This window comes from Ostrinia furnacalis, unplaced genomic scaffold (genome assembly GCF_004193835.3).
Source record: "Ostrinia furnacalis isolate ACB-3 unplaced genomic scaffold, ASM419383v2 OfSCF1026, whole genome shotgun sequence".
Taxonomy (NCBI): Eukaryota; Metazoa; Arthropoda; class Insecta; order Lepidoptera; family Crambidae; genus Ostrinia; species Ostrinia furnacalis.
Window position 1 is genome coordinate 134,617 of NW_021131265.1, and position 53,603 is coordinate 188,219.

Below are 53,603 nucleotides of genomic sequence, written 5' to 3' on the forward strand. Positions count from 1 at the left end.
TGTTTCTTCTCAGCACTTACAAAGCAAATGTTTGTTTCGAAAAACTGTCCTTCTGGTAAAAAATGAATGCGTGGACGCACAGGGTGACACACAATTTCACACGAACCAATCATTCTAGAAGCAATTTGAAAAAGGAATAAGAATTTTTCATGTGTTCTAACCACCCCCGTATCAATAAAATAATATTAAATACAAAAATTGCCTTGGCTCAAGATATTTTCGTATCCATTTTAATACGTTATCCGTCGAGTTATAAATATTAAACAAATGACAATCTTTTGTAACCCCGAGCTCATAATTACGATTGATAAAATATTCACACATTTTAATTCTCACGGTGGAGTCCCAGCGGTGGCGCGCTAGTGGCAGAATAAACAAACCCTTGGATGCGCTGGGGTAGGGTCGCCAAACGTTGAGGAAAGCCTGGATAAACAAAATAACATAATTTATTTATTTATTGGGCTATCAACATGAGATACAGTATTATACACAACAAAAAAATAATGCCAAAGGTCTCTAGCTCACTGTTCCCACACAAACGATAACCACAGCATGCATATTATTGTAATGTAAGCAACCCGTGAATTTTGCAAATATCCAGTAAGGGGCCATCCATAAAGTACGTCACACGAATTTCATGATTTTTTGACCCCCCCTCCGTCCTTGTCACAGGTGGTCACATTTCTGAGACCCCCCCCTCCCTAGTGTGACGTCACATGTTTTGCAATTTCACATCGAAAAATTATTAAATTAACAACAGTTCCGAAATTAGTTTTATTTCCATTTAAATTAAGTACTTCTTTTATGAAATCAACATTATATCAAATATTTGAAACAATTGAAATGTGATGTCACGAAACTTAGGACCCCTCCCACCCCTTGTCACACCATGTCACACTTTGTCAACCCCCTCCCCCCCTCTTTACGTGTGACGTACTTTATGGATGACCCCTAAAGTAAGTGGGTAAGCGCTTTCTGAAATTCCGCTTGAATCAATTCAATTTAAATATTTACTTGAAGCAGTTATTGAGTGCCTGTGTTGTGTTGTGGCTATGATTAATCATCATTTTCAGTCATTTAGGATCTACTGCAGGAGGAAGACCCTCTGATTTAACAGAAATATAGAAGGATTTGGCTTGTCGTTTGCTGTTTTATATGAAAACAAAGACTGAAAGATTGGGTTCAGCGTTTTTTTATTCTTTTGCTTACTTCCTCAGTACACTGTTGACAGGCCTATCACTTAGAAGATTTTGATTGAAGAAGAAGATTCTGTTCACTTTTAGAGAACCAACATAACTGTGTACCTACGTCTTGTAAAAGATCAACTCATCATCTAATAGACATAGACGCATTGGACCATCACGCATCCTTCTGTCAGGTCTCATTCTCATTTCAAAATACTTTCATGTGAGTCTGATGATTTTAACACCTTACCTACTTTTTCCAATCTGGTAACCCTACACGAGCGGCGAGCATTGACACAGAGTAACGAGGGACCCGCGGCATTAAATTTTCACATATCCCCGCATCGGCACACCACATGCGCCCAAATTGAAGTAAATCCCTCTCGCCGACCTCTCACTGCGTCCGTACACAAATCGAATCACAGTTTGAGACCTTTTGTGATTTTGAGGCCTCACAGGCCTCTGAGATCTCACACTTCGGGCCTGATAGGCCTCGGTTTGCGGTGAGAACGGATCCAAATCTAATTCATTGTTGCTTGCTTGGACGTGTTAACTCGTTTATGGGTAAGGAAATAGATACGTGATGCCTTTGTGAACGTGAATAAATGTTGCGTTTAACTTTGGGAAAATTCATTTTCTGTTAACGATTTTAGAGTAAATTCTTCATTCATTAATAATATCAATCATTCATCTTCATTCATCAATTTCACTAAAGCAGTAAGTGTAATTGTGGTAACTTGTAAATAAAAAAAGATTTACTATTCATGTTGTCTATCCACCTATATGAATATTCTTTTCATAAAATAAATAAATTTAAGGCTCATTCACACCACTAAAGTATGAAACTGTAGGTAATTGAATCATGTTAGACCAGTTTTCTATTAAACTCCAGTGCATCCAGTATCGTTTACCTGGGCGGATAATAATATGGCGGGAACTGCCCCGATTGGTCAATTTAATCGGATCCTTTATTCATGAGACCGCTGCACCTACGTCTGGCCACAAGATAGATAGGAGCAGTAGGAATATACCTACGTACAAAGTGCGCTCGCAACCAACACATATTATAGCCCGGTCAAGTTAACTGCTCACCTAGCTGCCATGACGTCACATCTACGTTCTGGTACGGATGAGGCGATCGCGGGGAGGTGTGCGGATGCAAGGGACAGTCGCATTCAGCGAGGTGCGCAGTTCAACAACGTTCATGGACACGATAACCCCAATATCGCGCGAAGTGTCGCAAACCAGTCTAAACCAACGCAAGCGCGATTGCCCGCTTGAGACAGGCGTCTGTATGCGTATGCCACAGAGGCGTATGCAAAATGAAGTACATACAGGTGATTGTCTTCTGTTATTATCTATTTTGTGGTCTGGCGCTGAAAATGTATCTGGGATGTTATTTAAGGCTTTACGGGGTTTATGCGAGACTTCAATTTACTGTAAAATTGTTTAGGATGTTGATAAAATTAAACGATGATTGAAGTGTAGTTTATGGTACGTTTTGCATAAACTTGATTGGTGCAGAATAATTGTATTATGGTACATACAAGAATATTTGTGGCATACATTGTTTTTGTAAAATTTTCTACCTACTCTTATGATGTCATTTAAATCATCATTGATTGACTTTACTTGCTATTGTAATTCATTTGTGATAATTAATTAAACACAATACTTTTGCCCAGTATTGAATTACGAACCATGTGATGTCTGAATAAGTGATACTTTTGTTTTGATATACCTTCATTTAATTAACTGGACAAATAAAATACATCGAAATCCACTAGTGTCTGCTCGACGATGCTGGTGTTAGGTGTCGGGACACAAATATTGTGTTGTAAGTATTAGGGCTTTTTCCCAGGAACTGTTTTTTGCAGGATCCCGTTTAGTAGTAGGTATAGGTACGTGTTTTAATCAATTAATTAACGTTGAAACGAACATCCAGTTAGCAGTGTCCCGCCGCAAAGAATCGATCCATTTGAATTTGTAATTCGAATTTCAAACACACATTCGTGTTCACATGTTTGGATTACTATGAAAATAATCGCATCTGATTTATGTACTTTTCCTAAATTAAGTTAAGTTAAATTGTTTTTAATTACTTAAATGTTATTCTGAGCTTTGTTACGTCTTGTTTGAATAGTGTAATTGGTACTACCGTTCTATTCATGAATAAATAAATAAATAAATGACAGTTCAGAGGGTCCTGCATTATTCGATCCCGCAAAACTGGATTACGGAAACGAGCTCTCAAGGTGAGTATAGACACAACATATTTTGCAATAAATGTATGACATGCTCGGTGTTTCTTTACGAGATCGAATCAGAAATGAGGAGATCCGTAAACGAACTAAAGTCGCTGACATAGCCCGACGGATTAGCAAGCTGAAGTGGCAGTGGGCAGGGCACATAGTACGCAGAACTGACGGCCGATGGGGCAGCAAGGCGTACCGGAAAACGCAGCGTGGGACGTCCACCCACATGGTGGACCGACGACATCATAAAGGTAGCAGGGAAGCGCTGGACGCAGGCCGCTACCAATCGATCAACATGGACAGCATTGGGGGAGGCCTAGCAGCAGTGGACGTCCTATGGCTGAAATGATGATGATGAAATGTATGACGTTTGGTTCGTGATGGGTAACACACGCGCCTCGTTGTTCTGTTACAAGTGCTCTAGTCTATACTCACCTTTAGGTAGAGCCGCCACATAATTAATTACGCGTGTAATTCTGGTCTCAGTAATGCGATATTTGATGGCGAAGTGTTGTACCATTTTCGGCGAAAGCCTTTGTACACTGAGGGCCTTTCAGTATAGGGAATGTCGATATTTGATCATGAAATATGTCCTATCGACAGGGCCTTTACTAATTAATGGTATTGAAGTGATTTTGGAGTTCTTATGTAGGTATGTTTTGTGAAAAGCATAAGGTGTCTGTGTTTTCTTGGTTTACTTTTATATCTAAAAGGTTTGGGTACCTACTTATCTAAGGTATTCCTAGTCAAAGAAACAGAGCTCTATGAATTCTGTTAGAAAATCAACGAAAATAAATGTGAATCAAAGTTGCAATATCATACTTATTTAAATTGTAAACCATTATGCTAAGATTTTACACGAATGTCCCATATTGGAATCGAACCCAGGACAGAGATAAAAAATCACTAACCACTTACATAGAGACGTTCATTTGGAGACTCAATTGACATTATTACCATCAACACAACAAGCATTAAAAGTTTTGGTTTGTCACTCCAGAAAAACCCTAGGATTTTTTACGTCAATTAGACGAGATTAATATATTTTATGCCTTAGGTGGGAAGATTACTTATGAATATAAAGGTTGTTGTTCTATTTATCGTATCAGTGCAGTTAACCCGTCACCTGCATACAGCAACAGTAGACTAGCTAGCGGGCCCATTGTCTCGCTCACTCGCGGCTAATTGCTTCTTTCAAGCTGCACCTAACTAGAAAACGCTGTTAAGACTTCCCGCATTGTTCCTTAATTGAACCTGTTCCTGCACGGATAAGGAATATTAAACGGTGATTTGCTAATTAATGTTGTATGTACAGTTACTGCAGATTGTATAATGAAACGGGTATTAATGTAGTTTTAAGACATTTGTCGTATCTATAGAATGTCACGGGAAGCACCTGGATGCGAGCAGGTACCGGGATGCTTTTGTCCAGCAGTCGACGTCCTTTGGTGGAAACGACGAGTCTTCAGAGTCTTCACTACAGGAGCATGACCCTCTCTATTTAATTTTTACAGGAAGCATAATGAGGAATTGGACCTACATTCCCTATGCTGGCCAGGCAATGGGCTGAAGAAGTCTGATGTCCGCTTGCCTTTTACGACATCCACGGGAAGAGTGGGGGTAGCCCTATTTTATTTGCCACAACCATCCTAGAACCTACAGACTCATTTTTTTTACAAACTTTTTGATAACTCTTTTATGCGATATACTTACGTATGCAGCACATAAATAGTAGACCGCCATTGTCTCGCCCTGACTTGCGGCTAATTGCTTCTTTCAAGCTGCACCTAACTAGAAAACGCTGTTAAGACTTCCCGCATTGTTCCTTAATTGAACCTGTTCCTGCACGGATAAGGAATATTAAACGGTGATTTGCTAATTAGTTACTGCAGATTCTATAATGAAATAGGTATTGTTTTAAGACATTTGTCTTATCTAAAGAAGGTCGCGGGAAGTAGGTACCTGCTGGAAGGATGCTTTTCTCCAGCAGTCGACGTCCTTTGGTGGAAACGACGAGTCTTCAGAGTCTTCACTACAGGAGCATGACCCTCTCTATTTAATTTTTACAGGAAGCATAATGAGGAATTGGACCTACATTCCCTATGCTGGCCAGGCAATGGGCTGAAGAAGTCAGATGTCCGCTTACCTTTTACGACATCCACGGGAAGCGTGGGGGTAGCCCTATTTTATTTGCCACAACCATCCTAGAACCTACAGACTCATTTTTTTACAAACTTTTTGATAACTGTTTTATGCGATATACTTACGTATGCAGCACATAAATAGTAGACCGCCATTGTCTCGCCCTGACCTACGGCTAATTGCTTCTTTCAAGCTGCACCTAACTAGAAAACGCTGTTAAGACTTCCCGCATTGTTCCTTAATTGAACTTGTTCCGTAGAATACTCGTATAAGCGAGCTTATAAGGAATATTTAATGATTTTCTAATTAATGCTGCGGCATCCGATAGTAGATTGGATTACTTAGCTTGGACAGTGGTATTAATTACCTGTAACTCGATGTTAAATCGGCCATTAACAATGCATATTTGTTTAATTTGTTATGTTAACTTGTTATTTCTGTCTTTTATTGTAAACTATTGTTTAATGATTTGTTTTTATTCAATTTACCAGTTACGCTCATTTTGCACTGATTGTATAAATTATCCCGAAAACCGTGTACCGGAAAACGCAGCGTGGGACGTCCACCTACAAGGTGGACCGACGACATCGTAAAGGTAGCAGGGAAGCGCTGGACGCAGGCCGCTACCAATCGATCAACATGGAAAGCATTGGGGGAGGCCTATGTTCAGCAGTGGACGTCCTGTGGCTGAAATGATGATGATGATGATGATCCCGAAAACAGCCATGTAAAAAGTTATTTGAATATTATCAGTAAAGTACTTGTCTATACGTGTGTACCTAAGTAATATTCGTAGTTTATCATACTTAACTAATACTTATGAAGCAGACTATGAGCGTTTTCACATTATAGGCGTACTCGTATCCATACATATTTATGTAGCGCAGTTGCAGCGCTACATAAATTATGTATGAATACGAGTCGCGCTATTACAGCGCGACTTAGAAGCGCTACAGTCGCGCGACAAAAACGCCTATAGATATGTGAAAGCGCTCTATCAATAAGTCTACAGATTTTAAATCAATCTTTTTACTTCTATATTTTACCAATGGAATCGTTAAATTAAGTTTTATGTAAGCATTAAATAATTTAAGCGACTTTAATTAAACCTAATCAAAAACAGTACTCTATTCTAACGAGCGCCATAATTGCGTTAGTCTCCGCAATAATATCAGCCATCTAAAGTACGACGACACTAATCCGGCAGGCCATTTCAGGCGCCATTACCAGTTCACTATTGCTAAATTTACTGGACTTGTCGCCGCAACCGTCAATTCATTAACTCGCCAAGACAATACAAATCATGACACCGCTCAATACAAACAATGGCTTCGCCCATAAAGATAACACTGAGGTGAAAGGTGGGGTGAGCATTAATCTGGCAGGGTACCGTTGTTCCTCTGAAAGCGTTCATTAGAGCACAAAAGAGCAGTCTATCAGCTAGTTTCCGTGGTTCCTTACTTATACTTTAACAAATTGGTGTCTGGGTGTGGTAATGCTCGGACAATGCTGGCTGGTGACTCGCTGAGCTGAAAAGCGGCCGCAGATTGAACCTTAAGTCCATATGTTAAAGTGCACACACATGAGTCATGGTTGCGCCATTAAACTTTAGTCAGAAGTAAGGAGTATTTTGGTGCGGTGAATAGGTACTAAAGGTGGGGGCAAAATGCTTTTGCACGTAAAATGACGAATGTGGAATCTCACGACTGTTTCCACCGAGACTGTCCTAATTGTGGATATTGTGTTATTTCTTACCTAGACTTTATGTCGGTTGATCTTAAACTTAGGTTGTAATTCGAATTTACACTCAAAAGTTTTGTCGCAAGATTTCAAATTTATTTTTGTCTATCTTTAAAAGTTTTGTACTTTCGTTTTACTTTCCAAGTTCCATGAGGGAATCGAACCCAGAACAGAAATGACTGAATTTATATAATGATATTATACTATACTATACTAAGTTGCACCATCTTACTTTGACTTTAACAAACGTCAAAAAACTCCATACAAAAAACACCGGTTATCCATAAAATAACTGTTAAAGTTAGGTGGTGCAACTCAGCCTAAAAATTATGGGATTAAGTAATAAAACAATGTTTTAAAAGTATCAAATTTATTAAAACCAATAAATGGCAAATTCATCCAGTCTTCATTATTATTATTACAATGATAATTTTCATTTGTCAAATTTCCTGAAAACATAAAAATACGTTAATAATCACGAAATTATGAAATAAACATTAATTTTAAAGCCCAATACAGACTGATACTTATTTGGTGAGTTTTTTAAAATGTATAATGAGATCCAAGTTACGTTACGACTATTATGTCACAGATAATGCAAAATATATTTATTTAACTTAAGACAAAGAAAGAAAAAACGTATTGTTATATAAAATATAGATTAATTATCTATTTCATAGTCACAAGTTGAGGGGTTAACTTTAGTATTTTTATGGAGTTCATAATTTAATTTAAAAAAATAAAAAACAATACATTTTACTTATCAGTCAGTAACGAGCTGTAATTACCTATTTTATAATAAAAGTACAGTCAACAGCATATCAGACTATATTTTTGTTGCAAAATGGCCTCTACACAAGATCGTATTATGTATTTAGCTGGATGTGCTGTTGACTGTACCATCTGTTTCAACACAAACAAACTCTTACTTGAAATTGAAACAGTTTCTTGAGTAAGCCCATTGCTAAGCGTTTATGTTACCAAGAATGCGCAAGCCACAACACATTTCAAATGGTTTCAATGAAATTATTTATTTCAATAAACAAAATGAACTGAGATATTAAAAATAACCGAGTCTGACACTTTTTTGCTCAAAGATATAAATTCAGTTTTTTAAAAAAAAAATTTATACAGATGTTTAATCAAACCATTTAAAATGATGATGTGATGAACACAAACCATTTCAAAACATACAATACCCAACAACTACACATAGTACTCGAGTGTTAAAATATTTTTGTATCTCATTATAAATCTTCATAAAAAGAAATATTTTCTATGTAGAGTACTATGAGTAGCACAAAATATTAGGGGCTTATCTATAAATAGCCTTAAGGTATAAGAATCCAAGTATCTTTATGTTTAAATATTTATTTTAAAATATTTTGGAAATTAAATTACCTAACTTAAAATAACACAATAAAGAAACTGAAAATAATATTAAAAGATTCATAACTCGAAACTTTTATAGGAATTTAGGATATTTCAGCATTTTCATAGATAAGTGCCTAATAAAATATCTAATTGAAAGTCCATTCCCAGGTCATGCACCATTCAAGAGAACATGCGAAAGCAAAACACATAAAACAGACCAAAAACCAAACATGCGCTTTGTGCTGTGTATTTTGAGGAGTGTAGAAGAGAAGCAGTAAAGACAGAATAATAATAAGTAGGAAGGAGATTAAGATAAGATAGGTATTTCAAGATAATTAATGAGAAAAAAATAAGGTGATACTTTAAAGTTTATCGATGAAAAACATAAAAAATAAATTATTTTTTATGTAACATATTATACACACATGAGTATGTGTATAAATAAATAGAGTAATAGTTAAGTAAGTGCAATGTTTAAAATATCTTTTCTATGTTATTCGCACCAGTATTCGCACTTTTATATATTTTTATTATGAAATTAAGTGTTTTTTTTTTATCAAAATGATCTTTATTTATTTTTTTGTGTGCTTTTGTTGTTCTATTTGTCACATAACGCAGCTTAGAAGAGTAGGTAGTTGAACAATTTTGAAAAAAGGCCTTTTGAAAATTCCCCGTGGTTAAAACGGAAACATAAAGGTTACCAATTCGAATTAAGATTATTGAAGAATTTGGAAAGATTTTGAAAAAGTTTTATTTTAAGTAGAATAGTTTTTATATCTAAGTGCATTAAGCGTGGAAAAACTAATATAAATGTAGGGCTTTGCACGGTGGCTCACTAAACATGGGTTAGATCACAAAATAAATAAGTACCTATGTACTGGTTAGATTACAGTTTCTAGAAGCTAACTTAAAAAATATAGGATCTAAATCTTATTACTTTATACGTTACATCTACTACCTATTAGTTATTTAGTATGGTAAATTAGTACCTAGTTCAATTGATTCAGTAATTTAAAAATTAACAAACAATAAAGATAGAAGCAGTTAAAAACGACGAGACAAATAAAAGCCAATATCTAACAGATTAAATATGGTGACATATAGAGGCGTGAAATCATTTTAAGGCAAGAATGAAGTGGAAATCCAATTTTCGATGGTTCAACCATCTCGCTCGTTTACCTCACGACAAATATCGTGATGTACGGTAGGTAATACAAATTACTGTACCCTAGAGAGACCCAAGCACAGTCTTATAGCGTTTAAAGTCAACCACCAAGTTAAAAACGGTTCGTTGCATGAAAGGCACTTCTATACTTTTTCCATTTGTCCTACGGTTTTTAAAGGTATGGTATCTACAATGACCAAAGAACTGGGCAAGAAGGAGCAACACTATCGCAACACAATTAATTTTAAATTAGAGCCCAAAAATTGGGCGCTATTTTACCTAAAAGTAGACAGCTCCAGTAAAAAGAGTATTTTTCTGTTCCTTAAGAACGAACAAGAACGGATGATCAGCTTTGAATTTGATCGGCTCCGGAGAGACGGCAGACGATAGCAACGTTATGCCGTATTCTGTAAATAAGACAAATTCTTTTCTATTCTTCTTATTTGTGATTTAAACGTTTAATTATTTGGAGTTTTCATAAAAAAATGCAATACTAATAATGAAGTCTGAAAAAATCTAAATATACGGGTTTCGAAGAATTTGTATTCGACTTATTTTTCAAATGTTGAAAATACGGAACGAAATTACAGACTATCCCCCGGTTTCTAAATTAAGATTTTTAGCTTGAGTGTGATCATTTTCTAGTTAAGCCTGTATGTTCATTATTGTTCATACTTGAAAAGAAAATTAGAATGATCCTAAAATCAAACCGGAGGTGTGGTCATAAAAAAATGATCTTTTTTTTTATACCATCTTCATTCTTCACCTTCAGTTTCGGATGAAGGCTGGCTAAATTACTAAGTCTTCTGTGCATAGATGTGACCTTCAGAATAAGTGCACTGTGGTCAAATTCTTTTTTTTCTCAAAGGTAAGTAAAAACAGTTTCTTCTGCTATAATAGCACAAATGGACCCAGTATTCAGGTAGAAGATGGTAATACAATATTAAAATTAAAAGTCTGGATATAGCGAGGTCTTTCTTCAAAGTGCAAGTCGGTTTACTTCAGTCAGACTACTTATAGCTTAGTTTTTATAACTTTCTATTCTATTTGGACCTAAAATCTACCTACGAGTAACTACACTAGTCAATTCAAAAATATTAATTATTTTTTGTTTATAAAATCGAAAAATTAATTCACACGCTTAATAAATTTAGTGAGTTACCATGCAATACACAACCTAAAAATAAATTAGTTTTTTATGTAGATATTTTATTTTATGGTTAAATACCTGAAACTAAAAGTTTGATACTGTTCCGGTAAACAATGTGTTTTTCTGATGCTTTAGAATAAAATAGAATGGATGATCAGCTCTGAACTCTTTGGGTACCGGCTTGAAGTTGACAAATGAAGTTGCAAATGCTACGCCGAAAGCTGTAAATACGAACAAAAATGATTTCACTTTGTAATAATACTAACTGACTGGACTGCACTGCACTTGCACTGGGAGGGGTATGAAAAACAGTTTATGACCTATTTTCAGACCTACTCGGTCATCAAACAACATTCAACGATTATTTTTTAGTTATTAGACTAATATAATATAATAATTGCGCCGTTCCCAATTTGTGATATTTATCTGCTTTCTGCAGCAGAAATATTAAGTCCTTTTGATTTTTTGTTGTTTATTGTTACTAGTTTTCAAATTTTCATAAGCCATTATTCTTTCAAATAAAAAAAAATCTATTCTATTCTATTCCATATTTAAGCCGGCAGACAGTGACTGAGTTTGTTGAATGTTTAATGTCAGCGCTGCCATATGTTGTAATTAATATTGATCATTTTGTGTTTTCTGCATAAAAGTATCTATCTTTTATGAATGCAGAAAACACAAAATTGACTTTTTGTTTTAAATTATCCTGCTTTCGCCTCCGAGATTTATTTTACCATGTAGTACCCCTGTACGACAACCCAATCCGCACACAATATTCAGCGTAGTAGTATTAAAAAACAAAAGAGCGGGCAACTCCACCCCTACCACGCTGTGGGCTCGGTGTCCGAGCGGTCTCATTCCTTTGTGCGCACGCGCAACGACCGCACGCAGTATAAGAAAAATGCTTAAGTGACGTCACCAGGACGTTTTTACCGACAAAAAACGTAATTATTTTAAGTTGTGCAGTGTAGTGACGAGAATTAGACCCAACAAAAGGTTGGTTGTAACAACTATTTTGTGCAAGTGCTCGTACATTTTTATTATAAGCGTTGTGACACGACGCGTAACTTTGACCCATTTTTAGCTCCAAGTTAACGCGCGATGTTAACCAGTAGCCATTTTTTTGCTCCGAGGTAATGCGAGATGTTACCCAGTAGCCATTCTTTTGCTCCGAGGTAATGCGAGATGTTACCCAGTAGCCATTTTTTTCTCCGAGGTAATGCGAGATGTTACCCAGCAGGATAATTTAGATCGAACTTCACTTGGTAAGTTCGTTTGATCATTCAAACATATTTTTTTCAATCATTGCCCTTAAAGTAAAAAGAAGAAGAATAGAAATTGACGCTTATTTGCGTGAAATGCAGCTACATTATCATTTATCGTGCAATTTGAACATAAAGCTAAGTATTTTTAATCTTTGAATAATACCTAAAAGTAGACAGCTCCGATGAAAAGTGTATTTTTCTTTGCTTTTAGTATAAACATGAACGGGTGGTCAGCTTCAAAAGACTCGGTGCGAGAAATTGACTCTATCGACTCAATGAATGCTGTAAATATTTCAAAATAATTATTTGTTTATGACTAGGATTTTAAAATTAAATAGTGACATATGAACATGAAAATAAAATAAATTATTACGAGCAATTTGAGTACATAAAGTGAAATTACACTAAGTCTTTTGTTACCAATTGTAATTTTTTGTGATCTGCAAAAAGAGGGTATTTTTGTGTTGATTTGTATTATTCTCTATCGTATTACTTTTGTAAAACCAAAAATCGCTATCACAACATTTGCTATGATCGTTTGAACAAAAATAATGAAAAAAAAAGTAAAAAGATGAAGAATATAAATTGACACTTATTTGCGTGAAATGCAGCTACATTATCATTTATCGTGCAATTTAAACATAAAGCTAAGTATTTTTAATCTTTGAATAATACCTAAAAGTAGACGGCTCCGATGAAAAGTGTATTTTTCTTTTCTTTTAGTATAAACATGAACGGATGGTCAGCTTCAAAAGACTCGGTGCGAGAAAGTGACTCTACCGAGACAATAAATGCTGTAAATATTTCAAAATAATTATTTGTTAAGACTAGGATTTTTTTTGCAAATAAAATTAAATAGTGACATGAACATGAAAATAAAATAAATTATTACGAACAATTTAACAACGAACAGAGTAAAGTGAAATTATAAATTTTGTTGTAATTTTTTGTGATCTGCAAAAAGAGGGTATTTATGATAGGTTTTTATTAGAGATGAAACGGATAGTGGTTTGGCCGGATACCGGATACCGGATATCCGGCGGCCGGATAGTTGGCCCATTGTCTCGTTGTATGTCATGACGAGTTGAGCGCCGCCAGGTGCTTCGAACGCGATCAGTGGGTCTAGTAGACAAGTCACACTTTTCGAAAATCGAATCCGTATCCGACCGAATAGAATGTCAGATTTTGCCACTTGTCTAGGGGGCAGATCAATTCGAGCGATTTCGGTTGCCATCGTGAGTGTGTGGTTGAATAGGGAAAATTTAAATTAGTTTACTTGCTTCGTAATCTGACTGAACTGCATCATGTCATCAGACCATCAGTGAATAAAAGATCGCCTATTTTAATTGGCTATATTTCGGACATTAACAGATATTTATTTATTTAGTACTAGCTTTCCGCCCGCGGCTTCGCCCGCGTGGAATTTTGTCTGTCACAGAAAAACTTTATCGCGCGTGTCCCTGTTTCAAAAACCGGGATAATAACTATCCTATCTCCTTTCCCGGGACTATCTCTATGCCAAATTTCATCAAAGTCGGTTCAGTGGTTTAGGTGTGAAAGCCAGACAGAATTACTTTCGCATTTATAATATTAAGTATAGAAGTATAGATTCGTCATTAGAGTGAATAGCCATGAAAAAGAAAAGATTTTTGAAAGGCCTTAATATGGCTTTTTTTTGTATCTTTTTGGACTTTAATCATACGCCGTTATTACTTATTATAAGCCTTTTTATTGATATTTACTTCAAAGATGAATGTATTTCATTTTATTAAATTGGGGTACTTGAACAGTAGCTCCCGTAATTTTTTAGATAATTAACAATGTAGCATATAATAACCCTCTGTTTCGAATGTGCAGATTATTATAATGATAATGCCACCAATTTAGATATATATTTTCAAAATTTTTACTCATTTAAAAAATCAATTGAATTATGCATTAAGTAAACGTAGGCACTGATATTTAACCTGTTCAAGCTCCATATCTTAATTATTCTTATATAAATGCTGTGTGCAACATTCATAGGAATATAATTTAAATGTGAAACCTAGATAAGTTATCATTGTAATTTTATTGAATTGTATTCTGTGGTTGTGCCTTTAAATAAATAAAATAAAATAAAAAATAAAATTATAAGAAAGTGTCGTAGTTTTTTAATATCCGGTATCCGGCCGGATAGTGAGTTACTATCCGGTATCCGGCCGGATAGTAAATTTAGGCCGGATATCCGGCCTACCGGATAGTTACCGGATATCCGTTTCATCTCTAGTTTTTATGTTCGTAAAATTTTTGACAAGACAGTGTATTTTTGTGTTGATAGTTAAATATTGTGCGGTTAACGAAATATAAGTAGTGTCATCTTGTGAGTTAGTCCAGTAAGCAGCAAGCTAGCATAGAAGCCTAGAATGGATACCTTAAATTGGACCATCCCGATAAATAATGTGTTTTTCTGGTGCTTTAGAATAAAATAGAATGGATGATCAGCTTTGAATTGTTTAGGTAACGGCGGGAAGTAGTCGACTGAAGTTGCATACGCTACGCCGAAAGCTGTAAATAAATATGAACAAATATTATGTCCCCACAACATTTTTACTCGAGAGACGTCCAGTCTTTCATATTTTTTATTTATTTAACAAAAGTAATATTATTATGTAGTTGCCGTTACCAAAAATTTGTCATAGATCATTGGATTCAAAATAAAATATATTTTTTAGTATTAATAAAAATTAAAAATATTGTGCTGTTAACGAAATAATTATATTAGAAATAGTTATGGTCAGTTGAGAACTTGAGAAACAGAAAGCAGCCAGTTAACCATGAAAGCCTAATAAATAGATACCTAAAATAGGACCATTCCGGTAAATAATGAAGTTTCATAATGCTTCAGAATGAATATAAAGGGATGATCGGCCTTGAAGGTGATTGGTATTGAAATGTCGTCCACCGAATCTATCCGGTCTACGTAGTAAGCTGCAATCAATCAATAATTTTATGACCTTCCATTAAAGTCTAAAATGCAAATTACACTGATGTTGTTCGGAGCTACTTAATATACACTGTGTGAATCCTTCGAAATTTCGTCTATGCAGGGTAGGAATACCTTTTAAATATTCACAAGAAACATTGTTACAAGGTAATTATTTGACAATATTCCACGTTTTTTAAAAAATTGTTCGAATAGTCATTGTGACTGTACACTAAACAATATCAATAACTTATAATTTTCTTGGAATGAACATGAAAATAAAAAAACTGGTCACGAACTAATCGACTGATTATAAGATTTTAATTCTATATATGACATACATAACATTTTGAATTTATTAAAATTATAAAATGTTATGTATGATTATTGATATGAATAAATTGATTCAACGACCGATTCTTTTTGTTATTTCTTGTAGTTAATTGCATTTTTTTGCGATTTGCAAATAGGTAATTATATGTCTATGTAGGTATATCTCATGTTAAATGTTCTGTGTCAGATGGTTGGTTGGATGATTGTTTTAAGTAAAATGTATGATTTTTATCAATCATCGTGCAAGTCAGCATAAAAAATAGCAGCTGGGTAACCACGAAAGCCTAATAAATAGAAGGTACCTAAGATAGGAAATTTCCGGTAAATAATGTAGTTTTATTTTCCCTCAGAGCGAATATAAAGGGATGGTCGGCCTTGAAGCTGATAGGCAGTGTTTCCATCCGCTCTACTTGGTAAACTGCAATCAATTAATATTTTTATGGCCTTTTGTTAAAGTCGAAAATGGTATGCAAATTAATTGCACTGTAGTTGGTTCTAGTTTTTGTAGTAGGTAGTAACTACGAGTTTTGTTTTTTACTTATATTATTTTTTATTACTGCTTTCAGTCAATTGTTTATATTGTGATAATATCAATTAAGTATTTTAATGAATGAGTGAATAAGTAAAACACATAAACACACACAGTTTTAAGTAATTGTCTTGTTATGAACCAGAAAACGTTACGGCACTGATTATGTACAGTCGACAGTAAAACAATGTCAATAAATTGACGCCAAAGGAATATAGGCACTATGACACTTTGGAGTAAGTACATAGTTTTATGTGCTGGCGGCTGTACATCCTCAACATTTGTATGGAAAGTGTAATATTGTATCATGAGTTATGTACACATACTAACTACTAGTATTTATTACAACCACTGATTAGCACATATCATGCTAAAATACGAACACACGTTACAATACCTAATATGAATTAACTATTCATATAAGGCTCCGCTGAACATAACTTGATCTTTAATCTTAAGGTGGTAGAGAAAAGGATGGTTGGCGTCGAAAACAGTCTTCGGCTTTATGATAAGGCTATATCCGACAGCGTGGAACGCTAGAAACAAAATAAGAATTAAAAAATGTGCTTAGTTTTAAATTTACTCATCAATGTGTAAACTTTATACTCGTTTATTAACTCCCGTAAACACAAACATTACTATGAGCTTTCACAGTGCGCGTGGACGCACAGGGTGACGCACGAACCAATCACAGAGCTCTATTTAACACTGCGTTCGATTTGCTGCTTCACTTAAGCAAGCATCGTTTGTGAATACGGGCGTAAAAGTCCACAAAAAATGCGCTTGGTTTTAATTTTACTCGCTTGTGTGTAAATAGTTAATATTAAAAGTTAACAGTTTTTCAGGCCATTTAATAAGTCAAACAGTCGCTATTTCAACTAATCAGGATGAATGGAGTAGCAATTAAAACCTATATTTTTTGGCGAAATATTAACAAATAGGTACCTACTCCATTTATTTTATATTCCGTATGTAACCACGTTTAATCATGTTTTAAATGAATAAATCTCTTTAAAAAGTTTAGCTGAATAAAGTAATAAAAATAATAGTTTATGGCTGCATCTATAAAAATGTATATCAATTAATTTTATGAAAATGTGGTAATATCATGCTATATTTGATGATTTCGATTGTTGGTTTTATTAATATAAACAGGTTTATTTTTTAAAAATAATGCAAATAAGAATAAATAAATAAATATCCTTGTAATGTGTACCTACTCGTAAGTACTCTAGTCCCAAACTTATATTTATTACTAATAACCCTTTTCAAACTTAAGCTTCTACAGAGTTAATGTATTTTAATTTTGAATTTATTTTGCATGCTTCGAAATGCGAACCGAGCCAAATTTTTATACACATTGGGCTAATACATTGTATAAGCCCAATGTGTATAAATTTCTTGCAATCAATATAAAAACTTTTCTAACCAAACACAATTTTACCTATTTTATTTCTTATGGTGTTACTACAACTCCATTGAAGAGGGTAACGTGTTTATGTTTTAATTCGAAGTAAAATGGCCTGTCTGCGTCAAATAGAGACTTCTGTTTTAACATAGTCGGTACTATGATGCCGTACTCTGAAATAAACAATCATTAATTTATTGGCTTATTGATGTCAAATTGCACTGCTATACATATATCTTACTTCGTTTACCATTTGTAAAAGTCAAACCAACTTCTTATTATTATCTTTCCATATTTAACATCTCTCTACATATCATTCCATATTCTTAAATCTTAGATAATCGTAGTATCCTAAGTTCATCAGTAAGTATTTAGCCATTAAATATATACATATTTTTTTACTAATGTGCCAAAAGATTTAGAAAAACCATAAGTGAAAAATAAAATGAAAACGAAATGAGTCATTCAGATGCTTTATGAATTATATTGAATGTAGAGTAAACGAAAATAACCGCAATAAATAAATATACATAATTATATTTATAAAATAAATTAGTAAAATTTAACCTAAAGCAGGCAAAAGAGAAAATTTAAATCGTACATGTTACACTAATTAGTGTTTGAAGGGTCCACTACAACGCCGTTGAAAACGTTTAGATGGTTTTGCTTCAGTGCAAAGTAAAACGGCTTGTTGGCGCGGAATTCTTTGGGGATAATGTAACTTGCTGGCGCTATGCCGAAAGCTGCAATGAACGTCAAACATCAAAGATTAAAAAGATTATAAATGATTAAACCTAAAGCAGGCAAAAGAGAAAATTTAAATCGTACATGTTACATTAATTAGCGTTTGAAGGCAACTTGTTACCATTATGCCGTAAACTGCAATGAAAGATTTGTTCAATAGTTATGACCATTTTTCTAAAGTTTTTTATCCAAACTTTTCTTAATTGTTCTATTTTTATGTTTTTTGCACTTTAGTACAAATAGTGGATAATGTAGTGTTTGATCAACAGAAAAAAATGTTAAGAAATGATCAAAAAACAAACATGTGCGTAAATTAATGATAATGAATGTAAAGTAAAATTAAAATGGCCGAAATACTTATACCATATAGAAAATCAAGAGTAAACTAAATCTAGTGCAGGCAAAAGACAAAAATTTAAACCGTACATGTTACACTAATTAGTGTTTGAAGGGTCCACTACAACGCCGTTGAAAACGTTTAGATGATTTTGCTTCAATGCAAAGTAAAACGGCTTGTTGGCGCGGAATTCTTTGGGGATAATGTAACTTGCTGCTTCTATGCCGAAAGCTGCAATGAACGTCAAAGATTTGTTCAATAGTTATGATTATGACCATTTTCCTAAAGTTATCAAACTTTTCTTAACTGATCTATTTTTTTTCACTTTAGTGCAAGTGGCGGATATTGTAGTATTTAAACAAAATGTCCGTATCTAAAAAGTTCTAATAAAATATCAACCAGTAAGTACTTATATTTTGATGAAGTGTACGTTAAAAAATACATATTTTTGTCCAGATTAAAAAGCATTACATTATTATAGTCTGTAAAGTCCAGTAAGGTATAAATTATAGCCTATTAAGCCCATTTTTCGTACTAATGCAGAAAACTTAAACGTACTAGCACCTTTCTGTTGAACTATTCATGGAAGGCTCCATTAAATACAAGTTGATTTTTAATCTTGAAGAAGTATAGGAAAGGATGGCTCGCGTCAAAAATTTTCTTCTCCATTATGAGTTCACTGTATGTCACAATTTGGAATTCTGGAAATATTTTAATTAAGTTACTTTTATAATCAAGTTTTATGTAGTTACCTACTAATTCCAAGCCAAAGAGATAATGAATCTGTAGAATTGTACAAAAAAAAATTAAAACAATATAAGACTGCTGACCACTTTTAAATTTGATCATAATTCGAGGAAAAAATAAATAAATAAAAAATATGTATAATATTTAATACAAATTTTGTGCATATTAAATAATGCATATTGTATCCGAAGGATATTAAATAAGTGAATATTAATATTTTTTTAGTTCTCTTAGTTCTGGTGTAATGGTGGTGTACAAAGATGCGTGATGCATAATATTATACTTATAGTAGGTATCTTTTTGTTTGTTGTGTTACATATTGTTTGTATTTGTAATGTTAGGCCTCCAGACACTATCAATAAAAATAATAATTTCTTTTTTTCTTTCCTTCGTTAATAACATTCTAAATCTTCCCACATACAAATAGCATTGTTGCACTATAACCCTCATTCCTTACCAACCACCACAGTGACATTAAAATAATTGAAGTAATATCATTACTACCTACTGATAGTGTCTGGTCCGCTATTGAGTATTCTAAATATTTTAACTACTTTAAAAAAATTACGCCCATTGAGTATTCTAACTACGATTTTAAAATATGACCGTAAAGTACAGACATAACCCAATCTGTAGGCTAGGTAATTGTTACTAATTATAAAAAATAAAAACATTCAATAAGATTGTTAATTTAATTATACCTAGTTAATTTAGGGCATCATTACAACTCCATTGAAAACCTTAAGGTGGTTGTGTTTTAATTCGAAGTAAAACGGCTTATTTACGTAAAAATTATGCTTTGTCATTAACATTGCTGGTACAATGGCGAAAGCTGAAATTAAATGTAAAAAACAAATAAAATAAAAGGAAGAAAAAAGTTATTTTATTTTTAATTAAAGAAGACTACACATTGAAAGTAAATTATAGTTATTGTCATTATAGGTTGATTACAACGCTAATGAAAACGCTTAGATGATTTAGCTACAATAAAAATAAGTTTTGTTGACGCGAACTTGGTTGGGGATTATAAATATTGTAACTGTGTGCAAGTACCATAAAAGCCAAAATAAACGTTATTTTAAAATATTTTAAGTATCTTTGAGGTACTTAAACTTTTGATTTAAGTATCATAGTGGAGGAATAACCAGCGTTAAGTATAAATACTTACTTAATATGCACGGAAAAATAGTAATACCGCTTTAAAAAAAGAATAATATCAATTCAAATTATAAATTTATAGAGATATTGTATAAGATTAGTAGGTATTTTTTTACCAACTTCAGTCCCATAGGAAACGGTGTTGAGCTGAAGGTCCCAAAAAAGCAGTAAAGTAATCGTATACATATATTGTTGTCACTGTTTGAGTACATAAGATGAAATGTGCATGCAGCGAAACCTCCTTAAGGGAGTTGAATAAAATCAAATATTATATATTTACAACTTAATTCTTGCGTTTCCAATGCTTTATAAGGCAGGTTCGATAACTGCACCGTCAAACAGGACGAAGTGATTTGATCTTATTGCAAAGTAAAACGGCTTATTGGCATTAAATGATGGTGGGAGACTGATCAATTTTATACCAAATTCTGAAATTCCAAACAATTACATAAATAGATGTCTGGCCACGGAAAAGGCTGGAAGTAAAGTGTGTGAAGGCACTTTACGATATACAGGGTGTTAGGTAAATGGGTATATGAGCCGACACTAGCCCATGTTAACATGGTCATATAAATGGTATGGTGAAGTCAGAAATTTGATGTCATCATTTAATTTTTTTAAATTTTCATACAAAATAAATTTTATTAAATCCGATTTGTATGAAAATTAAAATAATTAAAATGAAGATATCAATTTTCTGACTTCACCATACCATTTATATGACTATGTTAACATGGGCTAGTGTCGGCTCATATACCCATTTACCTAACACCCTGTAGTTATATCTTATAAACGAATGTATGAGTATGTGTCGTGTGAACATCGGTGTAGTTCAAAATAAGGGCATGCTGAAAAGCGACTCCAATCCCTATGCAATTCTCAGTAATCCCTTTTTGAAAACCCAACTAAAAATAAAAATCTGATATTTACGGACTATGTTCTGTTGACTATTTTTCGACGACTTTTTAATTTTATTTATAAGCTAGGTTGCTTAACTGCGCCGTTGAATAGACCAAAGTTATTTGATCGCAATTCAAAGTAAAACGGCTTATTGGCATGAAATCTTCGTGGAAGGCTCATAAATTTAATACCAAATTCTGAAATTAAAGAAATTAAAAACGCGTTTATAAATTGACAAGTAAAAAGCAGAATGGATCGATTTATATGAGGCTTTTCTATACAGCCAGGCATTAAAAACAGATGTATTTATTAATGTTTACACGCATAATCTACTTCAAAGGATTTTCCCGCTAATTCCCGTTCCCGTGGGAATTCCTAAGTATACTATAACCTGCCCAGGAGTATGAATAATAATAAATTGTACCAAGTTTCGTTAAAATCCGTCGAGTAGTTTTTGTTTCTATAAGGAACATACAGACAGACAGAAGACAGACAGACAGACAGACAGACAGACAGACAGACAGACAGACAGACAGACAGACAGACAGACAGACAGACAGACAGACAAAAAATTTACTGATTGCATTTTTGGCATCAGTATCGATCACTAATCACCCCCTGATAGTTATTTTGAAAATATATTTCATGTACAGAATTGACCTGTCTACAGTGTGCCTACCATGAGTTTACGTTAGGTGTGCTCGCTAGCGACTGCGTAAAAAAATGACATTTAAATGTATGACATATTGTGCAGCGCCCCTAGCGGCTACTTTCAAGAAATAAAATCTTCATAGAATTTTTTGACGTATTCGCTAGCGAGCTCACCTAACGTAAACTCATGGTAAGGCACCTGATTTATTATAAGTATAGATAGATGTGAAATAAATATAAAGTGTTAACACTAGAGTACACGCGCGGACTACTATAGTAGACCAGGGTAACATTTTACGCTATAACTTTTTGAAAACTTGCGCCAGAGAGCTGGCATTCCAGGAAAGCCTCGTTTACTAAATTTATCAGTAAGTCAGTAAAGCTTGGGTCGATAGAGTCTGCGCACTTTTCTAAAATTGGCCGTCAAAACTGCCAGTTTACTCAAAAGCCCGAAATCACTCGACAAAAAAATTATGAAAGACTTGCAACAAATGGATTTACACCGTGTACCAGGCAGTAGAAAGTCATGAATACTATGATAGATAAAAAAATAATCATATTTTTTCAGTCAATTTTTTTTTTGTTAACATTGGTCTCAGAGTGCAATTTTGGTCCAAAAAATTTACAACTTTTAAATCTGTTTATAATGTTTGATCCCAAATAGTTATTAAAGAAACTTTAAATATAAAATAACTATAATAAACACTTTTATCATTTACATAATAATTCTATTCATAAATTGCTTACAAACTGATTTACAGTGATTTTAAATTGGCTTATTACCAGAGTAGGCCGCGCGTGTATTCGTGTAAAAAAAGGGGCGCGTGTACTGCAGTGTTAAGAATTAATTATTAAATAGTGAACAATCTCCAGCACTGTAGAAATCATTAAAAACAAAAAAGAATACAAAATAAATGCAAAAAACAATCAATACGTAACGTACGTACGTAGATACGCAAATCTCATAAGCAGGTACGTTTCAACGGATGCGAGGGCGTAAGCGACAGTATTATTTTTTAGGACAATGAAATTGTTAATTTGTAATTATTGATTAGTTAATTAGTAAGAAAAATTTCAGTAATCACAGAATAAAATTAATTATGTAATTTTAATTGAAGTTAATAAAAATGTTAATCTTGTGTATGTACTTTTGTTATTCTATAACGCTCCAATAAATAAAGCGTCCGTTAAAAAGGGGCACGGTGTAGTATGTCAAATAGAATAAGAAAGGTTTTTCCGCTTTAAAGGTTGGTGTTTTTCCACCGATGATTCTTGAACCGAATGCTGAAATGTAATATTGATCAGGTTTAGGCCGAAAATATTATTTTACTAGCTTTCCGCCCGCGGCTTCGCCCGCGTGGAATTTTGTCTGTCACAAAAAACGTTATCGCGCGCGTCTCTGTTTCAAAAACCGGGATAAAAACTATCCTATGTCTTTTCCCGGGACTCAAACTATCTCTATGCCAAATTTCATCAGTTCAGTGGTTTAGGCGTGGTTTAGGCGTGAAAAAAAGAATAATAACAATTCAAAATATAAATAGAGATATTGTATAATATTAGTATGTATTTTTTACCAACTTCAGTCCCATAGGAAACGGTGTTGAGATGAAGGTCCCAAAAAAGCAGTAAAGTAACCGTATACATAATATTGTTTTCACTGTCCGAGTACTTACAAGGTATGATGAAAATTTAATGTGCATGCAGCGAAACCTCTAACCTTAAGGTAGTTGAATAAAATCAAATATATATTTACAACTTAATTCTTGCGTTTCCAATGCTTTATAAGCCAGGTTGGATAACTACGCCGTTAAACAAGGTGAAGCGATTTGATCTTAATGCAAAGTAAAACGGCTTATTGGCATTAAATGATGGTGGGAGACTGGCCAGTTTTATACCAAATTCTGAAATTCAAAACGATTAAATAAAAAGATGCCTGGGCGCCGAAAATTATTCAAGTAAGGTGTGAAGAAGACACATTACGATAAATACCTATTCCTCTTTAAAATGAATATTATGAGTACTATGTGTGATTCAAACATCGGTATGTATAGTTCAAAGTATTTTAATTAGTAATCCCTTTTTTAAATACCACAAGAAATAAAAATCTGTCAGGATGATTATTAATTTTGTTACAAGCTAGCTAAGACAACTGCGCCGTTGAATAAAGAAAGGTTATTTAATCTTAATTCAAAGTAAAACCAGGCCTGTTCATCTCCGCGAGTTTGCATCGAATACAAAACACACGCAACTACCCCTCCTGAAATCACTAATCGACAGGACAATCACGAGCGAGTGACGTTTGTCAACAAAATGGTGCTCGACTTTTGAGACAAGCTAAATTACACTTACATATTGTTAACGACATTGAGCATACACTTTTTAAATACCTTCGCGAAGAAAACCTTCTGTACGTAGTACCAGGCCTCCGTCACTCGCCTATGCCGGCCGAGATAATTACCTACAGCGCGCGACAACTTCAAGTTGCAAATCAGTCATGGCCGCCACGCGCCTGTGTACACACGCGTACCTATACACGCTCGGTCGATCATCGTCGCAATCAAGGTTTATTGTTCCAACAGCACTATTATTCTTATTTAATGGAAAATCGTAATATTTAGGAATAATAATTAACTGTAGTCATTTAAATAATTAAAAAAACTACACTCTTTAAATAATTTTGAAATACTTATGACAAAAAACTGTAAGAAAAAAAATATTTTAGCTAATAAAAACATGAACTTTACTTCACCGTGTCTATTTTCCGACACTACACTTTTTAAAACTGTTTGTCCAATTTCGAAATATCGCAACACTGAAGTTTATTAATAGGTACTTTAGAGAGTACGATTATACAAACACCACTAGATTAAAGTTTATACCAATCGTACATACAACAAATGCTTCTTAAAATTAAGTTTTTATTTATTTTACTTTGCTTATACAACCCTGACGCTTGAGCTGTGAGGTAGATCAACTCTGAACACAAAAAAATTGCGCTCTTGTGAGCGCAGTAGTAAGGTGCGATTTCGAATGCACCAGGTGCGTTGGATATTTTGCATTATTATTATTACCGTTAAAATGTCGGCATCTGATCCTACACAAAGGAGTGCAATTTCTGTTGCTACTATTATGTATTCTGTGGTAGTACTTATTATTATCACAAAATATAACAGAAGACAAACTCCATACTAAACGCGCTCGAGCCACGCACACATAGACACCGCTCCTAGCAAGACTGTCTTGGACGAATGCGAGCGCGACGCGTTGAGTCACGCGCCGGTCAACCGCCTGTGATATTATTTTGTTTTGCGAAATTGACGAAAATGAGTAAACAGAATAAGTCGTATTATAATTGTTCGGTATTTGGTTGCTTAAACTCATCATTAAATACCGAATTTTCATTTTTTAAGTTACCAGTTGATTCGGGGAGGTAAGTAAGTTATTTTTTATTTGAATTTCAATTGAAATTGAAAGCCAACTCAATTATTAGGAATATCGAATTGTTTTAGAGAGGTTTTATGAATTATTGGATAACTAGCTTTTGCCCGCGGCTTCACTCGCGTGAAATTCAGTTTGTCACAGATCGTCATAAATTATAGCCTATATGTTATTCTGGGTTATAAACAATAATACTGTAAAGTTACATCAAAATCCGTTCAGTAGTTTTTGCGTGAAAGAGCAACAAACATCCAGACATCCAAACTTTCGCATTTATAATATTAGTTGGATAATAGTGTCAACCACTCAACTAAATATTACTTCCTTCTCGTGTATTTGTTTGCAAACTATTACTATAATAACGTACTAAATATAATATAAATAAGTATACGTGGATATCTGTTATTGTCTTTCTTGCATAGTATTAAGAGTAACATTTTTCTATCATAACGAAATAAACGCAACACATAACAAGACAACCCTAGCGTCCCTAGCGCGACGGCCGAGCGAGCGAACGAGACAGGTATGCAAAGCGAGGTACATACATGAGTTTACCTTCTGTTATATTTTGTGTTATTATTCTGTGGTAAAACGGCTTATTAGCATAAAATCTTGGTGGACGGCTTAGTGAATATACAAATTATAAATTGACTAGTACCTAAAAAGTAGTAGATTTTTGTGGCTTTTCGATACGGACATATTTATTTTTATTTACACGCATAATAACCACTTTAAATTAATAAATAAATATTACATAAGATGTTAAGCTTCCTCACGAAGGTAGGTATGTTTGTAAATGTGAAATAAATAATAACACGTTATGAATTAATTACTGCATATTATTAAAAATGGGTTTAATTAATAATCCGATATGAATAAAAAAGTATCGGAAAAATATTACGTAACAGAGTTACGATTGATTAGGAAAGTTGCTCTGATTTTAATATTAATGGATTGTTAAGGTTATGAAAATTAATTGCATTAGAGAAATATGTATTTTAATGATAAGTAGTCCCATGCCCTTTAATTTTAACAGTTAAAATGAAAATGGAAACTATACATGTCAAATTAAGGAGTCGGGCAGGACCACTCCATTGAATAAATTGATCATGTCAAAACCATAGCGTAGTTCGAAGTAAAATGGCCGATCTGCTATAAAATTTGGCTTAATTTGAAAACTGGTGAATATGAAGGAGAACTCTGCAATAAGTAAAACAATAAATTTAAAAAAGTAACAAAGCCCTAAATCTATTATTCTTTTATTACTTTCGTTGTAATTTTTAAGGAAAAATACTTAAGGCTTTTATTTTTCATTGTTTTTTAAATATTTGATAGGCAGGTTTGTTTTCTGAAGATTATAACTGTTATTATTTTGATATTGTTATTTTATTTTTTGAATAAAAGTTTATAAGAATAGTCTAAGTAAAAGCAGTAAAAAACTATGATTGAACGCGGTTATAAGTGACTGAGCATATCGTCAGTTGCAGGTTCACTTGTGGTAACTGACAAAATACGGTTTTTCAGTTAAATATACCGTTTTTCTTAGTTTTTTCTGCTCTTTCGAATGGTATACGTAAAAAAATTCTAGCTTTAAAAAAATTACAATTACACGGACATTTTCAGGTGTGAACTTTTCAGATTTCCTTCACAATTTTGGTGTAACTGACATTGTAATAATTTTACCAGGTTGAATTGGTGTATCTGTAATAATGTAAAAATTTTGCCACAAAACTTTGCAATTACACTGATTTGCTAAGGTTTATAACATTAAATAAAATAGGAATTTAGAAAGTTTTAAGGCATATTACTTTATTATTATACCAGCAGTATCAGTTAAAGAAGTTAAAGTTAGCTCAACAACAAAAAAAATATTGAAATTGAGCATACTATCCAGCGTCACTGCGCGTTGCTAACATTAACCTGTTGTTACTCTGTTACTTTTACTGTTGTAGTACTCATGACCTTAATTCAACATTGCTATAAAGAGGTGGGAAATTAAATCCATTTTGTTTTGAGTTTAAGTTGCCCCGTAGAGCTAAATACGGTATTGGTAAGTCAAAGCTTAAAAAAATATTGAAATTACTTAGTTTCACAGTAATACTTTAGTTATTTCAATATTTCTGTCTTAAAAAAATTAAATACACATATTTTCTTGATTTTCGTGGCTTTTTTTAACATTTTTTAATGAATAAAATAAAAGTTACTCCTAATAAAATTAAAAAAAATAAATAAAGAAAACGACAAAATGATATTTTTTTCATGAATTCTCTTATTTTTTAATACTTTTACATAAATTATACAGCAGCTAAGTAAACAAAACCCAGCAAATGCATCAAATAATTTTAATTTGGACAGTACTTACACCAATTTGACCTATGTTTTTTCCAAAAGTATGGTGTAAAATTAGTGTAACTGTCAAAAGTACCAAAATACATTGGTGTAATTGCAATTTATTTCCTTAACTAAGACATATTAGATAATGATTTTTATTTAATCTAAAACCGCGTAGAATTCTAAGCATTTCTGTAAGATCCAAAAAAGGTTAAATAGGAAAAAAGTTATGTCTGATTTAAGACGAAAAAAAACTTTAAACGGCTCTACTGAAAAACTGTATTTTGTCAGTTACCCCAAGTGAACCTGCAACTGACGATATTTGTTACGAACGTCAGTCCTATAGGAAACGGTGTTGAGTAGCAGATCATCTCAAAGAAAGCAGTCAAATACTAAATTATGATAATTTAATGGCAGAGTTGATTGAGATGGTGTGTTTTACAACACGCGCATGCAACGAAACCCCTAAAAGAAGTTGAGTGGAATCAAATACACTCAGCGGCACGGAATTTGGCCCAAGCCTAAACAACCAGATATGAGGCCAAATAGGTGTTGTATACCTAAGTTTCGTGTGACATGTTAACAGAACGTTTGTTTNGATAAATTTTAAGTTTCAGCCATCTCACGCTGCATATGCCCTTGACTTCTAAGCAATACTATTAGAGCAACTTATGCTGGAGTAATGGGCCTTATTCTCAAATTATGGAAACGAGAATAACCCTAAGATTAATTTAAAAACGAAAAAGAAAACGCCGAACCCTTACAACATTTAATATCGAATTTAAACTTACCCGTACTCTTTGCGCTCCAACAACGAAATGCGTTTCAAGCGTCACAAAAGTTAAACAGACGCATTTTTTTATTAATCTAGGCTCTTAAATTAACAAAAACAAATGTTCTGTTAACATATCACACGAAACTTAGGTATACAACACCTATTTGGCCTCATATCTGGTTGTTTAGGCTTGGGCCAAATTCCGTGCCGCTGAGTGTATTATGTATTTACAACTTGATTCTTGCGTTTCCAATTTTTTATAATCCAGGTTGGATAACTGCGCCGTTGAATAGAGCGAAGTGATTTGATCTTAATTCAAAGTAAAACGGCTTATTGGCATTAATTATTATTGTTGGTGTGAGACTTGGCGGTTTTATGTCAAATTCTGAAATTCAAAACAATTAAATAAATAGATGCCTGGGCACCGAAAAGTCTTGAAGTAAAGTATGTCAAGGCACTTTACGATACCTATACCTAGTCATCTTATAAATGCATGTATGAGTATGTGTGGCAGAGAGCAGAAATAACAGGAGTAGCAGCGCGCGTTTATTTCCATACAAAAAAATTTCGCCATTTCCTGAGGGGGACGAGGTAATGACATTTGTGTAACAGCTGATGGCGCTGAGACACTATCGATATTTTTGTCGATGAGAATCATTGCTCTATGGTTCATAGTCTATGGCTCGTTTAAAAAAATGATACGAATTAATTTATTATCCTATGGGAGATTCAACATTTCAGATCTCTATTTAAAGGAAAATACGCAAAAGTTTGGCATTTCTTCCCTAGCACGAATACGAATTGTGAAAGTTAAGAGTTATATGAAAAAAACTAAAAAGTCATTTATATAGGCTCTTAAAAAGCACTTTTACACGTCCCAGTATTAACCCTACCACCATTACCCTACACTACCCATGAAATAGGTACCTAATATTCTTATATACCAAACATGACCCACGGCCACACTCCCTTGGCAAAGGGGATCGACTATCAGCCTTAGGCCCGGTTTCCACCAAAGCAGAGCGGTACGGAGACGAGAGATGTACGACGAAGCTGGCAGGCTATTTCCACCAAAGCGGAGCGGAGAAGAGCGCAGCGGTGCTGAGACGAGAGGAGATGCGTGAGCTGTGCGTAGCTGTTAGCTGTCAGTCTATTGCTATCTATGAAATACCGCACTGCTCCGCACAACTCCACACCGCTCCGCTCTTCTCCGCACCGCAAGGCAGCGTCAAATTCTATAGAAAATCAAGTGCACCTGATTCTTCTCCTCTTGATTCATTTCCATCGAAGCGGAGGGGAGTGAAGATGTGCAAATAAGGGAATCTGATTGGATTCAAAAAACTTCTCTGCTCCACTCCGCCTTAGTGTAAACCGGGCCTTAGAGGATGAACAGGAGGTGGCATTTTGAGCATTCATGCTCTTTCAATATTCTTTATTACTTTAGCGTATGTGAAGGTACATAGAAGGTTAGTTCAATGTCGAAATTCAACTTTCAAAGATGGTACGGAACTCTGTTTTAATTTTCTTTTGTTCGGTTTATACGTAAAATTATTTACAGGAGAGAAGTAAATCTTTCTAACAATACAATCACCAAGTCGATGTCGATATCGATATTTCATATTGTGCTGTACCACACTAAAATTTCCGCTGGGTGGCCAGCGTATTGAAATAAAAATGTACACACTTTTGACTGACCATAATATGTAAAATAATGAAACAGGCAAATTCCACGAACATAATTAATTGTATTATTACAAACGTTTGGATATAGGATTTATTTACATTAATTAATTAATATATTGGCCAAAGCTGTTATTGGCATTCATACACACTAAACTTCTTTAAGTAAGATTTTCATATAATTACTTTGTATGTAATGTTGTTGGTATGCCTCATTAGATAAATAAATAAATAAATTTTCCAGACTGGCAAAAAAGGAAAGTGAGAAAAACTGAAAAACTTAATTTCAATTTTTATTTACAGAGCAAGAAACTATTAAAAGCCTTGTTTCGAAGGTTAACAAAAATATTCCTACACATTTTTATTATAATAAGTACTTACATTATACACATGACTTGAACAGATAGAGAAAAATGGTGAAAAATACAAATATTATTTATTATTATAGTATATAATAAGATCCAGATATTGCGAGTAGTTGGATCTTTTGGAAATCTGTAAAATAGCGGGAACTTACTTAACACGTTTATTATGTCAGGGTAAATGTGATAAATTGAAAATTATTAATAATCGCCGGTTATTATGAATAATTCCCGACAGTCGAGGTAAAAGTAATAAATGAATTTACATTTATCAGTGATTATTAATAATGTATTAATACTAACAAATATCATAAAAGAGAACACCTATTGGCAGTATCAAATTGTTTGCATAGAATTTCGATTATATTGTTATAAGTACACTATCCTTAAAATATTACACAATTAGGAATTTTTGCTTTCCAGTCATTCCAGTGGCAACACTTCTAGAAATTTAGTTTTTTGCAAATTTAGTGTATTAATTAATGTGAAATAAATAAAATAATATTTACCGATGGAATGTAATGTTGTCCTTTTCAAGATTTGATGTTTCAGATCTCTTCTTACAATTAAAAACACTGCAATTCACCATTTTTATCGCAGCACGTTACTCTTCAATAGTGACATTTGGAATATGTCATTGGTGGCGCTGCAACTAGTTTTTATAAACTGAGTGAACCACTGGTCTACTTACATTGCTAGAGGGGATTGCCTGTCAGTTCCACTCCTGTTATTTCTGCTCTCTGATGTGTGGTGTGAACATCGGTGTAGTTCAAAATAAGGGCATGCTGAAAAGCGACTCCAATCCCTATGCAATTCTCAGTAATCCCGTTTGGAAAATCCCACAAAAATAAAAATCTGATATTTACGGACTATGTTCTGTTGACTATTTTACGACGATTTTTTAATTTTATTTATAAGCTAGGTTGCTTAACTGCGCCGTTGAATAGAGCAACGTTATTGGATCTCAATTCAAAGTAAAACGGCTTATTGGCATGAAATCTTCGTGGAAGGCTCATCAATACAATACCAAATTCTGAAATTAAAGAAATTAAAAACGTGTGTATAATTTGACAAGTAAAAAGTTGAATGGATCGATTTATATGAGGCTTTTCTATACAGCCAGGCATTAAAAAAAGATGTATTTATTATTGTTTACACGCATAATCTACTTCAATAAATATTACATTAGGTGGTAAACTTCATGTATTTTTATTAAAAATGTGAAATTAATATAAGTGTTAAGAATTAATTACTATATAGTGAAAAATCTCCAGCACTGTGATCAATAAAAAAAAAACAAAATAAATGCAAAAAAACAATAAACTTATATTTTATAAGCAGGTACATTTCAACGGATGCGAGGGCGTAAGCGACAGTATTATTTAGGAAAATTAAATTGTTAATTTGTAATTGATTAGTTAATAACATTAGTATAGATACTTTGATATTATTTATGTAAGGAAATTGGGAAAAGTATTAATTATATTTTGATTATTATATTCTAAGTTTAAAAAAGTGTATCGAACAATTTTGGTTGGGTCTACATAATAATTAAAAGTTAAGAAGTTAGTAAAAAATGTTTTAGTAGGTATTTTAGAGACATATTGAATGATACATTAAAATTAAGAAAATGTCAAAACTAATTGTTACATGTCATCTAAAATGGTTGAACAACGACTCCCGTGAAAACAGATAAACTCTTGTGGTTTAAACGGAAGTAAAATGGCCTATTTGCAATAAACTTTTCTTTATCTGGAATACCACCTACAATAAGGCTTACATAACCTGTAAATGGAAAGAAATAATAAATTGTATCATAATACATAAATAAATAAAAAATGATTATTATGATTTATTATGTATTTGGAAAGTAAGTGGGTTTGTCAGGATGGATTTGATTTGGGTCTATTTATTAATTTAAACATAGGGAGTTGGTAATTTTTTTTAAAGAAATATTACATATTAATATTTAAAGTTAACTACTTAATTAACCTAAACTAAACCTAATTTAAAAATAAAAATAAAATGAATATTTTTTTTATTTATAGGCCTTGTATTTTAAGAAATTGAAAGATAGTTTGCTTTAGTTGTAAAGTTTGAAAAGTGGCTATATCTAAAAAAGGCTGCACAAAGACTCCCGTAAATACAGATACGGTTCAAAGAATAGTTAGTCTATTGGCAACAAATTGAGTCTTTTCTGGAATGCCACCTAAAATTCTATCAAAAAATCCTGCAATTGAAAAAATATATCAGGATAAAACCATGCCCAGTAGTTTTTCTAGCACAAGCAATTTAAGGAATAATAAGTGTTCTTTTATTATTATACTCGGAAGATTAAAAAAAAAACAATTTTTAGTGCAGAAAGTTACTAAAACCAAAATGTGTATGTATTTTTTTGTGTTTAGAAGATTCTACTGAAAGAGAGGTTTATTGCTATGAAGCATGTTGAAGTAAAAAAAATAATAATAAAAAAATGGTTACATTTAAAACGGTTGAACAAAGACTCCCGTAAATACAGACACGGCGTTTTTGTTTAAAGAGAAGTAAAATGGTCTATTTGCAACAAATCTTAAATTTGTTGAAATGCCTCCTACTATCCTCGAAGTATCTTCTGCAATCAAAAACAACATGATAAAAGAAATAAATTGTGAAAAACTTCTCTTTTGATTATAATAACCTACCTAAAGAATAGTTGAATATAAATGCAAATCATAATATTAATTAATATTTTTTTATACCTACACCAATAAAGATTAATAAATAATCATGTATGATGTTCAACATTTTTTTATAAATAGGAGGCCTTTGTTAAAATAAAAAAACAACACAATGAAATCTTATGCGTGTAATAATGTAAAAAAAATAAGAAACAATAAAAAACACTTAATATAACAATAAATTACAATGATGCCATACTTATTTTATTTACAATAACTTTGGTGTTTTTAAGAAACATCAGACGTCACTTAGCGTTAGCAAAATACATTATATTTTTTTATAAGATTGTCATGTTTTGGTTAGTTTATATTATATTAATTATGTAATACTATAGGTATTTATGTTCAATTTATTTTTATTTGAAACTTTTAAGGCTTGTATAGACCGCTAAATAGGTTTACCGAATTATATCTTAATTTATAATAAAAGGGTCGGTCTGCGTTAAAAGTTATACGTTTAGGAACGACGCGCCCGGAGCGGAAATATACCGTAAATTCTGTAAAGATACAAAAAAGTACAATTAGAACTGAATATTTGTTAAAATTTAATGATTTGATAGAAAGGCCTCCTATTTTCAATGGTTACTTTGACGAATCTAAATAAAATGACGTTTTGTAAGTGTAATTGCACCGTCATAATATTATTAGTCTCTTTCGACTATGACATACTTAACGAATGTATTTCAGTGGTTTTATTGAAAAAGTATGTTATAAGAATATTGAAAAATCTGTCTATTTCAAGTATATTCCAAAGATTTATAAACATTAAATATCGTTTAAGTTACAATACTTATAATTTTCACCATTTCCAATTATGTTAATTATTTTCTACGCTACACAACCTAATTATTTAACCGTGTTAATGACACCAACATTAACCACAAATAAAATCATTTTTCCATGAACACGGTATTCCTAAACCCAAACCGCTGAACAAACAAACGTAATACATATTCTAGGCGTTTTATTATCTTACTTTGGAAAAATCACCTAAAGCTTGAATTCTCCACTAAATAATTCAATACATAAATGTCTGAGCACAAAATAAAAGGGACGATCTGCTTCAAATATGTGTGCTGGCATTGGTTTTGTCCTTTTAGTTATTTTAAAGGCTGTAAAAAAATATAGCGGTCGGGATGTATAGAAGATTATTCTCAGTGGAAATCAAAATATTATAATGACACGTATTTTTATTACCCCTTGACATCATCGGTTTAAAATAGGTAAAATGAAAACCTCAAAAAATATATAAACTAATTGCAATTTATAATTTTGGAATCATTAGAAGCAATATTTGGATGATTTAATTGTTTGTCCCATGTAATATATTTTATAGCTTTAATTTCTTCGTACTATTAACGTAGAAGTTACCCAAACCAACAAACCTAAAGATCGGTACCGGGAACATTGACATTAATGAAACTAATTATAAACTAAAATTCTGGACTAGCATAAAAATAAAATAACATAAAAATAGACTAGATTTTATCAAGTGACATCCGGATCGGTAAATAAATAAGGTCTTACCTAGGACGTATTTAGCCTTCTAAAAAGGTGGTTTTTGAACTTATAAAAAAAACTTCACCTAGTCATGTCTAGTGACATGGATGGATGATTTAACCTGTCGTAGGTTTACTATATGATAATATGATTAAATGATTTGTGAATAAATAGAAAAGTTATTGTTTCAAATTGTTATTAGTGCATTCAGTACACTGTTTTGCCAAATCATATGTAAAATCTGTAGTGGACGAAGGATTTAAGACGCAGAAATAGAATTGCTTATTTGTATCGATGGAAAAAAATAATCAGATGATTTTTGTGTAATGGAAACTGATAGGTACGTAAATGAATGAATTTTGAGAATTCCTTCTATATATGTCACTAGGACAACGTATTTTATCAAATTCAATTAACAATCACGTCATTTTTTTCAATGGTGACTGTAATTAAGTTTCTATCTTGTTGAAATCTCATCAGACTAGTAGATACTTTCTCTCTATCTCTGTATTAACGCAGAAGATTTATTAAGATAAAGTTTCTTCTAGCTTCCCAGATGACCTTCATTAGTTAAAAATGTTGGACTCACCACTAGCTGCGGCAGCCTCAGCGCCTTCCTCGTTGACTTCAATGAACGCCTTCTGGATAGCGTTGCTCACATACAAACCGTCTCCCTCACCCTTCAAGAGGTACTCCAGTCGGGCGTCTTTAGGCGAAAACAATTTTGTTACACCAATCTGGAAATGAAGATAATAATATTTAGCAAAAATAAAAGATAAAGAGAACTCTTTGAGTTTTGCTGATGAATAGCCGCTACCTCCTTATGACGTTATGCTCACCTTTAGCAGAACATCCTTCAAGTCAATAGTAGTTTCAATCTTGAATTTTGGCAGAAACACGTCAACGTCCGTATTGTACATGTTCTCTACGGCTTTGGCCAAAGCTGATGGGTCCTTAATTTTTTCTTCTAGTTCTGCCAGTCCATCAACCTTGTTGGGCAATACGATGAGGAACGCGGAGTCACCACCTTCGTAGTACAGCTCCAATAACTGTAAATATATTTCATATTTTTATTTCAATTTCAATTTTGGGAAACAAAAGCTTGGTGATACACGCTTTTATGTTCCGTTGCAAGTTAATTCTCTCGAATCAGATGATATGGCTTCTAATCTAAACCTAGCTAGAATACACACAGCGTATTGTAAGATATTGTATGTATCAATTAACCGTGTAAAATAAACTCGATTCTAATAAGTAGTAAAATTAATTTAGGTTGAGTCCCAGTAAGTATGACATCAGTTACTAGTGAAAACGTTAACAATAGCATTATCAGAGTTGGTTCGATCGTTTCAGCCAAACGACGTCGCCAAAGGCCTCCCCCAAGGATTTTCATAACGACTGGTCCTGTAGCCTTATTCCCGTAACAAAACTTCAACGACAACAAAACATTGAGTTGCGATCCTATCGAGTAATCGTTCTATCAAAATGACCCTTGTGAACACGGATTTAGATCTGTTTTTCAATGGGACGACTTCGGAACGTTAGCGAGATCTACGTGAATTAGGCCACTGGACTGCCCACATACAGTTTCTTTCAGCAACCTTCACCAGATCGTCGGGCCACCTAGCGAAGGAGCTTTTTTTTTATGTGACAGGAGGCAAACGAGCAGACGGATCACCTGATGGTAAGTGATTACCGTCGCCCATAGACACCCGCAGACCCAGGGGCGTTACAGGTGCGTTGCCGGCCTTTAAGGTAAAGATACGCTCTCATCTTGAAAGCTTGCAGGTCGTATCCGTCCGGAAACACCGCAGACGACAGTCCATTCCACAGTTTGTTGTACGGGGCAGGAAGTTTCTAGAGAAACGTACTGTTGTGGACTGCCAACCATCTAAGTGATGGGGGTGGAAGTGCTGTCGGGTAGATCGGTGGCGAAAAGTGGCGGCAGGAATAAGTCCTAAGCTTGCCCACACGTTATCAGAGTATCACATCTAATGAACTACAACTACCTTCGCTAGGAATCATGCACACGCGCGGTGTGACACTTACCTGAGCGTCAAGTTCTTGGCTGGTGCCGTATTTGAAGTTGCCATTCTTGAACATGGTGGGCACTTGGATGGTCTTGTCCTTGGATACGTGGAAGTCCTTGTCTTTTGTCAAAGCCTTGTCGAACTGTTCCTCCCAGGTGCCCTGTTGGAGAATTTGGGGTATTAGATAATAAATACATAACCTAACCATACATTATGTCAGTGTGATAATTATCATAGCAGAAGTGAATTTTATTGTGACTGTCTTAAATTTTATTGGAATAATTGATAATTCTGTTTAGTACTGTTGCTGTTGTAGTTGGACTGTTAGTACTGTTGCTGCGGCGCCCTTGGTTCAAATCTCTAAAGTTACTGTGGACACAAGATCTGATACAATACAGTGTACCAAATGTAGGTATATTAATTTGAATCTATTTTATTTTGTCCGTGAATTTACACACTAAAAGGCCATATTGTCACCACGATACAACGATATAACGGATATTTGAAACATTAAGAGATAAATCAAAAAAAGCTCATTCACCTTGAAGTAGATCGCGTTAACAAGAACAGCTCTGGTATCTTCGCCTAAGGAATCGGGACTCACTAAATCTTTGATGCGCTTGTTAGTGTTATCTTCAACCTGGAAAACAAATTTCATTATTTATTATCAAAAATTGTAACTATAAGGCTGGATTGCACCATCATTAACTTTGACAAACGTCAAAAATCTGTTAAACTCCATACAAAAAACACCGGTTATCGTCATAGTTACGGTCAAAGTTAGGTGGTGCAACTCGAGCCTTAATATTGTTCCTGACATCGAAAACGTGAGGTGCATGGGCTTCATGAACTTTCGCGGCGTTTAAAGCAATTTTTTTATTATTTGAAATCCTTGTAGCACCCAGAAAATCTAATGATACAACAAGTAAAACGGAATGGCGCCATCTCTTGGTTAGTTCTACTACACTAACCTATCCTTTACACAACCCAAATATGTCAAAACGGACGATTTATTCTGAGGTTTATTTACTCTTGTTTGATTGAATCCCCCCTTAGACAGATAATTTTAATTACCCAGGCGTTGATAGCGGCAGCAGCCTCGACGTTCTTGGCGAAGTCTACATTCTTGACGTCAGAGCTGAATACGTCCCTGGACATCTGAGCGAAGGTGCCGTTGAGCTCTCCATTGTTCGGGATGTAGATACGGTTGGCCACCTTCAGCTCGACGCCTTTGGCGGAGCGAAGGTTGCCGTTGACAAGCGTGAACGCGTCTTTAGTCTGTTGGTAAAAAATCCAAGTTGAAATTGCTATCATCATCGTCATTATCATTTTCAGGGCACATGGTAACGTGCCCTTTGAAATTGCTATAATTATTGTTTATTTCATATGTCCTCCCCAACCCATTTGACCAACAGTTCAGCTTGGGGAGTGTAGGACAATCCCTCATCCTCTATTTGCTTCTGGTATATTAAGAGTCGTGCGCCTATAAGTAGTCGAGACTAAATGAATAAATTACCATTGTAAATGATGACGGCATTTTAAATTATTAACAACACAGACACAAACGTCTGGGAAAATATTATTTTCCATAATAATTACCTTCCTCCTACTGTACTCGTAACGTCTAGCGTATGCCTTTTGTTTTTACTACGTAATCCAACACATTTCAAAATCCAATTTGGATTAATTGTAGATAATGCTTCAGACTCCCATCACACACAAGCAAAACAAAAAGTTGTCTTCCGTCAGATTTTTTGCGAGCCACTAAAAATTTTATTGTTGGCAATTTTTTTCCAAAGTTCGCTACACCAGTGGCCATCTATTTTTATGGAGAACAATGAAGTTGGTGGGAATATCTTTTTTATAATGGAACTATACTTACAGCTTCATCATTAGGCATGCCAATGGTCTTCAAGATTTCGTCGTGTGAGTCGCCCACCGAAGCCAGGCCGAGCTGCGCCAGAGGGGAGAGGGCAGAGAAACCCGACATCACCACACTTTTGCCGACATTATTTTTAGCTACCTCCTGAAAAAAAAATCATACTTCATTAACATTAAGAATAATCCCAACTAATATTATAAATGCGAAAGTAACTCTGTCTGTCTGTCTGTCTGTCTGTCTGTCTGTTACGCTTTCCCGCTTAAACCTCGCAACCGATTTTGATGAAATTTGGCATAGAGATAGTTTGAGTCCCGGGAAAGAACATAGGATAGTTTTTATCCCGGTTTTTGAAACAGGGACGCGCGCGATAAAGTTTTTCTGTGACAGACAAAATTCCACGCGGGCGAAGCCGCGGGCGGAAAGCTAGTAGTATAAATAAGTCCTTAGCATATTCCGAAACTGGTCAGCCGTGTGCCGTGTGTTGAGGAAAAAATATTTGTTTTCCTGTTAAGTATCTGTTCGAGATATTGGCATGTCAAGAAGACGGCATGCAAAATAAACGTGTATTATACCATCTATGTTAATTTTAAAAATCCTAGCCCATACAGTCAACCCAGAGTTTGGTAATGATCAATGTAGTGCCGTTTACGCTAAGTAGCAAGTCGTGGAACTTGAAGAACGCGTGTACATAGCTTTATTTTTGTTGTGGAAAAGAAAGCCCTTTTAAAAGGTGTATTTCTACGTCGAATTGTCGAGTAAATTGTAATTAGACATAGCAATAAAATAAGGATGTTCTAATTCTATTGCTATTTACGAGTAAAAGTAGGCTTCAGAGCCCATCGGATCCAAAGCGAGTTGTCCACACGCCAAGTCACATATAATATAGCTTACTAAGTAGGTGCTAAGTGTTGTGTGGTGTTCTAAGTATTACATAACAGCTGTTGTCGGTGTTGTTGTTGTTGACATGACAACTTTTTGTCACGTTGTTCGTTCACGGAATAATTAGTCATGCAACGTGTTAAGCCCCCATGGTTATTTCCACAATATTGTTGTATAGACTAAGAGCTAGTGAACGCCAGACCTACGTTATTTTATAAAGGCTGAAAGTTTGTCAGCGCATGCTCCCAACATAGCTAAGAATCATGGCCAAACATGAAGTTTGGGTCATGGTGGCTTTGGCAGACAGACGGTTCTGAAGGTGTGTAAAATACCAACTTAATTACGTCAAAGTATAAAGGCTGATTTTTTGATATTTCCTTCAAAATGTTATTAGAAATGACGTCATTAATTGACAGACACCTACCATGGTGGCAGCCCTTAGCCAGACACCTTAAAGTTCATGAAAATGTAGTCCTACTTACGTCATACTATAAAAGCTGATATTTACATAAAATATTTGAACTATCATTTGATGAAGTTTCCTCATCAGCCAGACACTTCTGATGGTTCCTTCGCCTTGCCAGACAGCTTTTAGGGTGGCTGAAAGTGCGAACGCGAGGCACTATAATTATTGATTTTTGTACTTTTTCTTAAGTTATTTAAGTATTTGAGTCTGTAAATCATCATCTCATGTTGATGAGCTGATGATGGAAGGTAAGTACAACTCCTTAAGGCTTAGGAGTTGGAGGACAATTCTTTAACCAGTATATATAAGTATAGTTTCTAAAGTTATTTGGTTGTTTGCATCAGCTAGTCATCATCCCATGTTGATAGAAGGTACAACTCCTTAACGCTTAGGAGTTGTAGGATAATTCACGTCATGCTCCCCGGCGGAACTACTTTTGATTTAACTAGTCTAGTGTAAGTTTCTAAAATAAATCTTTGAAATGTCTATTAAATTCAAGTCCTATTTAAAAAAAATGTGTCACAGGTTTCGCCGTATTTTGTTATTGAAAGTGGTTGCGCTGCAGAGTATCCTTCCAGCGAAACCATCACGATATATCTATTACTATGCACAGTATAATCAAATTTATAATATCAAATAATACTATAACAATTCTATATTGAATTAGGACCCCCAAATCCTCACTAGAATTTATATACGCGGAAAATGTGGTGCCACAAATTTTATCTTCAAAATAGTTGCTAAACGCCTAGAGTAAAGTTCTTAGCAACATTAGCATTAACATAGGTAATGATAATGTTGCTAAGAACTTTACTCTAGGCAACTTTCAGAGGTAATCACTTTAAAATTAGGGATTACCTAAGCCTTAAGGAGTTGTACTTACCTTCCATCATCAGCTCATCAACATGAGATGATGATTTACAGACTCAAATACTTGAGTAACTTAAGAAAAAGTACAAAAAACAATATTTATAGTGCCTCGCGTTCGCACTTTCAGCCACCCTAAAAGCTGTCTGGCAAGGCGAAGGAACCATCAGAAGTGTCTGGCTGATGAGGAAACTTCATCAAATGATAGTTCAAATATTTTATGTAAATATCAGCTTTTATAGTATGACGTAAGTAGGACTACATTTTCATGAACTTTAAGGTGTCTGGCTAAGGGCTGCCACCATGGTAGGTGTCTGTCAATTAATGACGTCATTTCTAATAACATTTTGAAGGAAATATCAAAAAATCAGCCTTTATACTTTGACGTAATTAAGTTGGTATTTTACACACCTTTAGTACCGTCTGTCTGCCAAAGCCACCATGACCCAAACTTCATGTTTGGCCATGATTCTTAGCTATGTTGGGAGCATGCGCTGACAAACCTTTCAGCCTTTATAAAATAACGTAGGTCTGGCGTTCACTAGCTCTTAGTCTAGTAGGTAACTATTGATTTTTGCTCTATAGGTCAGGTAGTGCAAAGCGTAGCTGCACCCCAGCAAAGCTTTTAGTTTGCTTACATGGATTGTTTTATAATAACTACTCATTTTAAATCAATTTATTTTAAATCAATAACAGTATTTTAGCTGGCTTTATTAAATAACACTTTATAACCAAGACTTTATCATCATAGTTCAGCCGCAGGATGTCTACTCCTGGACATGATTGATGTTTATAGCCTAGATGTGGCTTCAGTGTGCTTACCTTGAGTTTACGTTAGGTGTGCTCGCTAGCGACTGCGTAAAAAAATGATATTAAATGTATGACATTTTTTTATGCTAGACAAGTCAGGTATTTGACCGCAATCGCACCTGGTGTTAAGTGAGATGCAGTCTAAAGTGGTACATATCTGCCCTGTAAGTGCCTATTCACTCTCGCCTTGAAAACGCTTGGACTGTGCAGCGCCTACTTTCAAGAAATAAAATCTTCATTTTTTTTTGACGTAGCGTAGGTACTCGCACACCTAACGTAACCTCATGGTAAGCACACGTCATGGTTCCCTAATTTGCAAATGTTTATCATTAACGTTATATTATTAAGTGTTTAACTGCGTCATGGATTAAAAGTTCAATCAAATGTGCCGTGTGGAATTGCGTTTATTTATATTCTATCATCGACAGTAGAATACCGTTTATAAAAAGTACCCGTTGCCACTGTAACGACCAAATCCCCAAGTGAAAAGCTAATTCCAGATTCTCTCGCAAAATATTTCCAACCCTTTTCCTGTTCCGAAGTGGATTAGGGAATCACATTCCAATGGCTGTGAAATTTAATTTACTCCGTGACGTAATGCTCTTCATTTGACGTTTCGTCCTTTCTATTTTGATGACGTCTTGCCTTTTTTATTTTCCGATTGACGTCACAATATTTAAAGCTGTATATCATTAGATATAGGTACTAAGGATATCTACACTAAGGGCCCTTTCACGAGTAAAGTGTAGTTAGTACTTCCTGATTAACACAATCTGGCAAGTTAAAGTAAGAAGTATTTTAACGTCAGTCTTGTTGGCAGTCATGGTTTTGTAGCTACTCGTGACTTTAAGAAATAAGTAGACTACTTGACACTTCACTCAGAGATGCAAGTGAACGAGGCTCTAAAGCTTCAACCAGATCAATGCGTGCAGATCGCCGTCGCCGGCGCGATCATAGGCCAATGACAGGTCGCGCGACCCATGACAGTCTGCGCGATGTGTTTTTTTTTTAAGGGACGCGCGCTGGTAGCTTGAGGAGCTTTTCCAGCTTCACCGGGCAGAGTGGCGAGTACAGAAGGTACTCTAGCCGTTTGGCGATCGTCGGTCGCAGACCGACGTTCGCGATCGGGCCGTATCGAGCGCATAAGGCGCCCGATCAGTGGCGAACCCAACTAGAGGGTTGCCCACCGCGGTGTTGGACCAAAGTCCAGCCTACGACGGGCTCACTCTAGTGGGCCCGATCGAGGGGATGCGCGATGTGTAATGAGGGCTATCGTTTTTATACTTAACAGTTGGCACCCCTGGCGATTGACAGGACCTTACTCTACAGTGGCGCCATCTTGATAAGTGGAAATACGATAGTCCTCTTACCACTTTCGCGCTCACCAGTTGGTGCCACTGTCTTCGCTACTAGCAAGTGACAGGACCTTACTCTACAGTGGCGCTAACTGGTGAGCGCTAAAACGATAGCCCTCATTGGCCTATGATAGCGCCGTGATCGCGCCGGCGATGGAGATGCACGCGTTGGTGTGGTTGAAGCTTAAGGTGTGTCTATGTTCTCACAAAATATACGTTATACAAAGCTCTCTAGTTTTGTATTTGCAATAGACTATTTTATTAAGCTCTACTCAAAATAGAGATACCTTACCCGCTTAAGAGCTACGTATAAACTCTAGTTTGAGCTACATAGCTTTCTCTTGTTTGCTAGTTGTTATTTTGTTAACAAGAGATTACGCCAATTAAACAGTTTCACAGTATAGACACAAAATATAGGCAAATGACGTAGGTTTTCTGATGACTATTTCATCAGAATAAAGTTTAGTATTTTATGAGACAAAACGCACTTTTTGATCGAATCGAAAATCGAATCCGTCAAAAATCCATACAAAAAAGAGGCTTTTCGACCACTTTTCGACTGGTTTACGTAATTATGTTGCTGTCGCGCTCGCACACTCACTGCGGGCTCATTAAATGTTCACAAAATTTTCATATTGTAAAATCGAACTATACCTACAATAAATAAAATTATTCCTTTGCTACACTATACCACAGATTACCTAATACACAGGCCTGCAAAACCAAATAAGCACACTTTTAAAATTGCAATAACTTTTTAAGCACCTAACTACTAAGGTATACTTTCGAAATAAAAATGTCTTGAAAAAGAAAAGAGTTTAATTTCGTTATTATAGTATCAAAGAAAAGTGATAAAATGTTCTATAAAAGGTTTTTTTTTATTTTAAATCGACAATTTCTATAGTTTGGAAAAAAAAATGTTAAAAGTAGTTAGGTAGTAGGTAACTACTTATTTTTGCAGACCAATAAGCAATGTAAAAAGAACAAGAAAAATTAATACTCACACTAAAGAGTTTAGCTGTGAATTGGTTGTTTCCATCGACGAGGAGTTTCTGCGTGCTGGCATCGTCGGCCATGGCCTGGGCCAGAAGGGGCAATACTGAAACAGAAATATAAATAATAAGTACAGTTAAATACAATAAACAACCTATTTAAGTGTATATTAAGCGCTCTGGAAAGGGCCTTAGTACTGAATAAAAGCTCTGACTTTGACATGACTACAAATCATTATTATCATCATTTTACCCACAGAACGTCCACTGCTGAACATAGGCCTCCCCCAATGATTTCCAGATTGGCCGGTTCCAGATTAGTTTTTCTACTACCTTTTCGAGACCGTGTGTTGTTATACTTGGTTCTTCTAAAATGCAATATTTTTAAAGACGTCTTAGCCTTACAATAAACGGTAGGTACAATACATACGAGTAATACCTACAATTTTTTGTTGGATACCATAAAAAATTGACAGCCTCTGATTTTGCATTTTCCTCATAATTTTCCACGAGTTGCTTGTTATGAGTATCAAAAACTTATTTACTTTATAAACTTTAGTTACTAAGTACCCAGTCATTTATCTGTAAAAGTTATCGTTAAGCAAACTATGTCAGTAAGATTAAGCCCGAATCACGTAACACATCTCCTTATGGTGGAGATACATTGGAGCGATTAATTGTAATTGACCATTTTGTTACGATCTGTCAAAAAATTAAATGTAATAAAAATCCCGAAGTAAAACTTTTATTTAAAAAAACCTGTTTGGGCTTCATTTTTTGTGATCTTAAGTGTTGATTCCAATAGTAATAAACCAAGACAAACGTTGTAATTCAATCAGACATTATTATTAAATTTTAAACTAGCTGACCCGGCGAACTTCGTACCGCCTTAGCGTAGAGATTTTCTTAATATTTTTTTCCGTAAGAACCATCCTTGGACTTCCACAAACATTTAAAAAAAAGAATTATCGAAATCGGTTCAGCCGTTCACACGTGATGCCGTGACAACGCGAAACGGGTTTTTAAGGTTTTGCACTTACCATTGAAAACACATTAAAATGCCTTTGAGTGTTTGCTTGTGTAGGTAGTTATCAAATGTAAAAAAGAACGTTACAAGAAAGTGATGTAATGTTTACCCACCTTTTATATTATTATTACCACTATAATTTCTGAGCCGGGTTAAGGTCAATGTCAAGTCAATGTTTATCTACATTGTTTTTTATTTGATGATTCTAATAATTCGTTTCGGATTTTTTGTTTGTCTGCTTAAGTAATTATTACAGTTGAAGTTTTTGGCTTTTATCGATTTATAGAAATAAAGCTCGATTTAGCTTAAAGCTTAGATGACTTGCAACTTTGCTTCTTAGAAAAAAGTTATAAATGTGTCGATTGTGCAAATTAGATGCACAGTTTGCACAGTTTTGGATCTCAATACAAGAATGTAAAAGCGGGTAGATGCATTTCTGTTACAAAAATAAAATTATGAATATTTATTTTTACATTTAGAACTGGTTTGGACGCAGAATTTAATACGGTGTTTTTATGTTGGATGCTCCACTGTTGCTAGGTTCGTTTAGTTCATAATAACAGGAAATAAAATCAAAAATCTTTGTTGATACCTACCCGCAGTCATTACTTTTTTGCAAGCTAACGATTATGCTAATTCATTCGCATTAATCAATCGATAAGACCCATTGGTTTTTGTTTCTAAGACTGAGAATTTGATTGGACTTAAAAAAAAGAGACATGTAAGGGCATCTCCAAGGGCATTTTTTGACAACATGTAAGAACTAATCTTAATTGGAGGTTAGTCAGAATATTTATACGAATAAAGATATTTTTGATTTGATTTTGATCAAATCGAAATAATCTAGATAAAATCGAGATTTTAATCAAATTAAAAAAAAATGCTGTAAAGTTTTATCAAAATGCTATAAATAATTTAAGTAAATTATTTGCTTTTACAATTTTATAATAACCGCAGTCTCGACAATCGCTGAGCCGTTGGCGGTTACAAAAAAATATCAAACTACCCACATTTTCAAAATTGTTATATTAATGTCGGTACTAAAAATATCATTGATTGTATCTACATAAAAACAGCAGACTATACAATGGCTGTGTTAAAACCGGTCTCACCTTGAGACTCAGGTTCACAAACAAAGGGAATCCCAAGTTTGTATCACTACGTGTGATGTAAGTCGATATACAATAATATACTGTAGTATAACTAGGTACAACACGCTGTTAATAGACTGTAGCCGTATTACTTCAAATTAGGAACGTTATTATGCATTACAAAACAAAACACTACAGCACTACAATATGAGTTGTAGTCATAATGTAGGTAGTCAAGACAATCATTATTACAACTTTAAAAACTCGATTTAAAGTAAAAATAGTGAGTTTTAGAACAATTATCATGGGAAATGTAAAGAAAATTATTTAAAATACCGTTAAGATTACGTTTAAGTACCGGTTTTTAATAACAATATCTAAATCGAGGGTAAACGTAAATACTATAAAAAGCCGGTAGCGTGATAAAACTCAAGGTTATAAATGCATTAAAATATAGTATTCAAAGTGTGGTAATAATAAACGATTTGAATTGTTGAAAACTGCATGAAATCAAGCAATAAAATTATGATTAAAAAAACATACGAGTCGAATTGAGAACCTCCTCCTTTTTTGAAGTCGGTTGAAAATATCAATTTACACAATCACATTGAAAACCATGATAATTACGATGCAAATTTACGCAAAAAAAATCCCAACAATAAATTATTTATTGTATTTTGATTATAAAAACTAAAAACTGGATATTAAAAAATATAAAAAAGTAATGTACTTACAGCAAATTAATAACTTCATTGTGTCTTGTTCGTGTAACTACTGGACTCACACTGACCGGTCGCGCCGTTGGGATTCTTTTAAATAACTCACACATCACGCGCCACAATGGCTCTGTAACTCAGTAACCCTTCTTGTTCACACTAATGCAATTAAGCTCATTATTTTGTTGAAGTTTATTATATTTATTTTTATTTTATTTACTAGGAAAACATACAGCTTATACATCCCCAGCGCCGACGCAGCTGGGCTGGACTGCGGGCACTCGCCCGGCAACGACCGCTCCATGAACTTCATCGAGCGCAGCTTCTCCGAAACCGTGCTCAAGCCCAGCCTCGAGGCTGGCGGGTTCCGAGAGCCCAGCCCCGTCGCCGACACCAAAATCGAATAACACACGTAGCAAAAAACGAGTCTGACACAAGCCTAGGAAGTTTCACTGCTAATTTTTAGGTACAATTCTTCTGTTTTATTGATTGTAGTGTATTTCTTCACAGGATTTTACACTTTTCATCACCACTATTGGTAATGTGACATGCAATGAACAATATACCTAAGTAATAAAAAAATAAAAAAATCTTCGTCATCATCAGGTCAGTTAGACCCGTCGACTAATAAGACCCTCTTTAATTTTATCAGAGATAAAATAAATGGTGGACTTGACCGCTGTTGACGAAACCTGGAGGAAGAGTCGGAGTGGTGACTGTGTATTTCCTTGAAAAGTAGTCCTAAACCAAGAATACAATCAATTTTTTTTCCGATTCCTACGAAAAAAAATACTATTTTGTTTACATAACAACAATGTGTCTTAAGTTAAAGGTGTTTTTTAAGATGGTATTTTTTTTAATTAAGAAATAACACTTCTTCTGTTTTTTATTGTTTTATTTGATAAAAAAATTACGTAAATGTAGTTTTATAGGATACCACACTCTCTCCCTCACAAGATTGATCCTACTGGTATTTTTTGTACAACATTGTATGTATTTGTTGACTACCATCACATACAAATAAAAAAGTTCTGAGAATACGAGTATACCCGTTTATAGAAAATCATCCAGAATATCTTTATCTTGTTTCAGAATAGCAAAATAAACACGGAAACAGTTAAATAAAATGTACCTAGGTACTTAATGATATTCAGAATCGATGCATTTATTTTTATACATAGCCGTTTTGTAGGAAAATAATTTACTTATTTGTTTAGCAGATTTTAGATGTTTTTTTGTCATTGAACTTTTATGATTAAATAGTTGAAGGAGACATTGAAATTCTAAGTGTACTAATTTGAAAAGGAAATTATACCGCTTATCTTTACACAATTTAAAAGAAAATTGTTAAAAAAATATTAAATGTTCGTTACGACCAATTTCTGTAACTACCTTCTAAAATATTTTATCACAGGAATATTGCAATTTGCTATTTCATAATTTAGTTTTAAGCCTATAAAGTAAGACCTTTAATCCTTTAAACCTATTCAGTTCCCGAAGGATGCATGCAGTAGTGGCCTGATAAATAAAAAATAAAAGCGCTTTTTTTAAAAGACTACCTGCAATAATAAATGTGTTTTTTTTTGTTTTTAATAGAAGCGTACGCTTGAATAGCAGGAAAATAGTAGATTTAGATAATACTATTATTAATCACTGCTAGCAATTTTTTACAGGAAATGTTTGCAAGGTAAATCAGAGGCAATTGATTTTAGTAATGCAAAGACCCCATGACGTCAATGAGTTTAAAGGAGTGGTGCATCAGCAAATAAATCCTATTGGCGAACGAAAGTGGGCTACGTTTTTAATAGTGATGTCACAGAATAATGTAATGTGGTTATTCTGTGACGTCACTATTAAATAATGGTGACGTATGATGACGGATTGACACGATTATCGTAAAATTTATTAATTTGAATTCTATCAGTAGAAATAAAGGCAGGGCAATATCTTTGTACCGTTTATCTAACGAATATGATCTGATCATATTGAAAGTTAGGAAATAGGTAGGTAGTTAGTGTGCCGGACGGTATGGGGTAGCAACCCTGNAACAAATAAAATGGAAAATGCCATTGGGAACATGTATGTAAACACCACGAATTTTAATTAATATAAAGTTAATTTAAGCACTAGGTAATGTTGTTATCAAACGTACGAATTCACATAAGTGAATTCACAAAAAATACCTAGTATTCCAAGTTTGCTCGTAGTAGGTACCTACGTAGCGAAAACTCACTGTTATTGGTTTGAAACAAACAAACAAAAAAATCTTGCGCGAAAACTCTGGAACGAAACAACCAATTCAACCAAAGGTTGAAAAATCTACATTCAAGTTACTCACAATTAGCACCTAGATACAAAACCAATTAACTATTGGATAAACTCTATTACAATTTTAGCATAACCTGTACCAAAGTCAAAGTCAATGAACGTTATACAAAACTGGTTTAGTCATTCTCAATAGCAAAGAAAAAAAAAACGCGCGCTGCCTCAACTAATAAGACGAGGCATATGATTTTTTATGTTTTTATTGGTCTGTAATGTAATTTATTTAAGTGCTAGTAATACATTAGTTCCCAAGAACGGCTGGAAACTAGGGAATTTCTACTATCACTACGAGCTTGTTCCGAAGAGGTTTTAGTCATTTAAGTCTTTTTTCTTACTTTTGCAGGTTTAAAAAAAATATCACCAAAAGATGCAAAGGAGTTTACACCATAATGTTTTGCATTTATTTTTAAATTAAGTATTATAATATTCATAGTTTTCAATTTTTTTCTTCAATGCAATTAGGTGCTTGTCTTTGATTTTATAAGGATTTAAGGATTTAATGACCAATTCATAGAATGCTTTAACTTTAACAGGTTTCTCGGTACATTCAAAGGTTTTATTTTCGAAGTAATACGCTAAGTAAATAAAGCAAATGAAAGGCAGAAAATGTTTCTGAGATCTTGTAGATAACGAAATTAGACTTTTTATTTTATAGGTATCTATCTACTATTAGGTAAATGAAGTTCTTTTAACATTTTCAAAAAAATGTTAAACTCAACTTGTGACTGTTTATTGACTAATAGGGATGTTTCCTGGGTCAAAAAGCAAGAGTTTTAATTAGTCCGTCAGTTAACTTATCAAAAAATACTCTACACGTATTTTTCACTTTTTCAAACTAATGAAAATATAAAGAGATAAAGCGCGCCAACGTTCATAAGAAGAGGCCCGTGACGTCAATGCGTGCATAAAAGTGCCGCACGTTGTGACGTCGTGCGGAACTTCAACGCACCATAACTATGTAATTATTTGTTAGATTGACAAATAAAAATATATGTGTCCAATATTTTTTGATATTAAACATGACGGACTAAAAAATTTTTTTTAGGAAACTAGCCTTTTTGGAAATGTTGTAGGTATCTGCATTTATGTAGTTTTATGCTATTGATGACATTAGTAAAATGAGTAAATTCAAATACAGTTCCAAAAACCTATTTATTTAGGGCTTGGGTATAGAAACGGGGAGCCAGCCCTACCTCTTGTTTCAGCCACATAACCACCTGAAGTCTCTCAGACTCGTTCTAAACCAAAAATATTTAAAGGCGTAAACAATTTTTGTCATTTGTCAAAAAAAGAATAAACTCTACATGCGACTAGTTACAAGTAACAAATTCACCGGAGTCTGAGAGACCCCTGGTTGGTTAAGGGTTAAGTATAAAGATACTGAACTAAAATGATATAATATTATTGTCAGCCAAGACTACTCCTCCAGAGTGTTCAAATACCGAGTACTCATTGTCGTAATATTGGCTATTTCCCTAATTTTTGTGACCAGTGTTATGCCACTTTATGTAGAAATATTTTACTTAAAACTTCTTCTTCTTCTTCCTCGGTCCCTCACTGATGAGGATCGCGACCACATAGTGTTCCTCCACAGATTGCGGTCAAGCTGTGTGGACTTGTAACTTTGCGTGGAAAAATACTCTCAGGTTCAAGTAAAGGAACTGGCTAGCCAGTTCCTTTTCTGGCTAGTAGCCAGCGCCGAGTGTAATATAATAACCACTTGGTGCCACTTTTGACCCTTCTCTAACTCAAAACCTATTAACGTAAACACATAAAACTACGTGTGTTTATAATATATAGAAATTAGCATATTTTATTCAGTCTCGAGTAGATCACGTTGTAGGTATTCCTCATGTAGCCTCGTAATGTAAAGTGCGTTTTGTCTTGGAGCATTGTTGCTTTGCATTGGTTCAGGTTGTAGTTTATGGATGTCGTAAAACTGAATGACCGTAAACCGTTTACGTAATCTTGGGAAAACTGATATTATTATATGACTAGCCATTGCCGTGGTATTTGTGATACCGATACCTAGTCAATAAGTTTCAAAGTGCCTACTTAAGCGTGCCTAAATTTCTAGCCCCTACACTAGTTACTTTGCTATTTGCCCCATTGTTTATTAAAGTATCGTATAGTTTGATAAAACCCAGAGGTCCCAGGTTCGATTCCCAGTGAGAACAAAATTTTTGTTAGTGGTAGGGCTTGTTCTAAGTCCGTCTGGATAGCAACCCCAATCTTACCTAAGTCTGTCGCCGTAACGACAATGTTGTATTCTGGCAGATAAAGGTAAGTTGAGGATTCCGGGGAAGCTTGCTTTCACCCTCAGCTTGCTCATCACTTTCTATCAGGTGAGATACAGGCCAAGGCTTACTGGTTGTGTATAAAAATAAAAAACAAAGTTAAAATACCTATTTGAGATAAAAATGTTTCCTATAAAAGTGTTTTTATTTTATCATCATGATACGTCACATTTAATTTTGCAAAATCCGAGCGCTGTCGGTAGGTGATTCGTAATTTGCAGATACCGTATCGGGATCGGAATCGAGTCGTCTATCCGTGGAACGGTCGAAGTTCTGAGCGAACCGACCGGGGCAATGAATGACGACGTCCGGGGCAATTAGGGAGATAATACGCGAGCAACTTGATATAATACGCGAGCAACTTGACATTATACGCGAGCAACTTGCGCTACCAATACGGTTTAATAGCCGATCGCTTTATTTATGAGGATTTATGCGCATTAAGATTAAACTAGAGGAACGGTACGGATATTCCTGATTCATAAGATGTAAAACTGCTTGAATCTTCGGAGATAATTTGGGTAAAATATGAAACTGTTTGCTTAACTAATAGAGCTCACATTATTCTTATGTTGTACTAGTTTTTGCCCGCGGCTTCACCCGCGTGAAATTTAGTTTGTCACAGATCGCCATAGATTATAGCCTATATTTTATGTTTGTCACGGTTAGAGGCTTTGGAGCCAAGTGACATAATAGAATTTAGTTAAGTTTAGATAAATAAAAGATAGATTTTAGTTAACAAGTCTTTTATTACAATTTAGAGAAGTGAGAACTCTTAGGGAGTGGGTTGTCGAGCAAACTATCGTATCGCACGAGATTCGTCACCGGTGGTAGTATATTCAAACCACTGTCCTCGCTAGCATTGATGGTGATGTGGGTTGGTTCTTCTTGATGGTAGGCCCGCAGAGTCGTCGACGCGCCAGACGGTTAGGGCCGTACGCACTGTGGTGTAGGGCCACTTAGAATGTGCGCACGGGCCGTCCGACACGGCAGGCAGCTCTGCCGGGTTGAAGACCCAGGTGGTAGTTTCGGCAGTGGTGACCATGCATGGCATTTTATCTTTCTTCTCTCTAATTGCTTTTTTCAAAGTGTGCGTCACGTCACGCGGCCATTGATTGGCCATAAGGAACGCCTTCTGGCCAATCACAGCACTTTTAAGCCGGTTGCACATGTTGTCGTAGACTCTCAGTCGCTTTGTTTTTACACAGTTGAATGTGTGTGTGGGAGCTGTGGTGGGGGAAATGTGGGGACACTGGTTCTCGTTGTAGTTACGCGCGACTTCATATCTATTCTCTTTCTATGATCTGAGATCGCGGCCGTAGGCGCGTCGCTTGCGCATGCATAAAAAACAGTCCGCCCGCTCGACAGAGAACAAAAGAAATCTCGAACGACTTGTTTCGCGCGGGTTTGCTTGTAGATTTATTATTTTATTTATTTTATTAGTGTAGAACAATATGAATTATTTAATTAAGTTATTTAGTTAGGTAGTTTACGTAGATTTAGATATTTTATTATTTAAGTGTATTTATTTAGGTAGGCAATAGTAATTAAATTAGAATTTAGATCTAAGATAAAGATCAGCGGTAACGCTAACCGTTACATGTTATTCTGGGTTATAAACAATAATACTGTAAAGTTTCATCAAAATCCGTTCTGTAGTTTTCGCATGAAAAAGTAACAAACATCCAGACATCCACGCAAACTTTCGCATTTATAATATTAAGTAGGATACTATTTGTATGTTGTATACTACTTGTAGTAGACATAAAAATAAATATTTGCAACAATATGCAGTCGTCTGCACCTAAACTTAAAAAATACGAACACCTATAGTCTTTTTCACNAAGCAACTCATGATTTTTTCATTCAAAATTAGAAAATAGAAAATAATAATTTATTTCTATTTATCGATAATAGGAAACCGTATTAGAACACGAGCCCTGCACTATGTTACGACCGGCACATGCGGCCGTACTGTGTATTTTCACGCGTCAGTGGATATCGCAAGCAATTAAA

The 53,603-nt window shown here is 34.4% G+C and overlaps 1 protein-coding gene across 35 annotated transcripts; it reads right to left on the minus strand.

The window, feature by feature from the left end:
- Positions 1 to 7,674: 7,674 nt before the first annotated feature.
- Positions 7,675 to 47,088, minus strand: serpin-1 (antitrypsin). Of its 35 annotated transcripts, none has more exons than XR_003655746.1 (11): positions 46,984 to 47,088; positions 44,144 to 44,238; positions 38,763 to 38,906; positions 37,955 to 38,158; positions 37,422 to 37,520; positions 36,900 to 37,040; positions 35,690 to 35,899; positions 35,440 to 35,587; positions 14,689 to 14,822; positions 12,951 to 13,069; positions 7,675 to 7,770 (listed from the first exon to the last, which is right to left on the minus strand). XR_003655746.1 is itself a non-coding variant. In XM_028301945.1 (11 exons), the coding sequence occupies exons 1-9, from the start codon at positions 47,000 to 47,002 to the stop codon at positions 21,472 to 21,474; spliced, it is 1,182 nt and encodes a 393-aa protein (XP_028157746.1). In that variant the 5' UTR covers positions 47,003 to 47,088; the 3' UTR covers positions 7,675 to 7,770; positions 10,896 to 10,898; positions 21,456 to 21,471. The 35 variants fall into 35 exon arrangements, 34 of the variants coding, with proteins under 34 accessions (XP_028157746.1, XP_028157732.1, XP_028157735.1 ...); XM_028301945.1 differs by lacking the exons at positions 12,951 to 13,069; positions 14,689 to 14,822 and adding exons at positions 10,896 to 10,898; positions 21,456 to 21,593; XM_028301931.1 differs by lacking the exons at positions 12,951 to 13,069; positions 14,689 to 14,822 and adding exons at positions 20,040 to 20,170; positions 31,661 to 31,666.
- Positions 47,089 to 53,603: the final 6,515 nt, after the last annotated feature.

Coding starts and splice junctions, on each gene's coding strand:
- serpin-1 (XM_028301917.1), bottom strand. Junction 35,588..35,689: donor TGAAGGATGTTCTGCTAAAG/GTGAGCATAACG, acceptor CTTCATTTCCAG/ATTGGTGTAACAAAATTGTT. Junction 14,823..35,439: donor TGAGGCTGCCGCAGCTAGTG/GTGAGTCCAACA, acceptor ATTTATTTACAG/CTTTCGGCGTAGCGTATGCA.